This window comes from Saccopteryx leptura, chromosome 4, assembly GCF_036850995.1.
Source record: "Saccopteryx leptura isolate mSacLep1 chromosome 4, mSacLep1_pri_phased_curated, whole genome shotgun sequence".
In the NCBI taxonomy this organism is placed as follows: domain Eukaryota; kingdom Metazoa; phylum Chordata; class Mammalia; order Chiroptera; family Emballonuridae; genus Saccopteryx; species Saccopteryx leptura.
Genome location: NC_089506.1, coordinates 98,288,038 through 98,359,446, shown reverse-complemented (window position 1 = coordinate 98,359,446; position 71,409 = coordinate 98,288,038). Strand labels below are relative to the sequence as shown.

The following is a 71,409-nucleotide window of genomic DNA, read 5'->3' as shown; positions in this document are numbered from 1 at the left end:
GAAGCTAGGATTTGAATTCAGGCCTGTCAGACGCCAATGCCCATGCGTTTAACAGCTGTGACTTCACTTCAGAAAAATGAGTTGGGTGTGCAGTGTTTTTTTTTTTTTAAATGAACCAACTTTTTGACAGTGAAGCAGAGAATGTGCAAGCTGAATTGTTTTTTTTTGGTATTTTTAAAAAAGTCTTTTTATTTTTATTTATTTATTTATTTTTTTACAGAGACAGAGAATGAGTCAGAGAGAGGGATAGACAGGGACAGACAGGAATGGAGAGAAATGAGAAGCATCAATCATTAGTTTTTCATTGTGCGTTGCAACACCTTAGTTGTTCATTGCTTTCTCATATGTGCCTTGACCGTGGGCCTCCAGCAGACCGAGTAACCTCTTGCTGGAGCCAGCGACCTTGGGTTCAGGCTGGTGAGCTTTTCCTCAAACCAGATGAGCCTGCACTCAAGCTGGCGACCTCGGGGTCTCAAACGCGGGTCCTCTGCATCCCAGTCCAATGCTCTATCCACTGCGCCACCGCCTGGTCAGGCACAAGCTGAATTGTTTAATTATACTTCTACATGGTGTGGGAAGTTATAATAAAGATCAGAATCTTCTTATGAGAATACAGATCCCTTCCCTCTTTCCTCAAGTGCTCCTGGTTTGTGTTGAAGGTGCTGTTTTTCTCTAATTCAAGTAATTACACAAACAAGGTACCATTACAGCTGCTATAGGTGTAAGAAGTCTGGTGAGTTATGCTGATCAAATTCTTTAAATTGGCAGCTCTTTCACTAGTTTTCATTGTACACAAATGCTAAGATTGTTCGTTTTTTTCCTAAATACATGTATTAGGGTCAGTGTCTCACTGATTTCCTTATTAAATTTGGAATGATTCAGGTTTAGCCCCTTTGTTCCAATCATGTTATCGTTTTATATAAGTTCTGAATTTTAGCTTGTCTGGAGTCTTAAATGTTACTCTTGCTGTGCCTTTACATTTGAATTTTTAATTCTTTGCATTGAGACTTTTCATACCAGTCACATTGACTTTATTTTTTCTTATGGTTATAGGATTTCATTATACAAAAAGTGCTTTCAAAACAACACTTTATACCCAAAGAGAAGTTATAGTTTATCAAAAAGTAGTTAGGAAACATTATTTTCAATGCTTACATGTGGGCTTAATGCAACTAAACAGCGGTCCTCGGGTTACGGCACAGTTCTACTCCTATGACAGTGACATAACCTGAGTTTTGTTGTAAGTTGAAATACACCCTCCCCTGGTTGGCAAACCGTGGCTCACAAGCCACATGCAGCTCTTTGGCTTCTTGAGTGTGGCTCTTCCACAAAATACCACCTGCAGGTGCTACCTCAATAAGAAATGCACCTACCTGTATAGTTTAAGTGTAAAAAATTTGGCTCTCAAAAAAAATTTCAATCGTTGTACTGTTGATATTTGGTTCTGTTGACTAATGAGTTTGCCGACCAAACCTAGCCTAACACAAACGGAACACTTGCACTTTTAACCATCCAAAATGGCGTAGGTAAGCATACTGGGAGACGCCAACCCCCTCACTCATATGCTGTGTTACTGTGTATTCTTCCGCTGTGCACAACCGAACTAGTTCGCCTGTGTAGTCTGTAAGTACGACGCTAACAGCACAAGGAGAAACATGTCTCAGTTTTTTAAAGTTTTTATGGGAGTGAGAGTACTAAACTCGAAACACATGCTGAGACTGTCGTAACCCGAGGACGTCCTGCTATCTGCTTAATGCTCTATTAAATGCATGGAAAGGCAGTATTGCATAGTGGTAGCTTGGGATCAAATTCTGGCTACAGTTGCTTACTAGCTGAGTGATAGTGGACAGGTGCAAGATGTCTGTGCTCATTTTTCCTATCTATAAAAATGATCTGTAAAGAGTTGAGTAAGTTAATACAATTTCACAATTATTTCTTTCAACCCAGAGGCTCTAAAACTAAATTTGTGTGTTATCTGGGTCAGGGGTACAAAACCTGATGTGAACTTATAATATGAATAATCATACTTTGCTGCAGAAACATCATTATATTTAATTACAGAATTTAGCATAGATCCTGCTGAGGTTACAAAATAGGGGGTATGTCTAATTCTGAAATCTGAAATTTTGAATTCAGAAATATATCTGGCTCCAAGGGTTTTGAAAGAATCATGTATGTGGAGTACAAAGAGCAGTACTTATTACTACATACTATAGACCAGTGGTCCCCAACCTTTTTGGGGCCACAGACCAGTTTAATGTCAGAAAATATTTTCATGGACCGGCCTTTAGGGTGGGATGGATAAGTGTATCACGTGACCGAGACAAGTGTCAAGAGTGAGTCTTCAACGGATGTAACAGAGAGAATCTGGTCATTTTTTTTTTTATTTTTTTTTCTGAAGCTGGAAACGGGGAGAGACAGACTCCCGCATGCGCTCGACCGGGATCCACATGGCATGCCCACCAGGGGGCGACGCTCTGCCCCTCCAGGGCGTCGCTCTGTTGTGACCAGAGCCACTCTAGCACCTGGGACAGAGGCCAAGGAGCCATCCCCAGCGCCCGGGCCATCTTTGCTCCAATGGAGCCTCGCTGCGGGAGGGGAAGAGAGAGACAGAGAGGAAGGAGAGGGGGAGGGGTGAAGAAGCAGATGGGCGATTCTCCTGTGTGCCCTGGCCGGGAATCGAACCCGGGACTTCTGCACGCCAGGCCGACGCTCTACCGCTGAGCTAATCGGCCAGGGCCAATCTGGTCATTTTAAAAAAATAAAACATTGTTCAGACTTAAATATAAATAAAACAGAAATAATGTAAGTTACTTATTCTTTCTCTGCGGACCGGTACCAAATGGCCCACAGACTGGTACTGGTCCAGGTTTGGGGACCCCCTGCTATAGACAGCATCAGCTTATTGTATATGCTTTTAGACTGAGAGGCTTAAATCCTATAGAAACCTTTTATATATTAAGATTTAGGATTCTGTTTGAGGAAAGTATATCAGCTAGTTAAAAATTGTTAGTATAGCCCTGGCCGGTTGGCTCAGTGGTAGAACGTCGGCCTGGCGTGCAGAAGTCCCGGGTTCGATTCCCGGCCAGGGCACACAGGAGAAGCACCCATCTGCTTCTCCACCCCTCCCCCTCTCTATCCTCTCTATCTCTCTCTTCCCCTCCTGCAGTTGAGGCTCCATTGGAGCAAAGATGGCCCGGGTGCTGGGGATGGCTCCTTGGCCTCTGCCCCAGGTGCTAGAGTGGCTCTGGTCACAGCAGAGCGACGCCCTGGAGGGGCAGAGCATCGCCCCCTGGTGGGCAGAGCGTCGCCCCCTGGTGGGCGTGCCGAGTGGATCCCGGTCAGGCGCATGCGGGAGTCTGTCTGTCTCTCCCCGTTGCCAGCTTCAGGAAAAAAAAAAATTGTTAGTATAATTATAAATTATACTTTGAGAGTATGAGTTCATAGAAAAGGTAATTTCAATGAGTAGTTATTTTAGTTAAGTAGACCTTAACCATTAAAAGTATTGTCAGCAGTACATTAAAAAGAATCACGAAGTGTCAATGGTGGCAGAAGGTACAAGCTATGTTATATGTAGAACGTTAAGGGACTTCCTTTCAGAAGTTCTCTGATTTTAATTCAAATCTCAAAAACAGTAATACTATTAGGGTTTGTAAAAACAAGGTGCAAAAACACACCCTGTGGAAATCATGAATTCTGTCTTGTTACTTCCCATCAGTGTAGAGAAGCTTATAGATGTACTAGAAAGCCCGGCAGTCATACGAAATGACCGCTGTTCTAGATATTATAAATTGTAATTAAAATGATTTGTGCAAAGGTGTCTGCTAATTCAAACTGAATTACCCAGGGCAGGCAGCAAGGATGCCCCTTTGCTTAGTGCCCCACAGGGTTTCCCCCTTCTACTTGCTTAATTGCTTAAAGTAGAGTGCATTGAAGGAAACCACTGGCAGTACATTTCTTAAGAGCCACCTCAATAAATAAAGGTGATTTAAATAATAAAATGTTAATTCACATGTCAAAGATCTCTTTGTACACAACATTTCTTGTGTAGATCTTTCCATCATTTTTAAGCTCGCCTTGCAGAGGACCATCAATTATTTTTAATTTTACATCTGTTCTTTCACAAACTCTTGAACAGGCAACATAAAGTTGACCGTGTCCAAATGCAGGCTCAGGTATCACCAGAGGAATGCTCAAAAATTAAAGTTTCTCCGTTTGAAACTGTTTTAATCCTTTTTGCGTTTCGGTCAGCATTACTCTGTGGTTTTTTTGCATTTCTCTCCTGCCTTTGTTCAAGGGACTCATTTTGTTGAGACAGGCTTTTTTTTTTTTTTTTTTTCCTGAAGCTGGAAACAGGGAGAGACAGTCAGAGACTCTCGCATGCGCCTGACCGGGATCCACCCGGCACTGCCCACCAGGGGCAACACTCTGCCCACCAGGGGGCGATGCTCTGCCCCTCCCGGGGTGGGGGGTCGCTCTGCCGCGACCAGAGCCACTCTAGCGCCTGGGGCAGAGGCCAAGGAGCCATCCCCAGCACCCGGGCCATCCTTGCTCCAATGGAGCCATGGCTGCGGGAGGGGAAGAGAGAGACAGAGAGGAAGGGGAGGGGGTGGAGAAGCAAATGGGCACTTCTCCTCTGTGCCCTGGCCGGGAATCGAACCCAGGACTTCTGCACGCCAGGCCGACGTTCTACCGCTGAGCCAACTGGCCAGGGCCGAGACAGGCTTTCTTGTCTTGCATCTGAGGCAAGCCTTGTTTCTCTATGCTCATCAGTCTCATTTTGCCAAGAAAGACGCATTTGCTCTGCGACTGAAGCAAGCCTTGTCTTTCTCTGCTCAGTGGTTTCTTTTTGTCAAGAAAGCCGTTTTTGTGCAGCTTTAGCTCCTTTTCTCTCCTCTTCAGTGCTGTCTTTTTTAGGAGGCATTCTTAAAAGAAATTACGTTAAGACGTAGTTTTTATGTAAAACAGATGATTGCCAGTGCAAACAAATGTTCACCTTCCCCCTGACACGCTCAATTTGTGTTCAGCCTTAAATTGTTTCAAAAGCAGATGATTGCCAATGCAAACAAATGTTCACCTTCCCCCTGACCCGCTCAATTTGCATTCAGCCGTGGCAACTTCATCCCATTGGCTAGTACAGGTACACAAGCAACCAATAAGCTATCGGCGACAAACAGACACTTAAGCCGCATATAATAAAGATTATAAATTAATCTCATTTCCCCTTCCCTGAAAAACTAATCAGTGGGGGGAAAAGAGAACTATGTGCAGGCACCACTGTGGATTCAGGTTTGGGGTTTCCTCCCTCAATTACCACTTTTTGTTGATCATTTATACTCTTAGCATTGATTGACCTTTTCTGTGACATAACTGATTACAAATGCATACTTAAGTTAGCTAGCTTAAGGTAGGATGTATGTATTTAGTGCCCATGAAATACACTAAGGAATTGAATGCATTTCCTTGGCTTTACTATTATTTTGCTATTAGTTTAAAAATGGTCATTCCTTGATTTTCTACTCTTAACACAGAGGCAACTGGTTTTTTTTTGTTTTTTTGTGACAGAGAGAGGGACAGATAGGAGAGAGATCAGAAGCATCAATTCTTTGTTGCGGCCCCCTAATTCATCAATTGCTTTCTCCTATGTGCCTTGATGGGGGGGGGGTACAGCAGAGCAAGTGACCCCTTGCTCAAGCCAGTGACCTTGGGCTCAAGCTGGTGAATCTTGCTCAAACCAGATGAACCCACATTCAAGCTGGCGACCTCAGGGCTTCGAACCTGGGTCCTCCGCGTCCCATTGCAACGCTCTATCCATTGCACCACCACCTGTTCAGGCTGTTGTTTTGGGGGGGGGTTGTTTTGTTTTTAATTAAGAGACTTTATTTTTTTTGTGTGTGTGACAGAGACAGACAAATAGGGACAGACAGACATGAAAGGAGAGAGATGAGAAGCATCAATTCTTCATTGTGCACCTTAATTGTTCATTGATTGCTTTCTCATATGTGCCTTGACAAGGGTGGGTGGCTATAGCAGAATGAGGGATCCCTTGCTCAAGCCAGCAACCTTGGGCTTTAAGCCAGCGACCATGGAATCATGTCTGTGATCCCACACTCAAGCCAGATGAACCCACACTCCAGCTGGTGACCTTGGGGCCTCGAACCTGGGTCCTTTGCATCCCAGTCCAACACTCCACTGTGCCACTGACTGGTTAGGTCGGAGGCAACCATTTTATAAGGAGAAAGATTTATGCGATCTGAAGAGAAACCAGAGTATGCAGCCATTTTATAATAGCAAAGAATACTAAATGTGAATCCGGAATCTTAAGTTTTCGTTTCTGACATTTTAGTAATGGTAGTGTGTTTTGAGGACAAGTGACTTAACCCAACTGGCCTTTTTCTCATCTACAACACTGGGAAAATGACCTCTCAAGAGGATTGTGAATTAAGTCCTGACTCAAAGTACGTGATCAATAAATATTCCTTCAGTATAAAATTCTTGATTTTTTCTCAGTCCTGCCTGTTGAGTAGTGGCATTCCTAAACTGAGGGTAATAAGTCTGACTAGTATTAACTGCTATTCAAGGACTTTCATAATTCAGCCTCAATAAAAAGTTTTAGTCTCATTTGTCACTGTTTCACTGTGTGGTTAAGCTCTCTAGGGGTCAGCAAACTTTTTCTGTGAGAGTCATGTGGGAATATTGTAGGCTTTGTGGGCCCCATAACAGTCTCTCGTGCATATTCTTATTTGCAGTTTACAGACCTGTGCTCTGCTGAACATCCTGAGAAGCTCCGGTTTCCTACTGATGTACAAACTGAACTCACTGCCACCCCCAGGAAAGCTCTTTAAATCTTGTATTACTGTCAAAGGCCGACTTTATAGCAATTGGATTGGGTTATTTGCTGACAGTTGAGACATTATCATTAGATCCTTTGATAGTTTTATACCAAACCCAGTGTCTCACGAGCATGTTTGAGAGTCTGATCTAGTATCTTTTTTTTCCTGTCACTCCAATTGATTCATCCCTCCTGAGCTTCTTAGAAGTGGAAGTGTGGGTATGAGGACACTGGCTGGCTGGGAATGGGCCCCAGAACTTGGTTGACCAGGAATCAAACCCAGGACTCCATACACCAGGCCGACACTCTATCCACTGAGCCACCGTCCAGGGCTGGCATTACCATTTAAAACCACCCATTTCAAAGAGTAAAGGGAGCATGAAGAAGAGACGTGAAGAAGAGCAGGAATCATTTCTAATGCCATATTTCCAATAAATTTTAGAAAAGAGTAAAAATTGGTTGGGTTCTTGTTCTTTGAATACTTTGTTTCCCCCTTACATAGAGGTAAGGCAGAGGAGAGATGCTTGTGATTGTTTTAGTTTCTGTCACTAGAACTGCAGGTCATTGATAAAGTCATTGAATCCATATAACTGCTACAGCACATGATGAAAGAAAATGTGTTTCAGTCAAGAGGAACAAATGAGAATATTTGGACAAGGTGCTAGTATATCACTGCTGAGATATTAAAATTGAGCAGAGAATACTGGAGTACTAAGTATTCATGGAGAAGCATGGCTTGGTACTGAAATGAGGCACTGTTTCTTTAGCAACTGGAAAACTCCGAGGTTGCTTGTCTAATTACACAAAGGTGCTAAGTGAATATTAAAAATTATGTTGCTGGTTGAGTAGGTCAAGTAAATTCTGTTAGGATATATCCTGTGGAGATCTTTTTTACTGTGTAGTTGTATAGTTACCTCAGTAACTAACAGGTAGGGAGGTGGTTTGGATTTTTTTTGTTTTTTTTTGTTTTTGTATTTTTCTGAAGCTGGAAAGGGGGAGGCAGGCAGACTCCCGCATGCGCCCGACCGGGATCCACCCGGCAGGCCCACCAGGGTCGATGCTCTGCCCATCCGGGGCGTGGCCTCGCTCTGTCGCAACCAGAGCCACTCTAGCGCCTGGGGCAGAGGCCAAGGAGCCATCCCCAGCGCCTGGACCATCTTTTGCTCCAATGGAGTCTCGGCTGTGGGAGGGGAAGAGAGAGACAGAGGAAGGAGAGCGGGAGGGGTGGAGAAGCAGATGGGCGCTTCTCCTATTTGCCCTGGCCGGGAATCGAACCTGGGACTCCTGCACGCCAGGCCGACACTCTACCACTGAGCCAACCGGCCAGGGCCAGGGATGGTTTTAATTAAAAAGAAACCACTTGCCTTTAATAATATTATGTGATGCTAAGAGAAAGTTAAAATTAATGCTTGACTTATTCTAGGCCTTTGACTATGTCAGCAGAGATCAAATTCATTATAAAAAGATGGATAATAGTCTAAGATAATGGAATATAGGCAGTTGAAAAGAAAATTTTTAGCAATTAAATCCACACGTTAGAAGGCTGAAGGACAGGAAGCCACAGAAATCATGTTGTATTTTTTTAAGTAATTTCAAGTAAACTTGTAAATGCTAGTGTATTTTTTTAAGTGTATGTGTAGATGTTATTTCTTCCAAGTTCTGTAGTTGCTATTAAAATTTTAATTAGAGATGAGAAATAAAAAGGGTTGAATTGTCTGGGGTTCTGATTCAATTAGGAAGAGAATTTTTATAAAAGCAGGTTCAAAGAACAGGAATATGACCTATAACATCTGAAAAGTTATTAAACTCATAGAACTTACTTGGGAGTATGCCTCTTAAAACAAATAGCTTTTTAATAATCTGGTGTTTAAACCTAGGGACTTAATTATAGCTTAGTGGGTATACTATTTCCCTTCTCATGATCTGTTTTCAGCATTCATACCCTAATAAAGACTGACTTCTATATATTTTATTTAAAAGCTGTTAAGTCATGGAAAAGGTTTAGTAATCCACATTTAGAAAAAGCATCAACTATTTGCTAGGTTTAGGTCAGTGGTCGGCAAACTCATTAGTCAGCAGAGCCAAATATCAACAGTACAGTGATTGAAATTTCTTTTGATAGCCAAAATTTTTAAACTTAAACTATATAGGTAGGTACATTGTTATTAACTTAATTAGGGTAATCCTAAGCTGGCCAAAGAGCCGCATGTGATTTGTGAGCCGGGGTTTGCCGACCACTGGTTAGGTTATACATGCACAAATGTATTTACAGTGCACTTCCTGACCTTTACCCAATAAGTACCTAGAAACCATATGTAAATTGATTACTTTTGAGAATAAGCAGTTTATTTTTTGTTTATTTTTTTTTAACGGTCAGAGAGGGATAGACAGGGACAGACAGGAACGGAGAGAGAATAAGCACTTTAAATAAAACCTGTAGTGAGTCCTTTTATTATTAAAAGTCAACACTAAACCTGTTTATAAATTTGATTCTAATACTGGACTTTTAAAAAGTTAAACCTGCATATGCATATAGAATATGAGCATGCATATATGTACAAAAGTTCTTTAAAAGGAGTGCAGCTTTCTTTTATAAATGCCAAAAACTTACTCTACTTGTAAATTTGCTAAAGTTTGCATTATTGACTCAGATTTATACCTCTATGTTTGAGATACATCGCTGGCACTATCTATGCATGCAGATTTTTGTCATCTCCCTCCTTCCTCAATAAACCAGTTAACTTAAAAAAATTGTGGCCATTTCTATAAAATAAATACTAGTAAAACAAATCAGCATATTCAGTTTATATAGAGATAAAATTAATTTACTCACACAGGAGCTTCTATTTGTAAAAATGTACCTTGTATTTCTGAGTGTAATCTGGTGCAAGAAATACTGTAAACTATTGAGTGGGTTAAGTGATTCCGAATATATTTAATTTTTTTTTTATTTTTAAGATTTTATTTATTCATTATAGAGAGGGGAGAGAGAGAGAAGGAGGAAGGAGCAGGAAGCATCAACTCCCATATATGCCTTGACCAGGCAAGCCCAGGGTTTTGAACTGGCAACCTCAGCATTTCCAGGTTGACGCTTTATCCACTGCGCCACCACAGGTCAGGCAGAATATATTTAATTTTTTAGTGTCAACAGCAATTTGAGGGTGGTGGTGGAAGGAGGTATAAGGATTAGGTTAATAAGTTTTTAAAATTGCAATGAAAGTTTGTTGTCATATTTCTGGGAGATATATTAATGTAACAGAACATTTATATATATCAAAACCAATACCATTTCTTCATTTTCTGTGCTTACATAGCAGTGTCTCATCTAAGACTACAGAAGCCTTTCCAATCTGAGTCAGACCTAAGACCTTGAAAATCAGCCTGTGGTGTTCATAAGGATTGGTTTGCAATACCACTAAGAATTAAATGAGCATCTATAAAATAATAAACACACACACACACACACATACACACAGGATTCAACACAGCAAACTGGGTTACATTTGCAGCTTTTAGACTGGCCTGGTATAATGTGATCTGTGGATTAGTACCAATTTGTGAAAGTTTGTAGTCTTCAGTGTCCTCTTTGTACACTTGATTCTTCTCTTTCCAAGAAGGCCTTTAGTTTTCTACCTTGAACACAATTTGAGTCTTCTGTCATTCCTACCTTTAAACCAAACTTAAAATATTGGTATTTTTTCCCCTAAGTTGACTTCCTTGGGTACTTAGTGAATTTTCAGAATACAACATAATTGCATTCTCTATTATTAAGTAAACTACCGATATCCTATATATTTTCTAATTATGGTGCTTTGAAAAGGGAGCAACTTTTCAAGAAGCAACCTTCTTTCCTGATGACATGCTTTCTTCTTTGCTGCGTCTGTCACTTTCTCTCACATGGAAAGCTACCAAGGTGATCCATCCAAATTGGAAACTTAACCAGCCCTTTCCTTGCCCCTTTCTAGCCTGAAACCTTTGATTGGTTCCCTAGTTCTTACCAAATAAATGAATTCTAAGTTAACATGCAATATAAGATAGATTTTTTTTGCCCACATTTTCATGTTAATATTTCCCACCTCAACTTGAATATTTGCCTCCTTGTACCCCACAACTCCCTCCTCAATAAATCAGTTAACTTTAAAACCTCTGGCTTCAGCTCTGGCTGGTTAGCTCAAGTCAGAACGACCTCCCAAAACAACAAAGTTGTGGGTTTGATCCCTGGGCAGGGCACAGACACGAAGCAATCATTGAGTGCACAACTAAGTGGAGCAACAAATGAATGCTTCCCTTCCCCTTCCCCTCTCTCTCCCTCTCTCTAAAAATCAATCAATAAATTGGAAAAAAAAAAATAAGCCCAGGCCGGATAGCTTGGTTGGTTTGGAGCAGCATCTGGAAGTACAGAGGTTGCTGGTTCGATCCCTGGTCAGGGCACGTACAAGAAGAGCTTGATGTTCCTGTCTTTCTGTCCCTGCCTGTCTCTAAAATAAATAAGTAAACATACAAACAAGTAGAACCTTTGGTTTAACTAGAACTCCTCTCTGCCTGTGATGCCCTTCTGCTGTCACCTTCACAAGGCTTATTTATGTGTATCTTTGAAGATCTAGGAAAGGCATCCTCTTTCTCCAAAACGCCTAATGATCCCATATATATATTTTTTTAATAGAGGGGGAGAGAGAAACAGTGATTTGGTGTCCCATTTATGTATGCATTTATTGGTTGATTTTTGTATATGCCCTGACTGGGGTTTCAACCTGCAACTTTGGCATATTGGATGATGCTCTAACCAACCGAGTACCTGGTCAGGGCTGCTCCCATCTTTATCAAGGCCTTTGGTGTACTGAATCCTGATTATCTATGTCTCTCATGAAACCACACAGGTTTTTTTTTGGGTTTTTTTTTTGTATTTTTCTGAAGCTGGAAACAGGGACAGTCAGACAGACTCCCGCATGCACCCGACCGGGATCCCCCCCCCCCCCGGCACGCCCACCAGGGGCGACGCTCTTCCCACCAGGGGGTGATGCTCTGCCCCTCCGGGGCGTCACTGCCTCGACCAGAGCCACTCTAGCGCCTGGGGCAGAGGCCAAGGAGCCATCCCCAGCGCCCAGGCCATCTTTGCTCCAATGGAGCCTTGGCTGTGGGAGGGGAAGAGAGAGAGAGGAAGGAGGGGGTGGGGGGTGGAGAAGCAAATGGGCACTTCTCCTATGTGCCCTGGCCGGGAATCGAACCTGGGTCCCCCGCACGCCAGGCCAACTCTCTACCGCTGAGCCAACCGGCCAGGGCCACACAGGTTCTTTTGGGCTGAAATATATGAGGTTTTTTTTTTTACTTTAGTTCTAGAATCAAATATTTGTTGATGGGCGGTGAGGTGGGAGATGGTGTGTGGAACCATTAGCACATATTTGCTTAGAGTGATCACGATTTCAAAGACTAAGCATGTAAAATTCATAAGTGCAGAAAGTAGTTGTCACCTGAGAACCTTGTTCCCATTGCATGTAATTCAGCCTATGTGTTTATACCTTTTTCTCCAGAGACCTAGCTTGCAGTATATTCCAGTAAATGCAGGCATTGGGACATGTGTCTGATAACAGATTTTTAAAATGCTGTATGATTTTACAGACAAGTTGAAAATACTATACACTAATAAGGTATATTTACAGTATGAGACTAATGAGATCACAGTATCAAGACCTTTCTGTCATCTCTGAATCCTTGTTTTGGAAAACTTATTTTCCTTAAGAAAGTCTTTATCTCTCAAATTATGGGGTTCAGAACTAATATGTCAAAAATTTGAAATACCTGCTTATCTACCTGACTGAATATTTCAATTTAAGAAGACAGTTCTTGTTTTTTGTCAGTGTTCCTGAGAGATATTCCATTGTTATAAATAAATAAATAAATAAATAAATAAACCATTCTTAGCCATATCTGCAAGCAGCACTCTCAGCCATAGTAAGGGGAGAGTAACTACTTGGTAATTGGACATCAACAGCCTCATTTGTACCTCAGAGGTAGAAATCATTGTGCTTCTTCATGGCCAGTGAGCACTTACTGAAAACAGATTGAAACGAGTGTGAAGACCTGCTTTTCAGAGTGTCAGTGAAAGCCCTCTCCCCATAAGTGATTTATCAGTCCTGGCTGCGTTTTCCCTCTTCATCCTAACGCTCTTTTCCTGGAGATGACTCTTACTATAGGGCAGCCACCTGTGGGTCACAGACCAGCACATACTATAAATCAAGAATTTCCCATGACCTACCACATACAGGTTTCTAGTGTTTATTTCAGGTGAATTCCATTTTATGTCCTCTTTTCTTTGCATGTGTTTTTACCTGGAAACTCCAAGAGCACTTTTGCAAGACTGGGAAGAACAGAGGTTAAGAACAATTGCGGGATTCTGTACAAATTATCAGTGACTTTATTAAAAGGAACTCAAGTGTACATGAGATCTTTGACAAATTGTAAATTTTCCTGTTTATTTTGAAATAGCATGGGAAGGAAGTCTTATAAGCAGGGCTTATGGACAAAGCAAGTAAAAAATAGCAAGTAATGGAAGGATTATGATGACATTTTAGACTACCCTTAGTACATTTGCACATTCTGGATAAAATTCTGTAAAGCATTGCAGAAATATTCCTTTAAAAGTGTCGTAAGGAACATCACTCAGATTGAGTAGAAAATACTTTGTGGACCCTTCAGCATCAAGGTGCTTCATACTTTGTTGTCTCGAGTTTAAGTCTTCCTTTACAGCACCTGACACATGAAGCGATTCACACTATGCCCAGGATGCGAGCCACCCACCAGCTACACGGCATGATAACCCTGCAGGCTGAACGGCAGCCTTGGTAATTATAGGGCCATGGATAAAAGCCCCCCAGAGGTTCACAGATCTTGTGGCAGTGGGTGTAGCTCCGCCTGCATTCTATACAGCAGATTCCTTCATGATCCAGTCTAGGGTCGAATGTCATGCCTTCCCCTTCCTGCTGCTGTGAAATAGAAGAGAATTATTTGTGTTTTCTTCATTATGAGAAGTTTGTAACACATTATTTCAAAATAAGACTCCGAATGTTTCACTGCTACAAGAAATCATAATTTTGTGTAAGGAGTTTTCAATTATAACATTGCAATTCAGAATCTCTACTAACATCCAGGAACTTCCACCTACCCAATCTGTCACTGGCGAGATGGATTTTTGTTTGTTTTTTAATGTTATGGTGAAGTTTCTTTATGCTTGAAATGAGTTATTACTCAGTAGTGACTCATCTTGTTTTCAATAGGCAAACAAAAAGAAATCATGATTCAAAAGTAACATTTCTACCACCGCTAATTTTAAGTCAGTGGGAACTCGAGTGCCTTCCTGTAGTAATGGCTTCCAGGACTCCTGGGAGCACATTTTGACACTCATTGATGCAGGCTAACAGATTACTGTTCAGTTTGCACTGGCTGAGAACACTGGTATCACTTAGCTTCTGCCTTTATTTCAATGCAAGGTGTCTGTCACACACAGGAAAGGCACCATGTAATGTGTAAAAATTCCTTCTCGTTTCTATATGCCATGATTAGAGTTACATAAACATGAAATCATGGATGAAGTAAAAGTTATTTACAAAACTATGTTTTTCACCACTGAAGAGATCACAGAACTGCAAGGAACTTACCCCCTGCCAAATTTATGTATCTGGCTTTCCTATTTATAGCTATCTAGGGGTATAATATCTGTATCCTCTTTAAAGTGGTATTGAATTACATTGCTCTGAAGCCCTTATTGTTAAAGTAAATCCATTATCAATTTAAGCCTCTTTCTGGGAGGTAGCTGAACTTAGCAGATACAGCACCAAAAGATGAGCAAAGTGAATCTTTTCTGATAAAAGTCTACTCTATTTTTTGAGGAAGATGGCACTATATGGGCCCTGGCTGGTTGGCTCAGTGGTAGAGCGTCGGCCTGGCGTGCAGAAGTCCTAGGTTCGATTCCCGGCCAGGGCACACAGGAGAAGTGCCCATCTGCTTCTCCACCCCTCTCCCTCTCCTTCCTTTCTGTCTCTCTCTTCCTCTCCCGCAGCCAAGGCTCCATTGGAGCAAAGATGGCCCGGGCGCTGAGGATGGCTCCATGGCCTCTGCCTCAGGCACTAGACTGGCTCTGGTTGCAACAGAGCGACACCCTGGATGGGCAGAGCATCGCCCCCTGGTGGGTGTGCCAGGTGGATCCCGGTCGGGCGCATGCGGGAGTCTGTCTGACTGCCTCCCCGTTTCCAGCTTCAGAAAAAAAAAAAGAAAAAAAAAAAAAGATGGCACTATATGAAAATTTCAAACATTGGAAGAAAACGGTATCCTGAACGTCATCTAGATTTGATAATTGCTAACCTTTAGTCAAATTTACTTTTTGTTATTTTGCAGTAATAGTTTAAAATTCTGAAATGAATTTAAAGAGAATTGAAGGTTTTGTGACATTTGATCCATAAATACATTTAGCCGCACCTCCAACATCAGAGATTATATTCTTACACAACCGCACTGCCATTAGCTCACCTAACAAAGTGAACAATTCCTTCAGTCCACCTGATAACAGCGTATGTTAAACTTTTGTCACAGTATTTACTGTCTTACTTATTTTTCAGACTCCCTTTTTCTTTGATTACCTCTTAAATAGGTTCATCTGAGACAAAAAAAAAAAAAAAAAAAAAAAAAGAAAGAAAGAAAAAGAAAACCATCTTAGTCATTGTAGCTGACTCCTGGGACAGGAGAGTCAAAAAGCCTGTTGATTGAGACATTTATCTGAGAGTTCAGCAAAACCTTGTTAGAATTAAAAATTAGGAAATCTCAGGTTGTTGTTCTAAGATATTTCTTTAAAGAAATATATGAGGTCATGGGGAGGTGTTTCTACTTAAAGGTGAACCCAGAGTTAAGAAAAATATTGATGTAATCGGAGTTTTAAAAAGGATATGGATCAAGTCTGGGAGCCAGGTAGACATAGTCATCCTCCCCACCTGTGAAGGGCTTGATACTCCCATCCCCTGAACCAGGTTCATCTAACCCAGCTACCTGGGAAATAAACTATATTAACTTTTCTGTTTGCCTGTTCAGGTTTTTTGTGTGTTTTTTTTTTGTTTTTTTTTGTTTTTTTTAACAGGGACAGAGAGAGTCAGAGAGGGATAGACAGGGACAGACAGGAACGAAGAGAGATGAGAAGCATCAATCATCCGTTTTTCGTTGCGACACCTTAGTTCATTGATTGCTTTCTCATATGTGCATTGACCACGGGCCTTCAGCAGACTGAGTGACCCCTTGCTTGAGCCAGTGACCTTGGGTCCAAGCTGGTGAGCTTTTTTGCTCAAGCCAGATGAACCCGCGCTCAAACTGGCAACCTCGGGGTCTTGAACCTGGATTCTTAGCATCCCAGTCCGATGCTCTATCCATTGCACCACCACTTGGTCAGGCGCCTATTCAGGTTTTATTTCCTTTTTTATTTTTTGAGTTTTAGGGAACTAAGTACTGTGGTGTCCTGAATTTTCTGATAAGCCTTGGCCTATTTATTTATTTTTAAAGATTTAAAAAAAAAATTTATTCATTTTAGCCTGACCTGTGGTGGCTCAGTGGATGAAGTGTTGACCTGGAATGCTGAGGTTGCCAGTTCGAAACCCTGGGCTTGCCTGGTCAAGGCATGTATGGGAGCTGATGCTTCCTGGTCCTTCTACCTTCTCTTTCTCCCTCTCTATCCTTTCTTTCTCTGAAAAATGAATAAATAAAATCTAAATATTTTTTAAAAATATTCATTTTAGAGGGGAGAGAGAGAGAAGGGGGGAGGAGCAGGAAGCATCAACTCTCCATATGTGCTCTGATCAGACAAGCCCAGGGTTTAGAACTGGCAATCTCAGCATTCCAAGTCGACACTTTATTCACTGCACCACCACAAGTCAGGCCAGCCTTGGGCTATTTAAAGAATATATTTTGGTCTAAATTTTTCCAGAATATATTAGTCTCAAATGATAAACTAGAAAAATATATCGGCAACACATGAAAACAGAATAGGGCTAAAGAAGTTGCAGGGAGAAAAAATACACAAATAGCTTATCTGTGTATGGATAGATGCTCAACCTTATTCATAATTAAAGAGGCACGATAACCCTGGACAGGTAGCTCAGCTGTTTAGAGCGTCATCCTGATAGCCCGAAGGTTGCAGGTTCGATCCTCAGTCAGGGCACAAATAAGAATGAACCAATGAATGCATAATTAAGTGGAACAACGAATTGGTGTTTCTTTCTCTCCCCTTTCCTTCTAAAATCAATCAATCTATATATAAAAGACAGACAATAAAATAACCAGGAGATAAATTTTACACACCCAAATAATAAAGATTTTTTTTTTAAGTTTGGTGAGTTATTTTATTACTATTTGAAGACATGTCACTGGTATAATTCCTCAGAAGACATTTTGGTATCCTCTATTAAAGTATAAAATTCTTATCTATCTTGACCCAGCAGACCCAAAAGTCAGTATTTATGTTATAGATATATTCCCTCACATATAAAATAGGTACAGTAAGACTGTTAGCCAATACTGAGTAAATTGATGGGCACTGTGCCAAGCACTGTGCTAAGAGTTTCACCTCATTGATACCTTCCCATGACCTTATGAGACGTGTGTACAAGGTTGTATGCTATTAACAGTATTTGTAACAGCAGAAGAGAGGGAAATAGCCCTGACTACATAGCTCTGTGGTAAGAGCTATTTGTCCCAAAATGCAAAGGTTGCAAGTTCAACCCCCAATCAAGGCACATACAGGAAGACAGTGATGTTCCTGCCTCTTTTTCTCCCTCCCTCTCCCTCTAAAATCAATTTTAAAAGGGGGTGGGGGAATAATTTACATGTCCACTAAAGCACAATTAGTTAAGTTTTCATACATCTATCCACACAATGTAATATGATGTGGGCATTAAAATGAGGTAGATATATTCAGGAGATATAGAGCAGTCTTCAAAATACCGCTCGTAACTGGAAAGCAAAGAACAGGAGTTCTGTGTGCTCTTTCATGTTAAAATTTCATCTGTGTGTACTTATACAAATAAACTGGGCAAGTAGCTATTGTTACTAGGTTGCTCTGGGGAGGATGTTTTAGAAAGGAAGCTCACCTTTCATTCTATACCCTTTAATGCTGTTTTTAAAAATATATATTCATGTATTGTGGGATTTTTTTCAATGAAAACACTAGTTACAAATGAATACTTGTTTTTCTACTTCCTGCCAAGTATAGTAATGGTAAATAATATTTTGTGGAAGATCTGAGAAGTTTCTAGCATGTTAGTGTCATCCTTCCAAACACCAGTTCTCAATGTTTTACAGTCTAATGAGTTTTATCTGTGTATGAATCTGTCTCCAAACTGGACTGAAAATCTCTGAGGGCAGAAGTTTCTGTCTGTCTGTCTGTCTGTCTGTCTGTCCAGGGCTTGGGAAGCAGGTTCTCAATAAATATCTATTGAATAGATGAATGAAGTGGATGTAAAAGCACCATGGTATACTATTCAGCTAGAAGAAATGATGACAACGGATCACTTACAGCAGAATGGTGGAATCTTGATAACATTGTGCGGAGTGAAATGGGCGAATCAGAAAAAGACAAGAACTGCAGGTTCCATACATTGGTGGGACATGGAAGCGAGACTAAGGGACATGGTGGTGGTTATGGGGGGTGGGGGGAGGGAAGGAGGGAGAGGAGGAAGGGGAGGGGGAGGGGTACAGAGAAAACTGGATAGAGGGTGACGGAGGGCGATCTCTCTTTGGGGGATGGGTATGCAACAGAACTAAATGACAAGATAACCTGGAGATGTTTTCTTTGAATATGTGTACCCTGATTTGTTGATGTCACCCCATTAAAATAAAAATTTATTTATAAAAAATAAAAATAAATAAAAAATAAAGTGGATGTAAAAGGAGGGGAGGAGACCTTCATTCTGTGTGTTGCCTCCAGGGCACACTCGGGGAAACATTTTAAAATAAAGCCCTAATACAGATCTGTCTTCATGGATTTGCCTGTGACTCCAGAAAAGGAGAACAGAAACAGCTCAAGTAGGGACACAACCAAGGAGGCCTTTCCTGTGGAGACAATGCTGTGTCCTTATCCACATGCATAAACCTGGCAACAAACACATGAAGATGTATTTGTAAAATATTAAGTGAAAGGTCTCAGTTGAATATGAAATGCTTGTTTGCAACCTCACATAGAAGCACCACCACTCCAGCCAGGGTCACACTCAGTGCGTTTGTCTGAGCGTGCCACGCAAACACCAGTACGCACGTGGTAAGGGTTGTCTGGATTGAAGGGGTCTGAGTCCTCTTGAACGCTGGGTCTGGTTTTGTTATCTGGTCTCCCAGGGCCTGGGTTGCCTCGTGGTCCACTGCGTGGTCTTCTTGTGGTAGTTAGAAGAATCGGTGTTACTAATTCTCTTCTTTCCCTCTGGATTTCTGGAAAAAAAATTGCTGCAAGTTAATTCCTTTATTTGAATAATAAGGAAGGTCTGTGTTGTGTTTATCAGAGTGAAAAACATGAAAAAAGAACACCCAAACACAGACACGACTAGATACCACTTAATTTGTACTGACAATTTCTTTAATAATAAAGCAGGTTTTAGAGTCTTGGGTTATAGTTAAACATACAGATAGCCAGATTTTGATTTTATAACACTATCTGAGGCAGACATTGTGAGACAGTTGACAAAAATCTACTCACAATCCCCTGTTTCTGTGCCTGCTTCTAGAGGCGTGAGAAAGTGAAATACCACTCTTTCTCCTGTCCTCCCTAGCAATGGAGGAGGGCCCAGGTTAGACATTTCTGACTGAGGGGACATCAGCAGAACACACTAGTGCAGTTCTGAAGAAGCGTTTGCTTTCATGGTAAAACAGGACAGATATGACCTTGTATGTCCTTTCTTCCTTTCTTGAATGTCGGTGTGATATGTGGGTTATGAGAGCCAACTTGTGACCAGAAGTGACAGGCACAAGGGTGATGAGCTGGCATGCTGTGGGAAGGAAAATGTGGCAAGCTAGAAAGACGTGAGCATATCAGTGAGTAGCTGATAATGCCGAAAATGCATCTTCAGACTTCTGGCTACATAAAAAATCGGCCAGTATTTGCTGAAACTGGTGTTGAGCAGTTATTCTGTTACTTGCAGCCCTGTGCATTCCTAACGGAGTGACTACAGTTGTATGAAACATTACAGCTTTCAGGAGATTTATTAATGTGGTTGATTCTTTAAAAAATCCTATGGGATAAAAAAAGCAGATACTTTTATACATGAGGGTATCAGCCTCCAGAAAGACCAAATGACTTAGCCAAGATCACAGAATGGACGGCAGAGATAGGAACTGAAGGTGAACTTCTCTGACTTCCAACCCGGTGCTCTAGTTCACCACGCTCCCTCAAGGGCCCCACAGCATGGCTGTTGAGTGACAACATTGGACAACATCACATAGCATAGACTTTTGTGTCTCTCTGAGCCTCAGTTTCTTCACCTGTAAAGTGGGGTAATAATATCTAGTTCCCAGGGTAGTGATAGAGTTAATAAGCAGTTTGTGTGTAAGGACTTAGCATAGTGTTTGACATATAACACACACTCAAATGTTATGGTATTTATGATAACGTAGACCCGCTTTATAGCCTCTTGGTTTCTAAGGCATGGTCAGAGAGCATCATGGAGGCCTGGATACAGGTCTCAACTTTTTTTTGGGGGGGCGGGGGGAGTCAAGACAGGCCCTTTAATGAAGTAAAGACATGAGGTGAGGACTGGTTTTCATTAGGCCTAGAAGCATGTAGTGCAGAATAACCGGGAAAAAGGAAGTGGCGTGAAGGCAAAAAATGTTGCAAAATAAACAACAGCAGGTACATAAACTCTGTGCTGGGGAAACGGTGCCAGTGCTGGGTCCCCAGACAAGGCTGGTGTGTGATGGGAGAGAAAGGCTGAAGAACACCCCTCCCCCGCCAAGTAGAGCCTTCTGGACTTCGAGATGGTTTCAGGATACTGTATCCTATGAGTAACAGGAAAGATCCAGCTTACTTTGTTAACAAAACAAAACTGGTTAAATTCATCCATTTTCTGTATAGCCAGTAAACGATTCAGTAGAACTGATATAAAAAAATTCCACCATATGTTCTGCTTGCTTTACTTAAATATTACTGTATTACACTGGCAATGAATAAAACATTATTTCCCCTCCATTTTTTTATGTGCACACCATGTCTAATGTTCTCCTAAAATTGTTTTCTTTGCTCTTCTGTTGATTGTGATGTAATAATTTAAAACAGAAATTATTATAAATCATGATGATAGTGCCCAAAATTTATTGGAGACTCATTTGAGCAAGACATTGGACCAACCGCTTTCCATGCATTCCCACTCTGAAACCAGCTTTGGCCCTGAAAATTCTGTGTTATTATTACCCTAATGCTACAAAATTGAGGCCCAGAAAGAAAATATTATTTGACCAAAATCACACATCTAATGAGTAGCCAAGTTGGTACATTAGTACAAGTCTATTCAATTTCAAGGTTTATACTTTTTTTTTTTAAGGTTTATCCTTTTTTAAAAAAGCATTGAAGGGGTTGGGGAGAGGGTATGGGGTGAGGGCAGGAAAGAGCGACACACATACAGTGGTGGCGGAAAACAGTTTGACTTTGGGTGATGGGCACACAACACAATCAACAGTTCAAATGCAGATTTCAACTTTTAACTGAATGACCTCAGGTGAGTTATTTAATCTCTATGAACCTTAGTTTCTCCATCCATAAAGTGGGAATATTGGTAGTTACTCAGCCAGTTGTTGGTAAAGTAAATGAGGACAAAATGAAGAGCTCTAGAACAGTGCCTGGCACACAGCCAGAGCTCAGCAGACATCAGCCCTTACCCCTCTGACCATGTCCAGCCACCATTTACGGTGTCTCTGATAACACAGCCATGTGACACTGGTGACCTGCCAGCTTCAAGATCCAAAGGTAGGGGCGGCTGGACCCCCTGGAATCGGGGAGCTTAGAATTAGGTGGTGGGGAGCCATCCTTACAGGTTTTATTTTCTTAATTCTAAAATATGACTGCATTTATGACAGATTAGAAAAAAAATTTCATTTCAAAATTATTTTTAATTATAATCGACACATATTATTTTCAGGTGTACAACATAGTGATTCAACATTTCTATACTTACGAGGTGATCACCACAATAAATCTAGTACTCATCTGTCACCATACAGAAAAAATCCCTCATTTTTAATGTTGATGATGTTGCATCTTATGGCTAAACCAACATCACTTGAATCCTTTTCAAATGTGAAGAGCATTTAGGTTATTTCTGCTTTTCTGGTGTTGGAGGTAATGTGTGAATTCTTGTGTGGATGTTGTGGATGCTGTGGTCATGCTGTTGGGCTGGGAAGGGCCATGCCACATGCTGGTAGGGAACAAGCTCTTTCCCTGAGTACTCATGCTATCAGTCACCCTAGCACTACCAGTAGCACTGTCTTCCCAAGTCCAGCCCACCCCTCATCCTGCTGTTATTTTCCCATAACACTTTGTACCTTGTGTTTATCACTGTCTCCCCTTGCTACAATGTAAAACTCCTGAGGGCATGGATTCTTGTCTGTATGTTCACCTATGAATCCCAAGTGCCTAGAACAAGTAAATGGCACGTAATAAATACATTAATAAATGTTTGTTGAATGAGTGAGTGAATTAACTCTCTGGGTAAGAGGCTTGTCTTCAAACAGTAAGTGCTTAGGGACAGTTATTATCCATGGTAGCAGAGTTGCAGACTTTTGTCCTTGACTGGGAAAGGTGACAAGGTATTGGGGAAGCAGTTCCTGGGTGCTGAAGCAAGAAGGCCTATTCCACGTGGAAGTAGGTGGGGAATTGGAAGTGAGAACTTGGCAAGTGGCCATAGAATTGTGAGTTGCAACCACTCACTCACTGGTCAAGAGCAGATGGCAAAGCGACTGTCCATGTGTCCACCCCTCTCCAGCCCCTGCAGTTGTGACAGACACTGCTCATGGTGTTCTTTCTTTTCTTTTCTTTCTTTCTTTCTTTCTTTCTTTCTTTCTTTCTTTCTTTCTTTCTTTCTTTCTTTCTTTCCTTTTTCTTTCTTTCTTTCCTCTTCCTTCCCTCCTTCCCTTCCTTCCCTTCCTTCCCTTCCTTCCCTTCCTTCCCTCCCTTCCTTCCTTCCTTCCTTCCTTCCTTCCTTCCTTCCTTCCTTCCTTCCTTCCTCCCTCCCTCCCTCCCTCCCTCCCTCCCTCCCTCCCTATTTATTTATTCACTTATTTTTCTTTCTTTCCCCTTCCTTCCTTCCTCCCTCCCTCCCTCCCTCCCTCCCTCCCTCCCTCCCTCCCTCCTTTCTTTCTTTCTTTCTTTCTTTCTTTCTTTCTTTCTTTCTTTCTTTCTTTCTTTCTTTCTTTCTTCTTTCTTTCTCCCTTTCTTACTTTCAAGAGAAGGGGAGAAAGTGAGACAGACTCTTGCATGCTCCTTGGCCAGGATCCACCCAGCAACCCTATCTGGGGCTGATGCTGGAGTACAAAGCTATTTTAGTGCTTGAGGCTGATGCACTACAATGGAGCTATCCTCATTCCCTGGGGCCATGCTCCAGCCAATCAAGCAGCTGGCTGTGGGAGTGGGAGAGAAGCAGATGGTCACTTCTCCTATGTGCCCTCATGGGGAATTGAATGCAGATGTCTATACACAGGGCCAATGCTTTATCCACCGAGCCACTGGCCAGGGCTATGGTGTTCTTTCTTACTGAACCTGCATGAAGCCTCAGGATCCTTCTTAACCCATTCTCCCAGCAGCTGTGGCCAGTGGCATATAGATCGAATCCTATTTGCCTTGCCTGAGCTAGAAGGTAACCACCTTATTCAAGCTCTGGAACAAATGAGTCTTGTGAACTGTAGGAATAAGTTAGCCTTGGAAAAGTCAGAGGTCTGGATTTTCTAAACCTTGGTGAAGTTTTTTTTGTATTTTTCCAAAGCTGGAAACGGGGAGGCAGTCAGACAGACTCCCGCATGCGCCCTACCGGGATCCACCCGGCATGCCCACCATCGGCATCCACCCGATGCTCTGCCCATCTGGGGTGTTGCTCTGTTGCAACCAGAGCCATTCTAGCACCTGAGGCTGAGGCCACAGAGCCATCCTCAGTGCCCAGGCCAATTTTTGCTCCAATGGAGCCTTGGCTCTGGGAATGGAAGAGACAGAGAGGAAGGAGAGGGGGAGGGGTGGAGAAGCAGATGGGTGCTTCTCCTGTGTGCCCTGGCCGGGAATCGAACCTGGGACTCCCGCACACCAGGCCGACGCTCTACCACTGAGCCAACCCCCCAGGGTGGTGAAGTTTTTTTTAAAAAGAAACTGTGGTAAAGCATACATAAAGTTTACCATTTTGACCATTTTTCAGGGTACAGTTCAGTGGCATGAAGTACATTCACATTGCTATGCAACCATCTAGTTCCAGAATATTTTTCATCTTGCAAAACTGAAAATCTGCCCCGTTAACAAGAATGGCCTGTTCCCCCCACCCCACCCCCAAGCCTGCTTTTAATGTCAGTATTATTAATTTTATTTCCATGGTGCTCTCTCTTGTTCAATAAAATCTTTCAGAAAAACAAACCATAGCCTCTCTCAGCTATACTAGGAGAAAGGCCTTTTCCCACACTTGAGCCAGAGCTACAAACTGGGCCTTTGGGAGAGCAGAGAGGTGACTGGTGGAGTCAGGAGGGAGAGCAGCCCCAGGGACAGGGGAACCTAAGGGGAAGAGCCCGGCTTGCAGGGGGCGCCTGCCCGTCACCGCCCAGAAAAGACTGACAGGTGTGCTCCAGCCTGGCTCCGAGCCCGTGGAGCCTTCATGTATTTTCACCAAACTTGAAGGCTGATGCATGAACCATGAACTTAAAGAATCTCAAACCTATGCCCACAGCAGCTTCTGGCTGTCCCATAATTCTAGGTTTGAACATAATAAAGACTCAGTGATGTGACAGCTTCTCAGTCCCTTGATTGTATGCCTTAGGAATAAAGAGATGGAACATTGGAAAGTGCACAGCACAGAGATGAAGGGGCAGAGCGGAAGGAAGAGGGGGTGTCATAAATAAACATGGAAGGTAATGCCGAGTGCGGCTCCCCGGCCTGCTTGCTGCGAACCCTGCGCTGGACCCTTCCCGCAGCAGTCACGCTGGCACCGTCCTTCTCTCCGCTCTCTCCTGCCAATCACTGAGCCACCGCATGCATCCTGACCTAGCCAGGCCTGTGCAGGGGCTCTCAGGACTCACACGGCCGGCCAGCCGGGGACGCAGGGGAGAACTGCAACTAGCATTCAGGGAATTTACACCGTTACCTTTCGAATATGTTGGTTTAAGCCAGAAGACAGGAAGGTCACCACAGAGTTCTCTGACTTTAGGACTCAAGAAGCTGTTGTCCTTCACAGGCTGGTCGACAGCCACCCAGATAAGAGAATTTTCTTCATACTTAACTGGCATGATCTTCCCTTCCTGGAAGTGAGTGAACATGAAAGGTATTGAGCAAGAAGGCAGTGGCACATGCTGCGTATTAAAAGTCACATGGGGGTGAAAGGTGACTGCGCTTCATAAAACCTTAATGAGAATTGTGTGTGTGAATGCGTTCCCTCCCACACACACAGTTCTAATCTCTCTTCCTAGCTCTCCTCACAGTATTCAGTGGGAATGTCTGAATATCCGTGTCCTGAGTAGAAGTGAAAATTACTTGATACCAACTTTGACTTTAGGTTAATCTGATGGTTTTGATCAAAGATGTTTTTGAGAAAAAGCAATTGAATGGCCCTGGACTCCTACAAAGGGTAGAGGAACCTTCCATTTGAAGTGAAAATCCTTTGGGGTTTGTGCTGAACAACAATGGAAAAGGCAAGTGATTGGTTCTTTAATATCTCCAGTTCAAAGTCTTATTTAACATAAACCATTTCTATATTTCCCAGCGATAACAAAACGTGTTTCAGATGTTCTGCGCATCAAGCACACCACTGAGATTTCAAAACTAAACCCTGGATTTCCTTCTGCAGCGAGATGCTGAGAGTGGTTTGATAACCCAGGAGACAAATTTATTTTCCCAGGTTGTTCCTTTCATGTATTTATTAGTTTGCAATAGTTTGGAGAAATTAAAACGTTCCCTCTTTATTTTTAGCTAACAGCAGCATTTCATTTATGCTCTCTCCCTCCAGGCTTACGGCTGCGCTGGAACAACTCAGGAGTTACTGGTGAGAGTGAGCACTCAGGTGATCGCTTATTTACCTTAAGTGAAATGGCTCCTCCAGGAAATGAATGTTCTTTGGGTATAGTAGCTTTTAAAAATTATACAAAAGTGATGAAACATTTATCAGAGCAAGTGTACATAAATCTACCCCATCATAATCTGTTGTGTGTGGGGAAAGGGTGGAATGACAGGGACAATGAATATATATATACACCCTGCAAGCTAGGAATGTTGAACAAGCTTGTGGCACATACTTCCGGTCTTCTTCCTCCCTCCCTTTCCTTGCGGTAGCTCAATCTGCTTTTGCATGAGGCAGCAATGTGCCGGTCCCAGGAAGGACCCTTGCTTTCTCAGATTCTCCAGAAGCTACGGGTGCTTGTGTGACCATCTCTAGACAATGAGACCCGTGTGGGAGGATGGTGGGGGCTGAGAAGCCTTCTGCTTTTCTGATCCAAGGGCAGTCATGGCTGGCCCTGCTCAACCTCTTCCTGAGTTCCTCACTGGAATGTACGGTTGGGGTTAGGAGCTGAAGGAAAGGCCAGAAGTCAGAGGTGCTGGCCACCGAGCCAGTGCTGACCTCCACATTGCGCACTGGCGAAAGCAGACCCCTGTTTGTTTCGGTCACCCTAAGTGTAGTTTGCTACTAGTGACGGCCAAACACATTCCTGATTCATACACGCACACTGTCTGAATGGCTCTGTCCATCAGAGGCTCCACCGTGCACTGTATAAACAGTGGAAACATGAGAAAAAGAGTTTACATCTATGGCCTAGGAAAAGAATCAGATGCAGACAAAGATTTAAATACAAACTATTCACTACAGTGAATTATTTCTGTATTCAAAAAAGTTATTTTGAATTATTACTTTAATTGGTGAAAAATTGAAGATACCTGAGTACTCAAGAACAAACAACTTCTAAAGTTATAATCTTATGATGACATAGAACACATCCACTCTAATCTACATTTCAGAAGAATGACAGTTAAGTGAAAATAATAAGAATGTACAAGAGTACATAAAGTCAGTTAGTGAAAAGAGTCTTGTGCACAATTATACATGAAGAAAATTCACCAAAACGTTAACATTAGCTATCTATGGCTTATAGAATGGTGGGTGGTTTTCTTCTTTATTATTTAATGCATTTCTAAAATTTTTTATAATGGGAAAGTAGTGTTTTTAAAAATGAGAAAAAAATTGTTTTTAAAAAATCCAGAATATGGCCAGACTGGTGATGGCGCAGTGGATTGAGCATTGATCTGGAAAGTCCTGGTTTAAAACCCCGAGGTTGCTGCCTAGAGTGTGGGCTCCTGGGCTTGAGTGCAGGGTTACTAGCTTGAGCATGAGATCATCAAGGTGATCCCAAGGTCGCTGGCTTGAGCGAAGGCTCACTGGCTCAGCTAGAGCCCCCCCCCCATGTAAAAATCTGTCAAGGCACGTATGAGAAGCAATCAATAAACAACTAAAGTGAAGCAACTATGAGTTGATGCTTCTCTTTTCTCTCCCTCTCTCTCCCTTCCTGTCTCTCTCGCTAAAAACAAACAAAATCAAACCTCAGACTATGTAATGCAGACACGTGGCTAGGTCTTCATTGCCTGGATTGGGGAGCTGGTGCTTTCAGAAGGCAGGAGAGAATGGGTTCCATGTCCACTTATGGGGATAATGTCAAGGATTATAGTCCATCAAAGGCTTTCTGTTGTAACAGAAACTGAGTGACATAACTGAAAAAATGACTATGGTTAATGCCGTAAGAGAAATTCAAGAGTCAGAACAGAGGAGGTCTTGGACTCGCTGTCGTGCTGTGTGCTGCAGTTCGAGTTTGCAGTGAGCGCGGCCTTCCATCCTGAGAGCAGCAGGCTCCTGAGGACCGAGCCGACAGGATGGGGGGTGACCGGAGAGGGGCAGGTCGGGCTGTCTCACAGGACCATGGTTGGGGAAATGGGAGTAGGAGCATACTAATGAGCTTTAAAAACTCACTGGCTTGTTTTAGCTTTTGTTTTGTTTTGTTTTGAGATACCTCCGGCTGCGGCTCCGGCTGCGGCTCCCGTGAGAGCAAACAGTGGGCGGTTTCCAGGCTCCCAGGAGCTGACGCTGGCTTGGCCTCCCTCTCAGGGAGGCTGGAATGACCAAAGGTGGTCGTAATAAATAATGACAGCAGTGGCCATCTATTCTTTCTCTGGTAGGTTCTAGGGCCTACGGGACAGTGAGCATACCCCTAGTTTGTAGATGACAAAACTGAGGCGCACAGGGTTGAAGCCACATCCACAACCAGTGTCAGGACTGGGATTTGAACCTACATTTTTCGGACTCCAAAGTCCATTTTCTTTTCGTCAGATGCGGCCACAACTCAGATGAAAGAATAATGAATGTGACCACTTTGTAAGCCCTAAAGTATCAAATAAATCTAAGCTATTGTTGTTAAATGGGTCTTTAGAACTCTGTGTACAATTCTGAAAATAAATGTTTATAAAATCAAGCTCAAAGGCAAGTTATTAATAATAAATGGGAGAGTTATGCTTAAAAAAAATCTTACAAATCTGACACATAGAAAAGAAATTTGATATATGTTGAGTTACTAGCTAGCTTCACTGGGTTGAACTTGAACAAACGGGAAGATATTGTAGGGGCGCTATCTCAGCTCACTGCAGGGCGGAGCAGTGAGAACTCCCTCCCAGTGAAGGTGCAGACACACGGGTGAGGGAGTGGGAGGCCCAGGGCTGCTCTGCGCAGAGGTGGGTGGTCAGCTGTCAGGGCGGAGCAGTGAGAACTCCCTCCCAGTGAAGGTGCAGACACACGGGTGAGGGAGTGGGACGCCCAGGGCTGCTCTGCGCAGAGGTGGGTGATCAGCTGTCAGGGCGGAGCAGTGAGAACTCCCTCCCAGTGACGGTGCAGACACACGGGTGAGGGAGTGGGAGGCCCAGGGCTGCTCTGCGCAGAGGTGGGTGATCAGCTGTCAGGGCGGAGCAGTGAGAACTCCCTCCCAGTGAAGGTGCAGACACACGGGTGAGGGAGTGGGACGCCCAGGGCTGCTCTGCACAGAGGTGGGTGATCCGCTGTCAGGGGTTTTCAGGAGGAATTCCCACACTGTGTGGAGCTGAGGCTAGCAGACTCCTGAGGTCTCTCACATGAAGTCCTTTATGTTGTCTTAATCACTGATCAGATAGTTCTCAATCATTAAGCAGATATGGGCCGTGTGAGACCAAGCCCCTTGAAGTACTTTAAAATAAGTTTTTCTAAAACCTTTAAATATGCTACATCATGTAAGAATGGTTACTTAGAACCAACTAGTAGGACCAAAATAGTGTAAAATCCTTTGGCAGAGAAGAATTAGAACTTATGTTTTCTATCCAGAAACTAGAGACAGAAAGGGCTGTGCCTTCAAACAACATCTGCCTAGCCCTCTTGCTTTCTGGGGCCTGGTACCCACCAGTTCAGAGGCGATGCTCTGCTTGGCCCCGGTGCCCACCTCAGGAATGCGAGCCTTCACCTGTGCTTTGATGTAGCACTTCTGTCCTCCAGCGAAACGGATTCCTGTGATGCCCTAGGAAACGAAACACATGTTCATCCACCCGTTTATTCACCCGCTCAGCTCTTCAATGTGTTGAACGTCCACTGCATTCCAGGCACTGTTCCAGGTACTGGGTATAGCGATGAACAAAACAGATGGAATCTTTGCCCTCACGGAGTGGAAGTTGTAATGTTAACCAAAAATTTAAAAACTGAGATAAAGCCAGGTGGTATTAAGTGCTATGGAGAAAATAAAGCCGAGTTCAAGATAGGAATGACGGGGGTGTTATGGTCAGGGGAGGCCTCCACCAGGGGGTGGCATTTGAGGTGAGACACGAAGTGTGTTAATTGCTCCATCTCTCCCTCAAGCTCAGAAGAGAGGCCATTGTTTCTATGCCGCTCTCTCTGACCATCGCAGGCTGGGGGGCCCCTTTCCTCTGACTTTTGTCAGCCCTGTCCCCAAGTCTCCATTCCTCCTCTGACTCTCTGTTCTCAGTGCCTGTACGGTAGCTCCTTAGGAATGTCATCTCTGTTATAAGCTTTCTGAGATCGCCACCTTAATCTTTTCTTTTTGGTGATCCCTCAAAGATTCTTAAAAGGTGCTGGGCCAGTGAATTAATTTCATACATTCAGATTTTTCCTAAATTTCCAAGCCCAGAGTAAATAAATAGTAAAGCTTTCTACAACACCAGAGGCTGAACTTTGCTCCTAGACCTTATCCAAGGACTTGGATGTTTTGTTTTCATCCCTTGTGAGACATAAACAGTGTCTCCTCCTTCTCTGCCTGGGGACCAGCCTCCAGGGGCCTGAGGCAGCTTAGTGCTGACTGTACCCTCGCCTTGCACCAGGCACAGCGGTGTGCTCTCCCAGAGTGATCACCTTCACCCCGCTGGTGAACTTCAGGACGAGTGAGCAGCCAACACAGTATTAAAGGTCTACAAATTGAGCCTGACCTGTGGTGGTGCAGTGGATAAAGCATCAACCTGGAAATGCTGAGGTCGCTGGTTCGAAACCCTGGCCTTGCCTGGTCAAGGCACATATGGGAGTTGATGCTTCCAGCTCCTCCCCACCTTCTCTCTCTCTCTCTCTTTTTCTCCCTCTCTCTCTCTCTCTCTCTCCCTTTCTCTCTCCTCTCTAAAAAAAAAAAAAAAAAAATAATAATAATAAAAAAAAAAGGTCTACAAATTGTATGCCATCGTAATGTAGACACCAACACGAATCTCGACTTTTCAATACACTGTTGAATTGAGGCCAGTGTCGGGAAGATAAGAACTTGTTGCAATGTCAGTGTCCAGGAGAGGGGGAAGAAAAGCAGTTAGAAATCCTAGGGTCCTGGCTCAGGATCCAGCCGTCTTAAAAATGAAGAGAGAAGTTGAATGTAAGTCATGGGTGAGGATATTCACAGGAAGTTATGCCACATGTGATCTCAGAACCCGGAGCCTTACAAGGCTGGTGGAGCAGAGAAAGAAAGGCTCATGCTTCACTAAGCTCCTCCGGGAGCCTGGCAGCCTCACTGGCCAGGTGGACACATGGAACATGTCTCACGTCTCCCGCAGTGCCCCTCCTGCCCAGAGAGAGGTGGTGGCCCTGTGCCCATTTTACAGAGCCTCCCTGCGAGGGTTTCTGACTCACTGCACCAGAGTCACCTGAGGAGAATTTCAAAACACAGATGCCTGGGTCTGTCCCCAGAGACTCCCGTTTAATTGGCCTGGGTGGTGCCCAGACACTGGTATGCTCAAGGCTCCCCATGTGTTTACAATGTGAAGCCCAGGTTGAAGACCACCAGTTTAGGGAAAGGAACTTGTGTAGGATAATAAAGTTTTAAAATGACTGAAACAGCCTGCTATAGGCTGAATGTTCATGTCCCCCGCAACCCTCCCAAATTCATATGCTGAAGCCCCTCAATGTGGTGGTATTTGGAGGTGGTGTCTTTGGGCGGTGCTTACATCATAGGGGTGAAGCTCTCCTAAATGACATTAGTGCCCTTATAAAAAGCATCCCAGGCAGCTCCCGTGTCACTTCTGCTTTGTGAACACACAGTGAGAAGACAGCCCTCTATGAACCAGAAAGCAGGCCCTCACCGGACCCCAATCTGCCAGAGGCTTCATCTCAGACTTTCCCACTTCCAGAACTGTGAGAAACAGATTTCTTTAGAAGCACCCAACCTGTGGTAATCTGTTACAGCAGCTTGCATGGACTAAGACGCAGACTTCTCACCCAAGTTTCTTCGGTACTAGCGGTTCACAAACTTTCCCTTGCATCACACTTGCTGGGAGGCCTTGTTAAATGAAACAGAGTGTTGGGCCTGCCTCCAGAATTTCGGATTCAGTAGGTCTGGTGTGGGGCTACACTTTGCATTTCTAGCAAGCTCTTAGGTGCTGCTGCTACTGCTGGTCTAAGGAACATACTCTGAGAACCGCTGCTAAGTCCTGGAGGTCTACTGCTCTTATTCTGCATGCAGTAAATCTAGGGCTACTGATTTGAAAAACAGAAGGCAGGGGACGTGATCACTATCCCACAATGTTATATGTTCTCTTAACTTCAAACCCTGTGTCCTCTGAATGTGCGATGCAAGGGAGGAAACACCATATACCCATTACCATATCCCCAAAGGACAGAGTTTTGATTTTATTGAAGGACTCACAGCCTGGATTGCACAGTGAGTATTGAGTTAGTTCTGATGGTCTTCCCGGTGCAAAGAGAACTGAAATGCCCTAGGGATGGGTCCTGTGGGGAGGAATTCACACATAATAACCATCATGTCTAGCTACAAATCCATAGGAAGCAGCCAGGTATATTACAAGATTAAACAGAGGGAACAAAAAAGCACAAGAAAGTCAAGCAAACCTTCTGTTTTCGCAAACAAATAAGGCCTTAGAAGCTGGTGATAATGAAGACATTTGCTAACAAAGATAATTAGCGAAGAGTCCATTGACCTAACAATATTCTATCAATAGTCAGGCAATCTCATTTGAGCCTCATGGTTTTTCTTTCTGGGGGAATCTCATCTGTTTCTGTGGCTCAAACCAAAAGTTTCCAAGGAGGGCAAGAGGTCCTACATCCAAGAGAGCATTCAGAAATCTTGGAGGGAGCTTTTGTTGTCACAAAGTTTGAGGGCACTCCTGTCTTTAGTGGTCAGGGCCCAGGGAAGCTCGTCCAACAAGCCTGGGAAGGTCCTGAAGAGCTCACTTCCTTGTGTTCTGGGTGAAACACCTGATTAAACATACCTGTGCTTAGACCCTAACACCATGTTACACATAAACACAAAGTTATTTCTGGAATAGTTTTAATGTACAAAGACTTTCCTAGGGATGCAATTCTTGTGAAAATGGAGAGAAAACGGTACTTTTGTTCACTGTTTGAAAAAACTGCCTGGTGTTTAATTGGCCAGCACATACTTAGGTCTATGCCTTTCCAGCTGTGCCACTGACAGGGACTCAACCATCAGAACAAAAATATGACTTTCTTTTTCCTTTTCCTTTATGTTATGGTTGGGGGCCATATTGATTTTTGAAATCAATAACCTACCTACCAGGTCGGTAAGTTATGCTATCTTTCTTTCCCCCCTCTAGTTTTTTTTTTAAATAAAAATATCAAATACAGCCCTGGCCAGATAGCTCAGTTGGTTAGAGCATCATCCAACTGTGCAAAGGTGGCCAGTTTGATCCCTCACTGGGGCCCGTACGGAAATGGACCGATGTTTCTGTCTGTTTCTCTCCCTCTCTCCCTGGCTCTCTCTAAAATCAATAATTATTTTTTTAAAAAGTCAAATATACACACAATTAAAAGAATTGTATAGTGAATGCCCATATATATCCACCAGTTTATTCTATCTTGATTTCTAACAAGATTTTTGTTATATAAACGGGTTATTAGTCTGAGAGGATTGGCATAAACCAACAGCCCAGATGCTATCGAGGGTATAACTTTCTAGATGTAACTCATACACTATGAACAAACCAGTTTTTGTATTCCTTGGGGTATTGACAAAGCCTCCTAGAACTTACTCATGTCAGGCTCCTTTGAATCCTCTTTCTGACGAGGCCCTGACGCTGGGCTCTGTCTTGGCCTGCTTATTCCAATTTTTGCAAGAATCCTGCCGAGTCAGCCTTGGTCTGAACACCTGGCCTGCCTTTAGCAAAAACCCTGTTAGGTCAGTTTAGCAAAGAACTATTCTACCTTTTAGTAATTTTCCATCCACCAGCACTCCCAGTCTGGCTGTAAATCCCCATTTTTCTTTATCGTATTTAGAGTTGAGCCCAATCTCTTTCCTCTACTACAAAACCCCATGGCAACAGCTCTTCTTGAGCCTGACCAGGCGGTGGTGCAGCTGATTGCGCCTTGGACTGGGACGCGGAAGACCCAGGTTCAAAACCCCGAGATTGCCATCTTGAGTGTGGGCTCATCTGGTTTGAGCAAAGCTCACCAGCTTGAGCCCATGGTCGCTGGCTTGAGCAATGGGTCACTCGGTCTGCTGTGGCCCTCCAGTCAAGGCACATATGAGAAAGCAATCAGTGAACACCTAAGGTGCTGCAACAAAGAATTGATGCACCATCATCTCTCTCCCTTCCTGTCTGTCCCTCTCTCTGTCACCAAACCCCTGCCCCAAAACAAAACAAACAAAAAAGAAACAGCTCTCCTTGAATAAAGCCTGCCCAACCTTCTTTAACAAGTGTCCTGAGTCACTTTTTCTTGAACAGCGGAGAGTCTGGAGCCCATGTTCAATGTGATCCCTCCTCTCAGGACGTTCTTTGGACCATCAGTTCTACTGAAACCTTGGTGGGGTCCTGGGTAAGCAGGGGAGACTGGCCACTTACAATTCAGAACCATTTCCAATCTGGTCCCACCTGCATGCCCATCCTTAGCCCTTCCCCATCCTCAGCCACAGTGGGCCCAGTAGAACTCCAGGGCAGGCCTGGGAGATTGTATTCAGCGTTCTTCCCCGGCCCTGGAAAGCTCTGCCTCTCCTTTTCTGCTGGTTGAAATGCTAATTATTCTTTAAGACCTGATTCAACTGTCATCCCTTCTGCCACACCTGCTCCAACACCTCACTGGCCAGGATCAACCCCCCTCTGTGCTCCTCACATCACTGTGTTCAAGTTCCATCAGGACGTTTGCCAGGCCGACCTGAGCCACTCCCACATGGATGTCCACCTCCTGGACCGGACTGAAGGTCCTCGAGGGGGAAACAGGTGTCAGTCATCTTTGCATGCCCGGTGCTTATCATTGTCCCTTGCACACAGTAGGCTCCAATAAATGCTTCTTGAATTTGGCTTAAAATATAGGAGAATTATGCAGGTACTATAGTGGCAGATTCATGTGTTTTCAAAAGTCCAGGCTTGTTTAAACCCATAACAGGTTCTATCCATCAAAGAAAAAACATGTTCTGCTCACCAGTTCCAACTTAGAGAAATGTGGAAGCTATCAAAGAGAATTGATCAGTTTATAAAATATTTGTGGCCCTTTTGGCCTAGGAGAACAAAACACAATCAATACCATTATTAGAACCAAAAGATTATAAAACAGATGTATAGGTTTGGAATTAAAATACTTTAAAAGTATATTCCTGAAATGTACACTCCTTGATAGAGCTGAATCTTTTTTTTATTAATCTATGTAACTACCTTTGCATGTCTTGGCATTGAGGCATATCATAGGTGTTCAATTTGTTCTGGATTGAATGGTGTGTGTGCGGGAGTCACATTTTATAATTTTATATTGAGGAGTACAAAGAAAAATGCTTTAACCTTGTCCTGCATCTTGCAGTACAAGCCTTTAATAGGTCTGGAGGAATTATCCTCGTGCATTGGCCAGAACCATTTGCAAAGCAATGAGTGCCTGAAGTGCCGCTGGGTGCACGGGCCGCAGAGCCCATGCCCCGGGCAGGGCCCACTCGGGTCACAGCCAGGGCTTCTCATCATCAAGCAATACCCAGCATCACCTGGGCTCTAGTGTTAGCATCTGGTTTGCTACTCGAAAGGGTTTGTGAAGTGTGTTTTGGTGTCAACAAGGGGAATTCTTTCATTCAAATGAAAAGCATCTCTAGTTTTTCTCATCAGTCAGAAGAAGCCTGGGTCAATGAGATGTCTGTGGGCCAATAAATGATCAGAAGAGACATTACTTTCAAGTGCCTTTTTAAAATTATTATTATTATTATCAAGTTTCATCTATGCCAGCTATAGGTTTAACAGGAGAGCACAAACAGTGATGCCTCTTCCTTGTCTTAGAACATGAGAGAGAATAAGATATTTCTGTTGGCCAACAGGAAAGCAGGTGTGAGTAGCACTTTGGTTTGCAGATGTACACTGAAGCATCAGTGCTTAGCTGACTGTCCCAAATTGCCTGTAAACTGAATTTTTGAAAACAAACATGTCTGCCCTTTTCAAAGGAGACTAGAATGTGTTATTGGCAATAGGCAGGAGTCAGAAAACATATGATATGATAGAGGAATTTCTCCATGCTAATTTTCTAGATTAAATAGGTCCTACCTGTATTTGATAAGATTATTAGGTCACGAAAATCTTCCTCCTTTCTCTAAATTAAAAATAACACTCTAGGATAGTTTGTGTATTTTATTCCCCATGTTACAGAAAGCTGCTTGGAAAGAAATAGCTTTTTCACGTCTTTCTGCCAAGAACCTTATATAGTTCCAAGAACCTGTTCTTTTCAGTGCCAAGATGTTGCTTTTTTCATCCTGAAAATATTAACAACAAAGAGTGGTCCCTTCTCCAGGAGAATATGCTGCGTGATGTGTGTGGTTTAGCGGCATGTGACTAGCCATGAAGAACAGGTACCATTTATTTGGATGTGTGTGAGGAACGCTGCTTCTCCCTGACTTAGAAAAGTCTACCAGGCTTGCCTGGTTAAACTTTGGAAATGCATGAAATATACTTACATTCTGGAAATCATTAACTTCAATTGCTTCTTCAGCTCCACTTCCTGTTTTAAAGGTCTCCAAGTTGTTTCCAGCGTCTATTTCCATCGACCCGTCTTGTAGTTTCCCATTGATGCTCATGGTATAATGGACATTGTAAATCTGGAAATGAACATAAGAGTAGTCATCTTTCCTTTTAGAACAAATGAGGGATTGCCTTCACATTAAAAAAAATTATAAATTGATTTGAGAGAGAGAAAGAGATTTGATTTGTTGTTCTACTTATTCATGCATTGGTTGATTCTTGTATGTGCTCTGACCAGGGTCAAACACAAAAGCTTGGCATATTGGGAAAACACCCTAACCAACTCAGCGACCTGCCGCTGGCCAGGGCAGGGATATTCTTCAGACCTGCAGTATATGTGGTAACTTTCATATTTGTCAGAAATACACTAAGACAACCTTGAGAGTAATATATGAGAACATCATCCTAATTACCAATCATTTAATACAATCAATGATTTGTTTAAAAATACATTAAAAATAAAAATAAAACCTTTGATAGTCTCTGATACTAATTCAAATAGCTCAGTGATTTGCAATTCTGGCTGTGTATAGAAGCATCTGAGTAGAATCTCCAGGTATCGTGACTGGGTTTCCTCCTGGACTAGTCAAACCAGAACCCATGAGGTTGAGGCTTGGGGCGTAGATCTTACCTTTTTTTTTCTTTAGTGAGAGACAGGGAGAGGGAGAGGGAGAGAGACAGACAGGAAGGGAGAGAGATGAGAAGCATCAACTTGTAGTTGTGCACTTTAGTTGTTCATTCATTGATTATTTTCTCATACATGCCTTGACCAGGGGGCTCCAGCTGAGCCAGTGACCCTTTGCTCAAGCCAGTGACCTTGTGCTTCAAGCCAGTAACCTCTGGGCTCAAGCCAGCAACAATGAAACCTTGAGGTTTCGAATCTGAGTCTTCAGCGTCCCAGGTCAATGCTCTATCCACTGTGCCACCACCTAGTCAGGCAGGTCTTACTTCTGTAAAGGACAATTCTACACAACTAAATTGAACAACAAAGTGGAACAGTGAGTTTAGGCTTGTCTCTCTCTCTCTTTCTCTCTCTCTTTTCTCTCTCCCTTACCCTCTCCCTGAGACCTGTTGATGGATAAATGGAAACTGACCAGGCAGAGGGTTAACTGGACTATTAACTGAACAAGTCTGCAAAGGCACCTCAATTTGAAATGTTTTAAAAAAATCTTTTGGTTAAGATTTGGCCTGGGACGTGGTCGACAATGAGGATGGCAGACAGGACTGGGATTTGCTTGATACAGAGCAGCCTCTGCAGAGAGCAAGGTCAATATGAACATCTGTTTCAGTTCTAAATGGGAGTTACTCATTTAAATGACTCTATGGAACAGGCATATGGGGTTGTAGGGCATTTTGTTACGGGATGTGTGTGGGGAGAAGGGAGGGAGACTTGGCACCGTGGATGGGCACTGGTTCAGGAATCAGAAAGACAGGTGGCCATACAATTTATCCCTGGGTCTTGGGAGATGCTCTGAGTGTAAAATGAAGAAGTTGGACCTCATAGGTGGTTTCTCATGTATGTATTTAAAACTCCAGTTTTTACAGAGGTGGCCCAGAAGCTGAGGTGGCAGAGCAGGTGGGACTGTGAGTCTTCTTTCTCCTCTGCGCACCTACAATTTAAGCAGAGCAACTCGACTTCTGTGTTATGTACTGGAGTTTTGAATAAAATCTTAAGAAAACTTCTGCCATTAAGACATTTAAAAAAAATATATTTTTTTTTGTAATTTTCTGAAGCTGGAAACCGGGAGAGACAGTCAGACAGACTCCCGCATGCGCCCGACCGGGGGATCCACCCGGCACGCCCACCTGGGGCGATGCTCTGCCCACCAGGGGCGATGCTCTGCCCCTCCGGGGCATCACTCTGCTGCGACCAGAGCCACTCTAGCGCCTGGGGCAGAGGCCAAGGAGCCATCCCCAGCGCCCGCCCGGCCATCTTTGCTCCAATGGAGCCTTGGCTGTGGGAGGGGAAGAGAGAGACAGAGAGGAAGGAGTGGGGGCGGGGGGGGGGGAGAAGCAGATGGGCGCTTCTCCTGTGTGCCCTGGCCGGGAATCGAACCCGGGTCCCCCACACGCCAGGCCGACGCTCTACCGCTGAGCCAACCGGCCAGGGCCATTAAAACATATTTTTAAAAAGCTTACCACTAAAGTATTACAAGCCCCACAGAGCACGATTTTACTTTCTCAGTGGAGATGTAGGGCTGGCTTTGCTAACCAGCCCTGTCTCAGGCCGCCGGCATTCTGGCATTCTGCCGCACGGGACACCTCAGGCTGGCTCGCCCTCCCTGCCTCCTCCTGACAGACTCCGACTCCTGCGGGCACTGTCTCCCATGCTAGCCTGAGCGTGAGAGCCACGTCTCCGGGTTCTGATTCAGGGCAGCTGGAGCAGAGCCCACCAATCTGGTTTCAAGTTGCAGCTCAGGAGGTCTGTACGATCAACCCAGTTTGGGGAACTTGTTTTCTCTGGCCGAGCCAGTGCTTTCTTTATTTAGGTAAGGTTTAGAAAGCGGACTCTGTTCTGCCCCTGTGCTCCAAGCAGCTACTACTCACATGGGTTCATTATGACCGTCAAAAGGAGCGTTGCAGCCTGACCAGGCGGTGGCGCAGTGGATAGAGCGTCGGACTGGGATGCGGAGGACCTAGGTTCGAGACCCCAAGGTCACCAGTTCATCTGGTTTGAGCAAAGCTCACCAGCTTGGACCCAAGGTCCCTGGCTCAAGCATAGGGTTACTCGGTCTGCTGTAGCCCCACAGTCAAGGCACATATGAGAAAGCAATCAATGAAAAACTAAGGTGTCACAACGAAAAACTAATGCTGTCTCTGACTCACTCTCGCTGTCTCTGTAAATTAAAAACAAACAAAAAAAGGAGCGTTGCAGACAATGCGTGTGTGAGCTCCTGCTGGCACAGCATCCTTCCCTCGGGCAACAAGAAGCTCTTTTTGAAAACATTGTACATAAGCTTTTGCTAGTGAAGCAATGCAAAATTTAAGAAATTAATGGTTTCCACCTTCCTAACTGGTCTAAAGGAGACAAGACCGTGCCACTAGAAGAATGGGTTGTGGTCCTAATTTGACTCTCCTTCACTGCCACCTGTTGTCACCTTCCTCCCAGCAAAGCTCTTCACGCACATACAGGTGTTGCATTTTCCTACTGTAGGTCCAGCCCATCTTTCATAAGCAGCGCACAGCCTGCGTGGGGCATCCGTGAGAGGTCTGTGCCTTGAAGCGATGGGGGCAGTGGTGGCAAACAGTGTGAAATTATTACAAAGTGCTGGGCACCGAGCTCAGAAGGAGGCTGGGCTGATGGAGCAGTAATCACATTATTTCCTCTAAACTGATGGAGCTGCTGGCACCTAAGGCTATTTCTATCAAGTACAATGAAGTTTATTATTTGCCAAAATCCTGCTCAGTATGGTGCCTTACAGCTAAGGCTATTTGCTAATGAGTTTCTCATAAAGCCTGGGTTCTCTCAGCTTAATTATACAACGTTTAGGACAATGTCTGGAAAAATCTGTCTGAGAAGAAAGGCCCCCAGCAGTGATCTCATCCCCTGTCCCACAGGGTAGGGCTGTCAGTTATCTCGTGTTGCTGGGAATTTCCCTTGTTTCAACGCCTTGTTCCACGTACAGTTATGTGGCTGAAACATGGCCTCAATATTTGAGCCTAGTCACTTGTTCCCAATTATTAGCACTCAGATGCTTCATAGGCCTCCAGCTGAGTTCAGGTAAAGCCGTCCTCAGGGGATCTACCCATGTGAAAGGGACAGGAGGTGAATTACAGCTTGTTAAGCCAATATAATGGAGCAGAGGCATGGATGATCCCTGAAGAGTAGGTGATCTTTTTGGTTGGGGATCTCTTTCTGTTTGACAGAGACTTACCTTTTTGGTTATGTTGTAGTTGGGTTACTGAGGTTTGTATTCAGGGACAGCAGCCCTGTGCATGTGCTTGTCAAAGACGGTGCCAAATTTACTCTATTTAGTAGTATTTTATGATTTGCTTTTCAAAGTTAAATAATATAGATCAGCATCAAATATTTGGGGAGAAAAAAAGAAAAAACCGATCACAGTGTTTTTCATTCTCCTGCCTGTCCAGAAAATAGCAAGAACTGATGGTTGGCAATAAAATGTGATTCATTATTCCTCTGTATTCTTAGAATTTAATACTGCTCTCTTGAACCAGATAACGAACCATCATGCAGGAAAGTAAAAGATAAGAAAAAAGGGAACCCAACTATTCAGAATGATCTTTCAATCTCTCTTTTTAAGAGCTTATCAGTTAGCTGAGTTTGCTGTGAATAATTAAATGCCACGTGGTATTCATTTTAATCTATATTACAACCAAAATCTTTACTAAAAAAAGCGCAAAATTATTTTTATCCCCAAGTGACCTGTTGTATTGAGGTTTTGTCATCTAAAAGATAGCATTTACATTCAAATATTGCACAATTTCCCACGGGACGACAATCTAAACCTTGCTATTAATGGAGATGTAGATATTGAAGTCATTCCCATGTTCAGTGGAGGCTTTCAAATATGAGCATCTGGCCCAGCTTACCTAGTTAAAATACAAATACATTAAGACCCTTTTCAAATATACACAAAATACTGTGCAATTCTGATCTCACAAATCGATGCTTGTAAATTTGATGTAGTCTCTAAAACAGACTCAGTGCTAAATGGCATGCTTATCTACATTAGGCATTTGAGTTAAAAATACAAATTAGGCAGTGACTACAGAAGATGTTATGTGTAAAATGGTTGAATTGCTTTCAGCACCATTTTCTCTAAGTACTGGAGTTTGTTCATGCTTTGAATATCACGGTGGGAGAGAGGGGAGGAGGCAGCAGTCACAAATCCTCTGAGGGTAGTGATTAAGAAACAGCCCTTTGTGTGTATACTAGAGATGGAATTCTTTTCCATTAGTCCAAATAAGCTTATGCCAGGCCTGGCAATGGTCACCAAGATAAAACGCCAGCCTTTCCAAAGGTGAACACAATTCAGAGTATTTAGAGAACACACTGGAATTCTGCCCAGTCAAGTTAGAAGCACTTTTTATACTCCTGGAGCTTTAAAATAAACAGTCGGAAACAAAGAAAGCAGGACAGCAGTTAGTGAAACATTTACCTTAAATCACATGTGACTAGGCCTGAATGGATTTTTAAAAAGATTTGCTGATTTTTTTTTTTTTTCTGTATTTTTCTGAAGCCGGAAATGGGGAGAGACAGTCAGACAGACTCCCGCATGCACCCAACCGGGATCCACCCGGCACGCCCACCAGGGGGCGACGCTCTGCCTACCAGGGGGCGATGCTCTGCCCCTCCGGGGCGTCGCTCTGTTGCGACCAGAGCCCCTCTAGCGCCTGGGGCAGAGGCCGAGGAGCCATCCCCAGCGCCTGGGCCATCTTTGCTCCAATGGAGCCTCGGCTGCGGGAGGGGAAGAGAGAGACAGAGGAAGGAGAGGGGGAGGGGTGAAGAAGCAGATGGGCGCTTCTCCTGTGTGCCCTGGCCGGGAATCGAACCCAGGACTTCGGCACGCCAGGCCGACGCTCTACCACTGAGCCAACCGGCCAGGGCCAAGATTTGCTGCTTTTAAGGAAGTTACACTTTTTGCCCCCTCCCCCCTTACAGCAAGAGAGAAAAGAGCATTACTGAGTAGGTCACATGCAAAAATAAATAAATAAATAAGAATAAGCAAACAAAAACCCCTGGAAGATGATTTGTTCCCAACACTGGGTTCTTCACTATCTTTGTCCCAGGTTCTTAAATTCACAGTCTTTCTTAGCTGAGAGAGGCCTTAGCACTCATTTAGTTCTATTTCTTCCTCGAGGTTGAAAGTAAACCCAGGCCAGAGAGGTGGCATGCCTTATCCAAGGTCACACAGCTGCTCAGTGGAAGCTCCAGGCCTGTGGAAAACGGCTTTCCTCACCTTGGTCTGTTGGCTCAGTGGTAGAGCATCCACTGTCATGTGGATGTCCTGGGTTGGATTACCAGTCAGAGCACATGCGAACATCTTCTTCTCCCCCCACTTCTCTCTCTCTCTCTCTCTCTCTCTCTCTCTCTCTCTCCTTTTCCCTGTTCCTCCCCCTCCCCCTCTCCCTCCCTCCCACAGCCCTGGCTCAATTGGTTCTAGTGCATTGGCAGGAGCTTCCTGGAGCCTCAGCCTCAAGCTCTAAAAATAGCTCTCGGTTGCGAGCATGGCCTCAGAGGGGCAGAGCATCAGACCGTCTAAGGCCCGCATGGAGGCTCCCAGTGGGGGCACATGCGGGAGTCTATCTCCCCTACTCTCACTTGGGAAAGGAAAAAAAAAAAGACTAAAGAAAGTAAAGGGCTTTCCTAGAACCGTCCATTGCATTTTCCCCCTCCTCTGCTCCTCTACGTTTTAATATTGTCCCTTAAAACTCTGCCTTGCTTTTCCACAGTGTCCTATGAGCAGAAAGCCGTGTAGTGGAGTTCGGGGGGAAGAAGGCATAAGATGCCCGGGGAGGCCCCTAAAGCAGGTGCTGGGGGGAGGGTCCGCAGCCTGGCAGTCAAGAGCGGACCCTCGCAGTCCAAAGGCGCCACCTAGCGGGTAACATGGGGGTGACAGGGAGGACCTCACTACCCCGCGCGCCTCTGGCTCCAGCGCACCTCCCCGCCCTGCGCGCCCTCCCTGGACTTACGTGATTGTCACTCCCCTTCCAGAAGTAGAAAGCCGCGATGGCCCCGAAGAGCAGCAGCACCGCCCCCGAAATGAGGACCACAGCTCCGACCTTGAGCAGCCGTGCAGGGCTGGAGGGCTTCACGGTCACCGTGGCGTACGCCTGCGGGCGGGGACCCGAGGGGGACAGATCACGTCTGAGTCGCCCGCACCCCGCGATCCCCGCTCGCGCCTCCAGGGACTAGGGGTAGGGATGGGAAACAGTTTGCCCAGAGTTCCTCCCGGCGCTCCCTTTAGCCATGCTCCTTCTCGCGTGACCCTGACACTCAGGCGTGGCTGTTCGATAGCACACTTGCGTGGTGCAAAGCCATCGCCCCGCTGGTCTGCACATCCCGCTGGCCACAGGACGCCCCCACCTGACTCCCTTTCCACCCTTCCCCTTCACACCCGCCTGTGAATTGATGGTCCATGAACACGCACACGCGTGGGACGTCACCTGACCCTCCACATTTGAAGCCCCAATTTGCTCCAACCTCCCACATTCGGTGGCACAAATCGCTGACGCTGGACGGTGACTCTGGACCCTTACGCGAAGCCCGGGCCCTGCGTGTGGACTAACCCGGCAGCTGGACTGGGGATCCCGGGAGGTACTCACCGGGGGCCTGCAAAACTCGACGTCGTCAGGCCCTACCAGGGCGATGGGAACTTTGTCAGAGTTCTCTGTCATGGCTGCAGCCAGAGGAGCAAGACTCAGGGAGGCTCCGCGCACGCCCTGGGTTCTGTCGTGCTGCTCCGACGTGCAGGCTTTTCAGCTCCTCACAGGCACACACACGGTGCCCTGTTCAAGGGCCAGCCCAGCGAGCGGTCCCCACCCCTTCCAGAGCCTCACCTCTCTCCTCCCTTTCCTCTCCAGCCCGGAGCAGCAGTGTGAGCTTGTCCTACATTAACACCCACCCCCAATACCCCATCCTGGTAAACCTGAATGTGTCATGGGTGGACGTGGGGGTGAGGTGGGTGGATAAACCAGGATGAGTTCTGTGACCCCAAGAAATGCAAAACTGCCTGGACTCTTTCACCATCTAAGGGTCTCAATATGTCAGAGGGCTCTGTTGTAACACCTGGCTGGAGGCCCATGCCCTGCAGTGTCTCCGTATGTGTGTTGGGGAGTTGGTGGGACAGAACAGAGAGGAGTAGCAGGGTCAGGCAAGTGGACAGGGCACTGGCCAGCGTGTGCCAGGGTTACACCAGCCTGAAATTGCTGCATCTTAGAGATAGCTCCTAGTCCCCAGTTTCTCTAGGAGGTTTAGGCGGAGGGTACAGCTGCAGCAAAAATGACAGCTAAGGAAGGAGTTGGGGAAACCAGAATAAAAGTGCGTTCTGATTGGTTGACTAAATGAAACAAACAATGGCAGCACCCCCACCCCCCAACACTGATATGTCCAAAGGAATAACTAGAACCTGTATATAAAGCAGAACAGGAGTTTCTTCACTTTTGGCAATGCCATCAGCCAGTACTAGGATGCCATGGTACCTCCTTTGGCTCCAAGCTTCATTAATTCACACTGGCTGGGAGCAACTTTCTACAGCAGGGGTCAGGAACCTATGTCTTGCGAGCAAGATGTGGCTCTTTATTTTTTTTCTTTTATGTGTGTGTGTGTGTGTGACAGAAACAGAGAGAGTCAGAGAGGGACAGACAGGAAGGGAGAGAGATGAGAAGCATCAATTCTTTGTTGTGACACCTTAGTTCATTGATTGCTCTCTCATATGTGCTCTGCTGGGGGGGGGGGCTACAGCAGACTGGGTGACCCCCCGCTCAAGCCAGTGACCTTGGGCTCAAGCAGGTGAGCCTTACTCACACCAGATGAGCCCATGCTTAAGCCAGTAACCTTGGGGTTTTGAACCTCGGTCCTCCACATCCCAGTCCAACGCTCTATGCACTGCGCCACCGCCCGGTCAGGCCAGATGTGGCTCTTTTATTTTATTTTATTTTATTTTATTTTCATTTTTCTAAAGCTGGAAACAGGGAGAGACAGTCAGACAGACTCCCGCATGCGCCCGACCGGGATCCACCCAGCACGCCCACCAGGGGCGACGCTCTGCCCACCAGGGGGCGATGCTCTGCCCATCCTGGGCGTCGCCATGTTGTGACCAGAGCCACTCTAGCGCCTGAGGCAGAGGCCACAGAGCCATCCCCAGCGCCCGGGCCATCTTTGCTCCAATGGAGCCTTGGCTGCGGGAGGGGAAGAGAGAGACAGAGAGGAAAGTGCGGCGGAGGGGTGGAGAAGCAAATGGGCGCTTCTCCTGTGTGCCCTGGCCGGGAATCGAACCGACGCTCTACCGCTGAGCCAACCGGCCAGGGCCCAGATGTGGCTCTTTTGATGGCTGCATCTGGCTCACAGACAAATCTTTAATTAAAAAAATAACATTAAAAATATAAAACACTCTCGTGCTCGCTTCGGTAGCACATATACTAAAATTGGAACGATACAGAGAAGATTAGCATGGCCCCTGCACAAGGATGACATGCAAATTCGTGAAGCGTTCCATATTTTGTGCATTTGCCCAAAGGGGAAACTGAGGCGGAACACCCTGTTGCATTGAACTGCAAAATTGCAACTCTTTACCATAAAAAAAATATATATATATATATATATATATATATATATATATATATATATATATAAAACATTCTTATGTATTACAATTCATTCATTTCCTACTGCTCATGTTCATGGTTGCAGGTGGCTGGAGCCAATCACACATGTCCTCGAGAACAGCACCAAATTTTTATTGGATAATGCATAACATACATGGGTCGTTGTATGGCTCTCAAGGAATTATATTTTAAAATATGTGGCGTTCATGGCTCTCTCAGCCAAAAAGCTTCCCGACCTCTGTTCTACAGAGTCCTCTGCTGAGGAATGAGGGGAGAGGGCAGGTGGGCCGGGGAGAGCGTGTTGCTGGGAGAGACTGAGCTTTCCTGAGCAGGGGGGAATCGGACTGGCAGGACTGCCTGAGGAGGAGGAGTTGGAATATGAGGGGATGCTGAGAAGAGGGCGGATCCGTGACAAGCGCAATGACAGTGGGGCTGAGTTGGGGGAGGACTTCCACAGAAGAATCTGTGGGACCTGGCAGGCACCAGGTTGGGGATGCTGAGGATTTAGGCTGTGGAGGAGGAAAAACTAATTTTCCTCCTATATTTCTAAGTTCTTCTGGTTGGACTAATAATCAAATTAACATGAGACAGAGTAACAGGAGAAAAATAACCAAATACTTTTATGTATGTATATACAGGCGTCCCATAAGAATATGGGGCCTGAAGCCAGGTGGGAAGTTGAGGCTTATATGCCATCTTGATTGGGTCTAGGAGGTGTGTGTGAGGGGGAGGGGTGAGGGGAAAAATGTGTGGTTTGTGAGTTCAAAGGGCAGAAAGGCAATTCACATGGAGATAGAAAATCAAATGTTTGGTAGACATGTTTGCTGGGCCATCTTTAACAGAAGGACACAGAGAGGACTTGAACAGAGGCCTTGCGAGGTCCCTCCCAGTTTGTCACACGTTCATACTACCCACTGTTTTCTATGGTGATGTTGCCCTTTCTGGAGCAAGTCTTCTCTCAAATATTTTTAGGCTGCTGGGGGAAGGTCAAAGGTTTTCCCTGAGTCTTTTGTTTCTTGAAAATAACCAACTTAACATAATTAATATCCCAAAAGACATACTGCTCCCCTTCAAGCCCTAGGAGCATTGGGAAAGTGGTAGGAGTCCAGTGGAAATGGGGGAGTTAGGAGGAGCAGTTTTGAGAGAACAGATATGGTAAGATTAATCTTAGACATGGTGACCATGAAAAAAAATGGGGCCCTGGCCAATTGTCTCAGTGGTAGAGCGTTGACCCAGCGTATAGAAGTCCTGGGTTCCATTCTCAGTCAGGACACACAGGAAAAGCAATCATCTACTTCTCTCCTCCCTCTTCCCCTCCTGCAGCCACGGCTCCACTCATTAGAAAGCATTGGCCCCCGGGCACTGAGGATGGCTCTGTGGAGCCTCATCCCAAGCATTGACTCCTACTGAGGTTGTCGGGTGGATCCCAGTGGGGCACATGTGGGAGGGAGTCTGTCTCTCTATCTCCCCTCCTCTCACTTGGAAAAAGAAATAGAAAAAGAAAGAGGGAGAGAGAGAGAAATAAATAAATAAATAAATAAATAAATTAAGGAGGGAAGGAGAGAGGGAGGGGAAGGGAGGGAGGAAGGAAGGAAAGAAGGCAGGAAGGAAGGAAGGAAGGAAGGAAGGAAGGAAGGAAGGAAGGAAGGAAAAGGAAAGGAGGGAGGCAGGGAGGGATGGAGGGAGGGAGGAGGAAGGGAAGAAGGGAGGAAGGAAGGAGGGAAGGAAAAGGAAAGGAGGGAGGCAGGGAGGGAGGGAAGGAGGGAGGAGGAAGGGAGGAAGGAAGGAAGGAAGGAAGGAAGGGAGGAGGAAGGAAGGAAGGAAGGAAGGAAGGAAGGAAGGAAAAGGAGAGGAGGGAGGAAGGGAGGAAAAGGAGAGGAGGGAGGAAGGGAGGGAGGGAGGGAGGGAAGGAGGAGGGAGGGAGGGAGGGAAGAAGGAAGGAAGGAAGGAAGGAAGGAAGGAAGGAAGGAAGGAAGGAAGGAAGGAAGGAAGGAAAGAAGGAAGGAAGGAGAAAGAAAATGGTGCGGGACATCCTGAGCCTGCCTTGAATTCAGACAAGGGGATACAAGTCTGCACATCCCACTGGACTAAGGTGCTGGGAACCCCAGGAGTGCTCCAATAAGGGATGGTTTCCAGGGCACTCTGGGGCAGGGTTCAAAGACCTCCTTTCCCAAGGACACTTGCCACAGTAATTTCAGAAGGAATAAGAGAAGTCACAGTCAGAGGAGTTGGGAGGAGATCCACGATAAAGTCCTGTGTAAGAAACAAGGAGAGTTCAGGAAGGATGGGTCAGCAGTGTCAAATGCTAAAAAAATGGAAGCAGAAAAGGCTGTTGGGTTTTACAGTTAGGAGGGCACAGGAACCGAGGCGGCAGTTCCATTTCCTTCACTGGACACAGAAGACGTATTGCAAAGGGGTACAGAGTGACGAAAATGTTTGCAACTCACATTCCTGACAGGGAACTTGTTGTTGTATACAGAGTTCTTAGAAATCCTGAAAAGACCAACAACATAATCCTTTTCAGGTTCTTAGAAATCCTGAAAAGACCAACAGCATAATGGGAAAATGAGCAAAGGTTAAGAGCAGACAGAAGGAGAAATCCACAGAAGGAGAAATTCTAATGACTCTTAAACATAAGAAAAATGTTTGATTGCACTCATAAAAAGAAATACAGCTTAAAAGTGTTCTTTTTCACCTCTCAGGCTGGCAAAAAGAAAAACACTTGTTAAAACAATGTGTTGGAGGGAGTGAAGAGAAATGAGGTCCTCCATACATTACTGTGGGTGGGCGAATTGGTGCAACTTTTATGGAGAGCAATTGAATTCCAAAATGCAAATGCAATTTCATTTCTGTGGATTGAATCCATAGATGCACTCCCGGGGGTGGAAGAATTCTGTATGTGCAAGGACACTCGCTGCAACATGAGTGTTAGAACAAAGGACTAGAAACATCTTCAGTGTCCACAGCAGAGGATTTGTGGTGCAACCTTACAAGGCGTTCTTGGCAGCCATTTAAAAGAATAAAGCAGCTTTGGATATACTCATGTAGAACTCTCTAACATATTTTAAGTGAAAAAAGCCAAGGGTAGGACGTGTACACAAATGCCTCCATTTGTGTAAAAGAAAAAAAAATAGAAGAATATACGTTGTTTGATCGGTGGTGGCACAGTGGATACAGCATTGACCCAGAACGCTTAAGTTCCCAGTTAGAAACCCCAAGGTTGCTGGCTAGAGCCTAGAGGTCGTTGACTTGAAACCCAAAATTGCTGGCTTAAGCCTAAGGTCACTGGCTTGAGCAAGGGTCACTGGCTCAGCGGGAACCTCCTGGACAAGGCATATATGAGAAACAATTAATGAACAACCAAAGTGAAGCAACTATGAGTTGATGCTTCTCATCTCTCTCCTCCCTCTCTCTCCCTGTCTGTGTCTCCCTAACATAAATAGAGAAAAAAAGAAGTTTTAAAAAAAGAATGTATGTATGCGTATGACTCTCTGGAGAGATGCACAGATGGCGGCAGGGACCTCTGAGGAGAGCTGTGGGTCTTGGAGGCCCTGGCGGAAGGCGATGCTCCCTTGCGGACCTTTCGGAGTGTTCTGAACCCTGCATTGTGGACATGTATTAACCATTCAAAATGAGGGAATGAAAACAAATAGCAGTGGGTGGCTGGGGAGGAAGTGGGTGATGCCAACGGGGCTGGTTCTCTCAAGAACTTTGGCACTGAGGGGAAGACGAGTATAAGGAGTAATAGGTCGGGGAGCTGGAGGATCAAGGAATGTCCCCCCAAACCCTCCAGCTTGGAAAGATGTTTGAAAGCTCAAGGGAGTGGGGCAGGGACAACAGATTAGAGAGAGGGGACTGGGGCAAAGCCAGCAAGAAGGATAGAGGAACTGGAGGGAGTGAGGGATGACACGGGTGCTTTGGGGACACACAGACTCTGAGGAGAGGGACAGTGAGGAGAAGGTGAAGGGTAGGCGGGGCCTGGTGGGCAGGGCCCCATCCTACAACCAGTGATGCCCTGGGCGCCAGGCAGAACACAGAGAGTGGCTGACGGGCACCAGGGAGGGTGGGGGCAGGGAGACCATTTGCATTCTCTGAGCACATTTTCCTAAAATGGCCTATTTTCAATAATTTTAAGATAATATGTTCACATAATGCTGGTTTAGAGTGATAAGAAGACAAACAGGAGCAGCAGCAAGGAAGCAAGACAGGGAGGCCCCTGCAGAAGAGGGCCCAGGGGGTGCCTACGCCACAGGCTTGCTCCTCTCTGCCCGTGTTCTGGGTGGACGCCATCCAGAGGCTCGTCCCCTGGGGGTTCGAACCTTCCCGCCAGGTTCTGTTCCAGCTCCGGGGACACAGCAAGAAGAGACGGGACATGGTCCCTGCTCTTGAGGAGTTTACGGAGTAGTGGAAAAGACAGTTATTAACAGGTAATCACAAAATAATGGTGTCACTGCATCTGTGATAAATGATAGGAGGGAAGAGTAAGTACAGGGCTCCCTAAGATAATATGACACCTAATCTACACCTAATCTGGGCGGGGGAGGGGCTGGCACCTGAGGAAGTGACATTTCAGCTGAGAACTGAAAGCAGAAGAGGGATTCTCCAGGTGGAGATGAGTGTGGGGTACGAGAAATACAGAGGGACAGTGTGTTAGAAGGCCCTGCGGCAGAAGAGTTGCCATTTGAAGGAAGAAGAGGGGGCTGGGCTGCAGAGACCACAGAAAGAGGGCGGGAGACGAGGCTCAGAGAGGCAGTTATCCAGGTAGGTAAGGTCTCCTTAGTGTCGGGACACCGGTAAGGAGTTCAACATAGTTGAATGGCACAACCAGGTGTGCGTTTTAAAAACATTATTTTGGCCACTGTGGGGTAAAATGATTAAATTGGAGGGGTCAAGAATGGAAGGGGTAGATTTTTAACAAGGCTCGTGCAGTGGTCAGGCGAGATGATCATGGCCAGGACTAGGATGATTGTAAATGACGAATGGGAAGAAACGAATGGATCTGAGATCTATTTTGGAGGTGGAATGAACACGTTTTGGAGATGGAGTGTGAGGTTTGTGGGAGGGGCATGTCAGGCGGAGATGTGCTTGATGGTGTTGGTGAAGAAGTAGAGAGGGCCACTCGCTGTGACAGAGGGCCGGGGACCGAGCAGGGCTTGTGAAGTATGAGAAAAGTTGATGGCAGTTGTATGTGAAATGCAGTATGGAGTTTACAAGAGCAGCGACCATGTGAGCAGGAGGGCATGGAGATGCCAACACTCTCTGTCACCACTGAACAGACTCAGAGCAGGATAGAGGACCCCAGCTGATGTTGGAGGTGACTGGGTCTAGAAGTTGGGGTTCCCCAAAGAAACAGAGCCAATAGGACATCACATATGTATAGGAAGAGATTTATTATGAGGGATTGTTTCCCATGGTTGTGGAGGCTGAGGACTCCCACAATCCACAGCTGCACCCTGGAGGCCCAGCACAGCAGGTGGTGTGAGCCTGGCTGGGGTCCTGAGGCCTGAGGACCGCTGGAGGCCCAGCACCGCAGGTGGTGTGAGCCTGGCTGGGGTCCTGAGGCCTGAGGACCGCTGGAGGCCCAGCACCGCAGGTGGTGTGAGCCTGGCTGGGGTCCTGAGGCCTGAGGACCGCTGGAGGCCCAGCACCGCAGGTGGTGTGAGCCTGGCAGGGGTCCTGAGGCCTGAGGACCGCTGGAGGCCCAGCACCGCAGGTGGTGTGAGCCTGGCAGGGGTCCTGAGGCCTGAGGACCGCTGGAGGCCCAGCACCGCAGGTGGTGTGAGCCTGGCTGGGGTCCTGAGGCCTGAGGACCGGAAGCACTGATGGCAGAGGGCAGGGAAGATGGGCGCCCTGCTCAAGCAGAGACTACAACTTTGCATTTCCTCCACCATTTTGTTCTATTTGGGCCGCAAGAGATTGAGAGGCGCCCACCCACTGGTGAGGGGGGAATTTTCTTCACTCAGTCCACTGATTCAAATGCTGATCTCTCCCAGAAACACCCACCCAGACACCCAGAAATAATGTTTTATCAGTCATCCAGGCATTCCTTAGCCCAGTCAAGTTGACATATAAAGTTAACCATCATGAGGTGCTAATTAACTAATGGGAGGAATCCTTTCATAATGTATATGTATATATATCACTCACCATAATGTGTACTTTAAACAATCTTATGATTTTACATGTCAATTATACTTCAATAAAGGGGAAAAGAGGGGAAAAATATTACAATCACATTGGGTATTGAAGACGGTCTGGGAAGGAAGGCCCCGGAAGTAAGGGGGCTGGTGAATTTGGAGAACAGGGAAAAGGTGGGGTGCTGGTGGCGGCCTGGAGGGGCAGGAGATGGAAGGCTGTGGAGACTGTAATCACGGGGAGAACTCACAATCTGAGATCCTGCCAGTGGAACGCTCTGCGTGGAAACATGGTCTGATGTGTGGCCTTGCTGACAGAAGGGATCGGAAACTATGACTGTTCTAGAAGTGGAGGGGGCTGAGGTCCAGGTGTGGGAATCAGTGCAGATTTTGAAGTTGCCGTGGGTGTGATAGGGATGTGATGGAAAGAACTGTGAGGGAATTGCAAGAGTTTAGAGGAAAGTGGCAGAATGTTCCGCATGGAACTCTCTGGTATGAATGGATGTGTCAACTTGAGAAAAGACCTTGTTCTCGCCTGACCTGTGGTGGCGCAGTGGATAAAGTGTCGACCTGGAAATGCTGAGGTCGCCAGTTCGAAACCCTGGGCTTGCCTGGTCAAGGCACATATGGGAGTTGATGCTTCCAGCTCCTCCCCCCTTCTCTGTCTCTCTTCTCTCTCTCCCTCTGTCTCTCCCTCTCCTCTCTAAAATGAATAAAAAAAAAAAAGACCTTATTCTCGTGGGTGGTGAGCCCAAGGCCTGGAATGGACTGAGGAGGACCAGGGACAAGATTCTTTTCTCTAGCAAACATATGCGGAGCCTTCTTGTGTGTGTGTGTGTGTGTGGGGGGGGCGCACAGAGCTCCGATATCAGTACTATTATTGTAGATATTTTTATACACAGTTTTAATCACTGCTGCTTTCTGTGCCCTCAGCATTTAGGTGAGAAAGGGGGCAGCTTAGGGATAAAGTGGTTAAAGACAAAAGAGGTAATCCAAAAGAAAACAAAACACCAAATCAAAAGCTATCTGAACTCTTACGTTCATAGGAGCATTATTTGCAAAAACCAAGACATGAAAACAACCTAAGTGTTCAATGATGGATGAATGGATAAAGAAGTTGTGATATGTGTGTGTGTGTGTGTGTGTGTGTGTGTGTGTAGTGGAACATTATTCATCTATAAAAAAGAGTAAATCCTATTAAAATGTTAAAAAAAAAATAAAAGAGGAAATCCTACCATTTGCAGCAACATAGTTGGACCTTGAAGACGTTATGTTAAGTGAATAAGTCAAACAGAGAGAGACAAATACTGTCTGATTTTATTTATATGTGGATCTAAATAAAACAAAACATTAAAACCAAGCTTGCCTGACCTGTGGTGGCTCAGTGGATAAAGTGTCAACCTGGAAAGCTGAGATCACTGGTTCAAAACCCTGGACTTGCCCGGTCATGTGGGAGTTGATTCTTCCTGCTCCTCCCTCCTTCTCTCTCACTTCTTTCTTTTTTTTCTTTTCTTTTCTTTTTTTTTTTACATAGGCAGAGATAGGCAGGGACAGACAGACAGGAATGGAGAGAGAGATGAGAAGCATCAATCATTAGTTTTTCGTTGCGCGTTGCGACTTCTTAGTTGTTCATTGATTGCTTTCTCATATGTGCCTTGACCGTGGGCCTTCAGCAGACCGAGTAACCCCTTGCTGGAGCCAGCGACCTTGGGTCCAAGCTGCTGAGCTTTTTGCTCAAGCCAGATGAGCCCACGCTCAAGCTGGTGACCTCTGGGTCTCGAACCTGGGTCCTTCCGCATCCCAGTCCGACGCTCTATCCACTGCGCCACCACCTGGTCAGGCTCTCACTTCTTTCTAAAATGACTAAATAAAGTCTTAAAAACCAAAACATAAGCAAGCTTATAGAAAAACAGATGAGACTTGTGGTTCATCAGAGGCAGAGGAGTTAGGGGAGAAGGAATTGGAGGAAGGTGGTCAAGAAAACACGAACTTTCACTTGTAAGATAAATAAGTAATAAGGATGTGATGTAAGTCATGACATATGATATATGGGAGTGTTGTGAAGAGAGTAAATCCTAAGAGCTCTCAACACAAGGAGAAATCCATTTTCTCTTTTTCTTCTTGTTTTCTTTCTTTTCTCTCTATTGGATTTATATGAGAAGATGGATGTCAGTGAACCAGCTGTGGGTACCATTTTACAATATGTGTAAGTTGAACCATCATGCAGCATGCCTTAAACTTATACAGTGATGTATGTCAATTCTTCCTCAATGAACTGAAACAAGAGAGGGGATTCCAGTGTCACTAACACACAGTTCCTCCACTCAGGCAGTGGGAGTCTTTCTCGACCTTTCTGATGGTGATACTGGTGTCCACAACCTGGGAGGCCTAAGAGGACACTTGATGTAAGACTGTCAGAGGCAATTAGCGTCCTGTACATTTCCCAGAAGCCCCACATCCTGGGCTCACGGACTGGCTCACGGGTTCTGGTTGCTTAACCTTTCCCACTGAGTGCTGTCCAGCCAGTTCAGAAGTAGTACAGAGAATATTTTTATCTTGGCAAAATAAAAAACATTGCATTGATGGTAGATATATTCCAAAAAAGAAAAAAGGAAAAAAGTCACATTTCAATGCTAAACACCAAGGATTATTCTCTCCATTTGTGATTATCAAGGAAGGTCTTTTCCTTTTCTTTTTTAAAAATTTTTATTTATTTATTTATTTATTTATTTATTTATTTATTTATTTATTGCAGAGACAGAGAGTGAGTCAGAGAGAGGGATAGACAGGGACAGACAGACAGGAATGGAGAGAGATGAGAAGCATCAATCATTAGTTTTTCATTGCGCGTTGCAACACCTTAGTTGTTCATTGATTGCTCTCTCATATGTGCCTTGACTGTGGGCCTCCAGCAGACCGAGTAACCCCTTGCTGGGGCCAGCGACCTTGGGTTCAAGCTGGTGGGCTCTTGCTCATACCAGATGAGCCAACGCTCAAGATGGCGACCTCGGGGTCTCGAACCTGGGTCCTCGGCATCCCAGTCCGACGCTCTATCCACTGTGCCACCGCCTGGTCAAGCGGTCTTTTCCTTTTAATTTAGCAAATTTTGAGTCTTTTAAATTTATGTCAGTCCACATAGTTAAATTAATTTTTCAGTTATCTTGAACCACTTGTCCCTAAGCGGCCTCCTTCTCATCTAAATGCCCGCATGCACAGAAAGCAGACAGAGTGCGGTGATCTAGAACTGGGTCTAAAACTGGACCTGCTGCCTGCCCCTGCGTCCTGATGCCTGCCCCTGCGTCCTGCTGCCTGCCCCTGCGTCCTGCTGCCTTACCCTGCGTCCTGCTGCCTGCCCCTGCGTCCTGCTGCCTGCCCCTGCGTCCTGCTGCCTTCCCCTGCGTCCTGCTGCCTGCCCCTGCGTCCTGCTGCCTGCCCCTGCGTCCTGCTGCCTGCCCCTGCGTCCTGCTGCCTTCCCCTGCGTCCTGCTGCCTGCCCCTGCGTCCTGCTGCCTGCCCCTGCATCCTGCCGGCTGGCTGCATTGTGGCTTGTTGGCTACATCTCATCTTCTCTCAAGAACGGAAAGCCCTGTCCATAGGGTTTTATGTGGCAGCAGTCCCTGAGGTAACAACCCAAGCATGTCCTCACTGCCGGCCCGCCTCCCTCCAGCCTTGCTTCTTCCATCACTTTGCACTGTCATGAAATCAACTTTTTTTAAAAAAGTGCAACTCACATCCCCTCCAGACCTCGCAGTGCCATCAGCGTAAAGTTCTCACTCCTTCAAAGCACATATGAGGTCTGGCCATTTCCCCAGTTGCCTCTTTGCCTATTTATTTGTTTGTTTTCTCCACCAGACTGTCATGTAAGCTTCAGGGAGGTCAGGCCTGTTTTTCACTGGAAAGGTGCATAATTAATCAATAAATCAAAAGCAGTGTCAGGGCCATGAGAAGCATCTGCCCAGTCACAGTTCAGAAAAACTTGCTGAAAGGCTCTGGCTCCTTGCTAAGTGCCTTTGCAGAATTATGCGTGGTCAGTCACTTGATGGTATGAGCTCCTCATGTGTTCAGTGACCATCATTTTCATCTAAAACCCAGAACTCATGGTTTGACAGAGGATTTTTGCCTTGTTCCCAGATGGAAGAGAGAGTCTGAGAGATGTTGTTTGGAATCTATTAAAGTCGTTTAATGATTTATAGGGATAATGGCATAGAAAATGAAATATTACAACTAGTTCAGGACATCCAGGAGCTACGAGCACAGATCACAGAATCAAAGAACAGTTGGCATCTAAACCAATCTTTTGTTGAAGTTATTTTGTGAATTCCTAATTCCTCTTAGAAGACAGCAAGACTTGCTGGGGACTGTTTCCCAATGTTCAGCATAGTGTGTTTATTGAATGATTGAACAGGGACTATGTTAGTTGTCTCCTCTGGGTTGCACATGGTTGCTCAGGGGATGGAGACAGGTTAGTCAAGAACTTCTAGACACAATTCACAACAGAGCACTTACTACCTACCCCATTCACTGGGATCTGTTCTGGGTTTCCTCCAGAGAACAGTTCATCCAAATAACGGTGTCTATTCAAAACTACAACTTTAATGCCTCTTGCCTTGAAATCACTAAGGCAAACGGGCCAAGCTGATAATTTTCCAGTCCCATCTTTAAGGACTTTAATGCTTTTCTCCATCCATATGCATCCAGATACCTCTTTCTGTCATCTGCCGGGAAAGTCCTTCAAAGGACAGGAACTGTGAAAAGAGATAGGAAAAGCTAATTGAGTTCTCTTTGCTGAAAGTAATAAAAACAAGGATGGAGAGAAATGAAGATGAGGGCATTCGGAAGGGTCATTAGGTCTGCCTCTCTTTATCATTGCTGAATAACTACTGCGTGTCAACTTACAGTGGGCACAGTAAGTGGGCAGGATCCCTGCACAGCAAGTTAATCCATATGCAAACACAGTGACCCCAATTGCATTGCAGTAGAGAGCCACATGGCCTGTGCCCTCAAAATACATCATTTGTGCAGCTGCCAGCTGGCTGCTTTATCCCAGCTGGCCAGAAACAGCCCTGAGATCATCAGCACTTTTGTTAATTGAGAGAGAGGGGCAGAGGAATCAAGATATTCCTGGGCACCAAGCATTCATTAGCCACCTGGCCTCCCTAAATTATGATCCTGCCATGATTTTTCCAGTACATTAACTGAAATTTTAATACTTGGAATGTATTAATAACTCGGAACATGTGACTGCCTAAATAAGCAATGCCCTTCTGAACGCACTGGAGAAGGGAGCCCAGAGAATGGTTACACGGCACAGATAAAATGGTTAAATGTCACTCTTCTCCGGTGAGCATTGTGTGCGGGTGATCCTGGAAGTTCTGGCCACAGCAGAAAGTACAAATGATGAGATGTATGAATGAACCTCTGTGTTGACGCCCCTGGTTTCTATTCATCTGTTCTCTTCACATAAAGTCTTAACAGGACCAGCTCCAGGAAAAATGGTGAAACAGATGATAATAGCAGCTAACAATTCTAGACAACCACCGTGCCATGTCGATTATACCATGCATGCCTCAGAGCAACCTCACAGGACACTTACCATTCCACAGGGGTCTACCCTTCACACGGGCAGAGACTCAGCCTGTCTTGTTCACCTGTGTATCCACAGCACCTGCAATAGCTCCTGGCACACACTAGCTACTCGATATATTTAGTGAATGAATGAATGACTCCTCATTTTAGAGGAGGCAGCTGAGGTGTGGCAAATTAGTAACCTGTACAAGTGGTTCAGCTCTAAAAAGTGACAGAACCGGGATTTACACCCTCAATCATAATCCTTAAACATCCTTTCTTCTGGGTTCTCAGAGCCCCATTAGCCTTCCATTCACCCTCTCAATGCTCCGTTCTCCAGTGCTCTGTTGTGGACTGAATGTTGTTTCTCCCCCACCCCCAAATTCTTATGTTGAAGCCCTGCCCTGCAATGTGATGATATATGAAGGTAGAGCCTTTGGGAGGTATTCAGGTTTAGATGAGGTTGAAAGGGTGGGACCCCATAATAAGATTAATGTCCTTACATATATATATATATATATATATATATATATATATATATATATATATTATTCATTTTAGAGAGGAGAGGGACAGAGAGAGAGAGAGAGAGAGAGAGAGAGAGAGAGAGAGGAGAGGCAGAGAGAGAGAAGGGGGGAGGAGCTGGAAGCATCAACTCCCATATATGCCTTGACCAGGCAAGCCCAGGGTTTCGAACCGGCGACCTCAGCATTTCCAGGTGATGCTTTATCCACTGCGCCACCACAGGTCAGGCCTTACATTATATTTTTTAAATTTTTATTGAATTTATTGGTATAACATTGGTTAGTAAAATTACATAGGTATCAGATGTATAATTCTATAATACATCATCTGTATATTGTATTGTGTGTTCACCACCCCAAGTCAAGTCTCCCTCTGTGGTAATATCCTTATAAAAGAGAAAGAGAAGCCCTGGCTGGTTTGCTCAGTGGCAGAGCATCTGCCCAGTGTGTGGATGTCTCAGGTTTGATTCCCCTTCAGGGCACACAGGAGAAGCCACCATCTGCTTCTCTACCCTTCCCCCACCTCTTTCTTCCCCTCCTGCAGCCAGGGCTCAATTGGTTTGATTGCACTGGCCCCAGGCAATGACGGTGGCTCCTTGGAGCCTCCACCTGAGGCTTTAAAAAATAGTTTGGTTGGGAGCCTGGCTGCAGATGGGCAGAGCATCGCCCTGGATGGGGGTTGCCAGGTGGATTCCAGTTGGGGCGCATGAGGGAGTCTGTCTTTCTATCTCATCTCCTCTCACTTGAAAAAAGAAGAAGAAGAAAAAAAAAACAAAAAACAAGGGGGAGAGGAACTAGAACTCTTTCCACCACGTGAGGACACAGCTAGAAAGTGAACATCTACATTCTCAGGAACCAAATCTGCTGACACTTTGATTTGGACTTGCCAGCTTCCAGAACTAAGGAAAACAAATGTCTGTTGTGCTATTTTGTTATGGCAGCTCAAGCACACTAAAAGAACCCTTAGGGCACACTCATCAAAATTTACCTATCCAGTGTCCCATTCATTTATCTCTGCTTTCTAGCATTCGGCGACACACGGTGATACGATTAGCTTCCTGTCTCCCCTTTCTGCTCACCCCAACTCCTCTGGCATCTGTGTAGTAAATCAGAGTTCACAAATAGAGCTCACATACATGATTTCACGTGATCCTCAAAACCAACTTGTTAAACAGGCAGGACAGCCATGATTACCCTCATTTTACAGGTAAATAAGCTGAGGCTTGCCGAGGTTGAGTGACTTGCCACGACCACCCAGCGAGGACTGGGACTCGGTTCCCTGACTCCCGACCCCAGCGCCCTTTTCTCAGTCCCACATTGTGGATAATGTCATAATGTGTCATTCATTCAGGAACAGGTCACCTTGTAACTGGAGGCAGATGGAGAGGCAGGATGTCAACTTAAATGAATGATTCAAGTATGGCAGCATTTCTGGCAGGAGTGCTCGGAGATTTTGGGTACCTCAAATGACTCTAAGTTGGCAGATGTCTATCTTTTCTGCACTTAAGGCCAAGGCAGGATCATTTTTCTGAAAATCTTTAAAGAGCTGACAAATAAGTGCTTTCACTTACCTTTCGCCCTGGCCATTCTAAGAAGTGTCGCCTGCTTTTGCCCCCTTCTGACTATTCCTCCTCCATCTGCCATACAGCCCTAAGCCTCCCTTGTCCTGCCTGGGTTGTTATTGCTAGTATCTCCTAATGGGATCTCTGCTGTTGCTTTACCCTGACCAGGCCATCTTCCATGCTGGGGCCAATGTGAACTGTCTGAATAATGTATCCAATGACCCAACCTGCTAAAAACCTGTGTTTGAAGAGCTTCAGGGAAATGAATGTGGCAGACTTAAAAAAGGGGTAACGTAACCAAAAAACCAAAAACAAAACAAAACCTTACAAACAGCCTGACCTGTGGTGGCACAGTGGATAAAGCGTCGACCTGGAAATGCTGAGGTCGCCGGTTCGAAGCCCTGGGCTTGCCTGGTCAAGGCACATATGGGAGTTGATGCTTCCAGCTCCTCCCCACCTCCTCTCTCTCTCTCTCCCTCTCTCTCTCTCCCTTTCTCTCTCCTCTCTAAAATGAATAAATAAAAAAAAAATTAAAAAAAAAACCTTACAAACATAAAAAAACTTTCTTTGTGAGGAAGACTTGAAAATTTATTTTACTTTTTTTTTTCTTCTTTTCTAAGTGAGAAGAGGGGAGATACAGAGACAGATTCCCACATGTGCTCTGCCTGGGATCCACCCAGCAACCTCAGTCTGGGACTGATGCTCTGTCCATCTGTAGCCTGCTCACAACTGAGCTATTTTTAGCACCTGAGGCAGAGGCTCCATGGCACCATCCTCAGTGCCCAGGGCCGATATACTCCAACCAATTGAGCCACAGCTGTGGGAAGGAGGGGGGGAGGGGGGAGGGGTGAACCAGGACATGGAAAACGGGACATCCATATGCTGGGTCGATACTCTACCACTGAGCGAACTGGTCAGGGCCTATTTTACTCTTCTAAAAAACTTTTCTTGAACTCACAGGGAGAGGACATGGAAGCTTTGGGTTTGGTGCCATCCAGAACTCACCCTATGTGACTTTCCCTTTGGCTGGTTCATTTGTATCCTATAAAACTGTCATTGTAAGTATAGCAAAACAAACAAAACAAACAAAACACTCCTTTCTATATTCTTTAGAAGGTAATCTTATTGAGAGAAGAATTTTATCTATTTAGGACACAAAATTGTTAGACATCTAAATAGTTAAGTTCCATGTGAAAGAGCAACCATACCGGGTGTTAATTCTGCCAGGGACTTGGATCTTTTTTATGCCATAAAATTCAAAATAGAATCCATTTGCACTGATTTTATATTTTAAGAGCATACCAAAATTTGACTCCAAGGAAATAACCCAAAAGAAGGGGGAAAAAGTCAATAAAATAAAGATGATCATTGTGGAGTAATTTATAATAAAGAAAAACTAGAAACAACTTAAGAGCGAGTCGTTAAGTAAATTACATATGTCAATTTGATGGACTATCATACAATTACTAACAATTATAATCATGCAGACTGTGTAGCAATAGCAAATGCTTATGATATGATGTAAAGCACCCAAAGTGGAATAGCAAATTGCACAGACACTTGATTACAAATCTGAAAGTCATGTTTACATGTGGTCCAGGACTCGCAGTAAGCAAGGAAAGGAAGACAGATAGACGATCAGTTTGGCTGGTGGGACTGCTGTAAGGGGTTTCTCTTCTTTCTGAATTCCTGTTAGGTTTTGCATGTGGTTTGTGCAGTTTAAAAAGATGCCGTTCAGCCCTTTGGGGGACCACTTTTGAGACTCTCGGCCCCGGGAAGGCACATCAACAGCAACAAGAACGGTGATTCCTGACTACACCTCCCTGTGGCCTCTCCTGGGTGCTTGGGGCTGCGGCCAGCATGGAGTACTCTCTGGTCCGGCTATTTGCACCATTCTTCTCAGAGAGAATGTTGCTGCAGAAACCCAGCTGCTGGGGAATATTTACATGTAAATGTGATCCACAGCGATTTACCACATTTAAAAAAATTTTAAATAAAAGCCAAGCACAGGCTGGGAAAGTGTTTAGCTGGACTGTTGGAGGGGGGATCACTGATTGGGGTAGAAATTTGAACTGGATGAATCTATGAGTCTCACTCAGGATTCGTGTGACCTTTACACACTTGCGGTGGAGGCTCTTAGTTGTTCACAGCCCTGTCCGGCTCCAGGCAGATGAGGCACGTAGTTTAAGGAACAGCACACCGATTGCGTCAATCAAATCCCAGTTCTCCTGCCGACAAGCTTTGTGACTGGGAACGGGTTACTTTTTATCTCTCTGACCCTCAATGTAGTCATTTGTAAAACTGGGACATCAAAACCTATCCTGCCGGTGGTTGGAAGTCTGGAAATGAGAGGCATGTAGTAGGTGCTGAATTAAATGGGAGCCAGATTTGGAGGAAAATGGAGACACAGAATAGTGGCAGATCAAAGCAAGCTGGTGGGCTTTAACACACGGGAGCATGGGAAAAGTGGGTTTGTTTTCCTCCCAATTACAGTTGACAGGCAATATTATATTAGCTTCATACAGGGATTTAAAGGAGCATATCGGGTACATGAGATACATAAACTGCTGATAACATATGCTGCAACATAGAGAAAAGCTAGGTTACTGCCAATTTACAGATGCGAAAATACTATTTCTCCTGGGAGCAGCTGTAACAAAACAAATGTGAGCAATCAAGAGACTTCTATCTTTTTATTCAATTGCAAAAAATCAAATGCAGAATCTGAGAATCACCACAGACACCTGCTGGACCTTCTCCTAAGTGGAGATCCTGTCCACAGGAACCAGCCCAGCCCTCCGTGCTGCAGGTCAAAGGGAAGTGTCCCTACCAGGCTGGCTTCTCGAATTTATGTGAGCTGCATACATCATGTAAACCATTTTCTGTTTTAAGTCCCCAGCAGTGCTCTTGAGACCAAGATTTCTAGTGACTTGGAGATTCAATATTAATTCAAAGGCCATCTGCATAGTGATATAAGAATTTGATAAACTAAAACAGACTTTTGCAACCCAACATTTTAAGTTTTTCTTTTCTTACCCCTCTGCCTTCACGTTGTTTAGGATAGCAAAAAATGTTGAAAGGAAAAGTAGTACTTATCATTTTGTATAAAACTTAAAATGAAAAAGCAAAAAGCCATTTTGATTTCTCAAAAGTGCACCCTGGGCACACAAGAAAATTCTAATATTTCAGGAATGTGGAAACTAAACTAATGGGCATGTCGTATGAAAAGACTAAATACAGTGGATGGTATATTCAGAGTCAACGCAAACCCGCTGGGCATTTATGGCATCTGGAGATTGATTTTAAGAAGCCTCCCAAGCCAAGTTTTGTGCTGAAGCCAGGTCTGTGGATGGGGCTGGACAGAGGCCCTATTCACAGCACCGGGGATTCATGTGGAAAGAGTGCACAGATTTTCTGACAACCTTGTCTTTCAATTCAGATGAATGGAGCACTATTGTTTGCTCATGAGAAACTTTAATAAAAAAAATTGTCACCAAAGCTGTTTCTCATTGGGTGCAAGTGTGTGGAAATGACAGACTTTAAATTTGGCTTGAAAAATGAAATTATATTAGACACCAAAATCAATGCCAAAATAAGGTAAACTTTGAATGAAAAAATGAGAAGTGACAGAATGCCAAGTGAAGACTAATAACCTTGGGACTTTGTTGGTAGTTATACCGTTGTCTCCCACACTGGACCCTGACCTAGACTACTCTGAAAGGGGGGTAGCTGGAGTACACAGGACAGCTGGACACTTTATAGGTGGCCACTTGAGTGTCGCATTGTTTGATATTGCCTTACCTACATTTTTTCATTTTAAGTATGTTGTCCTCATTCAAAGATTAGTGACAGCCCGCCATTGCTGTTCTAAAGCCATGGCCTTTCTTGGCTGGATCTAAAATGCTAAATATTTTGTTATGTATGGACATGCTATGACTTTCCGGTTTCCTAGGCATCTTCTATTTGAAAATCCATTTAAATGGACTATTGGGTAGACCATTGCTCCAATACTCACTGAGTGGCAAGAATCGACACAGAGCCCACGGATGGTAAGGCTCTCACCACATCTGGCTCAACAATTACCAGTCAAGAAGGAAAAGAATTTATGTCTCCATCTTCTTTAAAGGCAGATGGTTGAGCAAAAAGTACAACGGATTTATTATTAGTAGGTCTGGGTTTGAATTTGAGTAGAGAGATGATGAGATTTGGAATTTGGAATGTGGGCCTCGGACAGAACAATGTTAGCAACTGTGAAAACCTTCCCTCTCAGAGCCTGAGAGTACTTCTGAGAAGTGGGTCTACTAGTAACATTATTCTCACAGAGCGTTAGGAAGGTTCTATGGGATATGGTATATTTAAAAGTGCTTTGTGGGCCCTGGCCGGTTTGCTCAGTGGTAGAGCGTCGGCCTGGCGTGTGGGGGACCCGGGTTCGATTCCCGGGCAGGGCACACAGGAGAAGCGCCCATTTGCTTCTCCACCCCCCCTCCTTCCTCTCTGTCTCTCTCTTCCCCTCCCACAGCCAAGGCTCCATTGGAGCAAAGATGGCCCGGGCGCTGGGGATGGCTCCTTGGCCTCTGCCCCAGGTGCTAGAGTGGCTCTGGTCATGGCAGAGCGACACCCCGGAGAGGCAGAGCATCGCCCCCTGGTGGGCAGAGCGTCACCCCTGGTAGGCGTGCCGAGTGGATCCCGGTCGGGCGCATGCGGGAGTCTGTCTGACTGTCTCTCCCCGTTTCCAGCTTCAGAAAGATACAAAAATAATAATAATAATAAAATAAAATAAAAAATAAAAGTGCTTTGTGTCAGGTAAAATGTTGTGTTAATTTAACCATTTTTTTTACTAACTGTGGGACCTTGGACAACCCTCTTTGCTCTCTTGACCTTGGTTTTCTTCTTTGTAAAATGGGGAGAGTAATGTCAGCCTATTCACTCCATAAAAGCATCTTAAAACTCAAAATGAAATGATGTGAAAAAACTGGGTAAATAGCAAAATACTTTATTATTTAACAACTTAGAAAAATTAATTAAAAATATTCAAGTGAAATGCCTAGGGTGCTATCCACTTTGGAATGTTTTTGATGATTTCTATTCCGTGTTGAATGTTGCTATTTGTTTCATTCAATCTGCAGGTGATTTCCAAGAGTCTAATAGCTCCTTAACTAGTCAATGGCATATTTAGAATTTTGTGGCTTAAGAAAATAATGTTCTTATGTTAGCAGGGAATGGTTTTCAACTCCTTCACAGGACATCCCCCTTGTGAAAGTTGGCCCATCATTGTACCTGCCTTTTGTTCTGTTGTAGCTGGTAGCTCCTGTTTCTAGTCTCCCTATTGCCTGTTCCAGCAGTGCACAGCTGGCACATACTGGACCAGAGCCCACCCCAACCCCCTCATTGCTCTTTGCACCCTTTGAGATTCAGAAGAGGTGACCTCTGCCAGAAGCTGGGCACCAGTTATGCAGAATTTTTCCAACGCGGGAGAGGAGCCTCCCTATGGAAATGGACACTATGGACACAGGCACACTCAGAACACCTAGATGGACAGACAGAACTTAATAAATTGCATACATGTGCCTCTTTGAAGAAAGCCTTTTTCTTGCTGTGCAACAACACTGTAGCCTTCGAGGTCTTTTATGAGCTTTGTGATGCTTTCTGGAGTCTAGGTATGATAGTGTTCCCATAAGAGTCAATATATCTTGAAGGTTTTTGTCATTGCCTTTATTCAGAGATGGTTGGCTCAGCCTAGCTGAATATATAACTCTTTCTTTAGAGAGAGGCCCAGAGACAGACACTGTTGACATTATCTTTGCAATTTCAAATAAAACATTCTTTAGTGAAAGGCAGTCTTGTTCCTGTTCTAAGATTTCTCAGTGTCGGGCGCCCAAGCTGGTCTTTGCACTTCACAGAGGGTGTGAAGCGCAGGATCTGTACTCTCCAGCGTCCCTGCCAAGGCCTGCCTCAGCTACTCCTCACCTAATCAAATGGGGACAAAAAGGAGGTTTTTCTTTTCTATGGGGATTTTGATTTCCAAAGAATTATCGAGAGGTTAAAGGGCCACATGAGCTGGTATACCAGAGCCAAGGACTGATGTATGATATTTCTACATTTTTGTGTGCAATGTTCCCAAATGAAAAGCAGGAAACAGCCAGTTAAAGCCTGAGAATGTGAAGTGGTGCAATGGACTAAGTCTTTCTGAAAAGTAAAATAACCAGAAAAGACAGGTGATAAAACTTGTTGCCAGCTACCTGAGCAGCAAGAGCAAGGGGCCGGCACAGGTCTCTGTGTGCGCACCCATTTGTGTGTGTGCCTGTGCATATGTGCCGCTGGCACTAACAGACAAGGGGCGGACTGCGTAGTAGTTACCTTCAGGCAGTCCTGGCCTGAATTTGTAGCCCTCAAAGTCACTTAACTGTTTTGAGCCTAGGTTTTTCTTCACCTGCAAGTGGGAAAAATTCTAGCATCTACTTCCTAGGCTGCCATGAAGATTACATGGGATATAAGGTGTGCAGAACACAGCTGACTGTTGGCACAGAGCGAGCCTTTGGGAGGTCCGGTCTCATCTGTGAATTTCAGCACCGTCAAGAAAGCATGAACAGTAATCCAGGGTGTTTTGGGTTTAGAGAATGGGTTTTCTGCCTTCTTCCATGAGAGAAGAGAAACGTGTGCTCTTTAGTTTTAAGAATTTTTCTTGTACTGTTTTGGGGTCAATTTCTTTCTTTATGTTTCCATGCTTTGGGATAGCTTTGGTTGGGACTTCCCATTTAAAAAAATCGTAACTTCTGTGAGTTTTTCACAACTTTGTCTTTTACTTTTTTTATTCTGCTGTTAGACTTCTTGTTTTGAAATGGTTCTTAAAATAGTATTTTGCTTGGCCAGGTGATGGCGCAGTGGATAGAGCATCAACCTGGGACACTGAGGACGCAGGTTTGAAACCCCAAGGTTGTTGGCTTGAGTGCAGACTCGCCAGCTTGAGTGTGGGGTCTCAGGCTTGAGCAAGGGGTCACTGGCTCAGCTGAAGCCCCCTGGTAGAGGCACGTATGGAAAGCAATCAATGAACAACTAAAAGTGCTGCAACAAAAAGTTGATGCTTCTTATCTCTCTCCCTTCCTGTCTGTTCCTGACTGTCCCCGTTTCTGTCTCTGTCTCTGTCTCTGTCTCTCTCTCTCTCTCTCTCTCTCTCTCTCTCTCTCACACACACACACACACACACACACACACACACACACACACACACAGTATTTTATGGACTTCTGGTCAAGATGGCAGCATGGGTGCAGGCCCAGTAGTCACGGCCATCACAACCAGGCACATGCAGGTTCCCATTAGATTCGGGCAGACAGCAAAGAAACTGCGGAGGCAAAAACTGGTGGGCCATTCCTTTATTCTGGCCTCGTACCCAGCAGGCAAGTAAAAACACACAAGGCTCCAAAACCCACTCATTCAGTGCTCACAAAGCTACTGACACATCCAGGTTTCCCTAGAATCAAACGCCCCCCACCAGCTCAGTGACCTCTGGTTCCCCATCTGCCAACATGGCTTCTCTCTCCCTTCCCTCCATCTTGGCTGCTTCTTTCTCCTTCTCTGCAAAAATGGCCTCCTACATCTCCTTTCTCCTTCTTCCTGAAACTTTTTGGCACGAAAACCCCTCCTCCAGCACACAGTAGCATAACAATGCTAATCAGCAGCCTCACCTGGGCAGTGCCATTCACGTGGGCAGTGGCCATTTTTAACAATAAAAGTGAGCAAATTCAAATAACACAAATTGTACAAACTTATTTGCCCAACAGTGGGTAAACACAGTACTGGGTCCTCCCACACGCACATCAAAATTACAACTAAACTACAGAACGACCATCATTCTGAATAGCCTGAAATCTGGCTGAATGGAAGTCCTGCAACTAGGGGTTTAAAGAGTAAGCCACACTCTGACTGGCAGTGTTGTTAGGTATCAAAAGTTACAGAATTAATATTAATATTTTAGGAAGCTTAAAGAACATTTTATTAATTTGAGCAAGGCACGCAGAAAGATTTTGTAACTGTGATTTCTATGCTTGTGTGATTAGCATCAAAACTAAGATGGCTGATAGCACTGTATTGTAAATGCAGAAGGGAAGGAGATTTGGATTCTCTGACCTCTCCCCAAACCTATAAGGAAGCAAGTGAATAGCTAGCCAGGTGCAGGCAGAGAAAGAGTAAATTAAACCTTTTCTTAGATTGATGGGCCATTTACAGGCATTTGTCCCCATGGAAACTACCCCTCCCCTCCTGAAAGCGTGTAGTTAATGTATATATCTCTGGACAAAGGAATGGCAGGTGAACACTGGAAAATATAGGAATATCTTTCAATATGTAGAGTGACATTTTTACTATTGTGTTACCTTGTAAGTTTTAATGTGTAGAAATGTCTTTTTATGAACCCTATAGACAGATGTTATGAACTTGCTAATGAATTGCGTCCCATCCCCCTCATCCCTTTTCCCAAACCTGTATAGGTGAAAACAAAGGTTATAAGCTTATGCCGCAATGTCCGGCTTTTCCCCTGCCCATGTATAATTAAGAGTATATAACCAGCCCCTAGAATATTAATGGGACACATGACTTGGGACTGCTGCCCCATGTAAGATATATGCGGCCGGCATATTTAATAAATTTCCTCCTTTAATAAAACTCTTCAAAAAAAACTTATTTGGACTTGGTGCCTCTACAAAAACCTGCAGAATTGTGGGTTGGGTACTTTATAACAGCAGGAGGGGTGGAGATGCAGAATGGGCTGGTCCCACACCACGTGTGGTGGTTTATAAGGAAAGATATCTTGGCAGCAGCAGTTCCTCCTGAGGAGTGAGGGGTCCCAGCTCCACACCAGGCCCCTCAGCCCAGGGTTCCAGAGCCAGGAAGAGAGTCCCCATAACCTCTGGCTGTGAAAAGCAACTGAGATGGTGACTGAGAAGGAGAGCTGTGGGAGTCCCAGGCAGCTCCTCTTAAAGGGCCCACATGTGCGGTCCAGCCACGACGAGTCTATTACGGGGTCTTCAGACGGGAAAAGGTATGGAATTGAAATAAATGATAGACAGGGACTTAAAGATATATATATATATATATATATATATATATATATATATATATACACACACACACACACACACACACACACACACACACACACACACACACAGATGGGTTCAGGAGGACGCCACAGCAAACAGTCTCTACTGTTCCTTAGCCGTAATGTGCCTTTTCTCAGAGACACATCCACTTTTATTCATAGAAAAAATGTGGCTATCCAATTAAGTTTCCAAGGTGACTCAAAGACAACCCCCACCATACCATCGAAATCTACTTTACACTAATGAGAAACTAGCTTCCAGCCTCCTCTGGAGAACATGGGTGAGATGAGAATCAGGTGTAGCTCTTTGTTAACTAGGCAAATGAGTGGGGTTTGGGCCCAGCACCTCTGTCCAGATTGCAAAAATACCCTGTTTATTTATTCGGTCCCCAACACCCACACATGGACTTACTTAGACTCACCTGAGCTCCAGCACTGGGGCAGCAGCTTGAAAAGAACCAGGGACATATGGGGAGAAACTGCATTGCCTGACATCAAGGCAGGAGCTGGGGGGCAGATTTCCACCAGATAAAAGTGCTGAGGCTATTGTTCCTTTTCTGAGCCCAGTGGGAGCCATATCTGAGTCTCCATCAACCTGGCTCACACTGTTTGCCTTAGTCAGGTGATTCCCTGAGACCCTGCCCCACCCAACATGTGGGCACACCCAAGCTGTTTCCAGTGGCTTTTCCATATAAATGGCCTCTCTTGCCTTATGCTTCAGACTTTCCTTACCTCTCTCAAACAAGCAGCATCTGGCCTTTGTATACCCTGTACCTCTTGTTAAATGGCCCCAGGCCTGGCCCTAGTGGCAACCTGCCTTGGTTCACAGCTTGGTCTCTCCTGGGTACTCCAGGCCCAGCACCAGTAGCAGCCACCTTCACATCCCTCTGCAGCTCATGTTGGATGGCCCCAGGAAGGGCACAGGCCCGGGACGCTGAGGACCCAGGTTCAAAACCTTAAGGTCGCTGGCCTGAGCATGGGATAATAGACCCATGGTCCCTGCCTTGAAGATTTGCTGGATTGAGCAAGGGGTTACTTGCTTGGCTGGAGCTTCCCCCCACCCCCATCAAGACACATATGGAAAGCAATCAATGAACAATTCAGGTCCTGCAATGAAGAATTGATGCTTCTCATCTCTCTCCCTTCCTGTTTGTCTGTCTCTCTCTCATTAAAAAAAAGTATTTTATTCTAGTTTCATTGATGTAATACCTTCTCTTATACCTGTGAGGCTTTTAATTACATCTCTTAAAGAAGTTTTCTTCTATTCCCTGAATTTTTTTTATTTCTTTCAGGTTTCTCTGTCCTGTGTGATGGTTTTGGTCTCTCTTTTTTTGTTGTGGTTTTCCTCACTTGTCCGGGATCCTTGACAATCGTTGCCATTTCAGAACGAGGCCCTGAACATCTCCGTGTGCATGCATAGGGTTAGAAATGATGAGGTCAACAGATGGGAACTTGGCTTTTTGTTGGGGACGCCCAGATGTTTTTGTCTGTTTCTTTCCCTCAAGCCTTATTAGTTTTCTCAGAGAGAAAACCTTTATGTACTCTTAAGAGTTAAACTTAGTTTCAGCATTTGGGAGCAAGAAGAAAAGGAGACAAGAGATTCTCTCCATTAGCCCGCAGTATTTTCTTTAATTCTCTTTTCTTAGATATACCTCATCTTGTCTTTGATAAATAAAATGGCTACTCAGCTGCCATTTCGAGAACAATGCAGGCCCGAAGGAAGAAGGAAGACTGGCTTCTTAGTAACCTGGCCCCAACCCCCTGTTGCAGCTGGTTGCTGATAGTGGACAAACAGACTTTGAGAAGCTGCGGCACCACTCCAGTCCACAAACAGAGGAAATTGTCTTGCACCAGCAGATGCAGCCATGTTGGCTGCTGTTGACCCAGGCACTTTGATTATCCTATATAACCCCTGCCCTATCCCTCCCTAAGGGCTGACACACGTTGTTGGTCTCAGTCTGCTTGCACCCAGGCACTTTTAGAATAAGTTTTCATTTTGGAACACAGTAGCCGCGTGTTTTTGGTTTGGCCCACGGTTTCAGCCTCTCACTCCTCACCTGTGCCTAAGCCCAGCCTCCAGCATCTGGCCTATTGATCTTTCTAGAATAAGCCTCATCTGCAGCTTGGGGAGGGTAGAGGCTATTTCCTGGCTACATAAAGGGAGCAGGCATCCAGGGTACAAGTCTTCTTTAGAGACTTTAACCAGTCCTCCTCACTGTAGCACTACCTGTACCTCTGCCCTCAGGGGTCCCTAGTGTTCTAAGTCCTGAGCTTCTCTGACTCCTAGGGGAGTCCGGTACAAACAGCTTGCCTCTGGTGTCTTCTCCTGCAGGCACTCAGGTCCAGCTGTCTGTGTTCCCTCTCCCATATAGTTTCCGTGTCATAAATGTTATTGACAGTCCTCATCTTCTCCTGGTTTTTTTTTTTTTTTGCTTTGATCTATTTTTAGCTCTTTATTCCTTTTGCTGTCATTTTATCAGGTTTTAGGAAGCAGAGATAAACACCTGTGTTTATTTAATCAGAAGTCTACTCATGGAATTTTAACAATATAAGGTTCTCAGGCCCTATTGTTAAAAATTTACATTCAGGAGCCTGGGGTGGGATCTGGGCTTTCCTACATTTCAAGGGTTCCCAGTAAGGTGATGGAGCCAGACTTCATGGCCCATTGAGCCCAGTGGAGTGTGGCTTTGAACACTTTTCTCTAGCGTAGTTGACT

The 71,409-nt window shown here is 44.9% G+C and overlaps 1 protein-coding gene and 2 non-coding genes across 4 annotated transcripts; 1 reads left to right on the top strand and 2 right to left on the bottom strand.

The window, feature by feature from the left end:
- Positions 1 to 13,281: 13,281 nt before the first annotated feature.
- Positions 13,282 to 43,972, bottom strand: CNMD (chondromodulin). Of its 2 annotated transcripts, none has more exons than XM_066383707.1 (7): positions 43,812 to 43,972; positions 43,179 to 43,319; positions 36,461 to 36,601; positions 29,486 to 29,599; positions 25,171 to 25,324; positions 19,116 to 19,282; positions 13,282 to 13,812 (listed from the first exon to the last, which is right to left on the bottom strand). In XM_066383707.1, exons 1-7 carry the CDS (start codon positions 43,881 to 43,883, stop codon positions 13,597 to 13,599), a joined length of 1,005 nt encoding a protein of 334 aa, XP_066239804.1. In that variant the 5' UTR covers positions 43,884 to 43,972; the 3' UTR covers positions 13,282 to 13,596. The 2 variants fall into 2 exon arrangements, with proteins under 2 accessions (XP_066239804.1, XP_066239805.1); XM_066383708.1 differs by having other exon boundaries at positions 13,282 to 13,809.
- On the bottom strand, positions 42,018 to 42,093 carry TRNAA-GGC (transfer RNA alanine (anticodon GGC)). The gene has a single exon. It is a non-coding gene; the product is annotated as a tRNA-Ala (tRNA).
- Positions 43,973 to 45,602: 1,630 nt separating the features above from the next.
- Positions 45,603 to 45,709, top strand: LOC136404595 (U6 spliceosomal RNA). The gene has a single exon (XR_010751317.1). It is a non-coding gene; the product is annotated as a U6 spliceosomal RNA (small nuclear RNA).
- The last annotated feature ends 25,700 nt before the right edge of the window (positions 45,710 to 71,409 follow it).

Excerpts from the sequence above, each read along its gene's own strand:
- CNMD (XM_066383707.1), bottom strand. The coding sequence starts at position 43,883 with ATGACAGAGAACTCTGACAAAGTTCCCATCGCCCTGGTAGGGCCTGAC. Across the intron at positions 43,320-43,811 it reads TCGAGTTTTGCAGGCCCCCG|GCGTACGCCACGGTGACCGT; the intron begins GTGAGTACCTCC and ends CCCCGCCCGCAG. Across the intron at positions 19,283-25,170 it reads TAAACCAACATATTCGAAAG|AAATCCAGAGGGAAAGAAGA; the intron begins GTAACGGTGTAA and ends TTTTTTTTCCAG.